At 37.4% G+C, this 72089-nt stretch overlaps 1 protein-coding gene across 1 annotated transcript; it reads right to left on the reverse strand.

Annotated features, from left to right (window-relative positions):
• Nucleotides 1-1504: 1504 nt before the first annotated feature.
• NOX3 (NADPH oxidase 3) lies at nt 1505-39726 on the reverse strand. Its single transcript, XM_008932327.2, has 13 exons — nt 39682-39726; nt 38918-39013; nt 38613-38723; nt 36764-36848; nt 28180-28325; nt 24943-25124; nt 23124-23253; nt 19891-19983; nt 18563-18816; nt 15069-15231; nt 7503-7649; nt 3793-3917; nt 1505-1631 (listed from the first exon to the last, which is right to left on the reverse strand). Exons 1-13 carry the CDS (start codon nt 39724-39726, stop codon nt 1505-1507), a joined length of 1704 nt encoding a protein of 567 aa, XP_008930575.2.
• Between the last annotated feature and the right edge of the window lie 32363 nt (nt 39727-72089).

Below are 72089 nucleotides of genomic sequence, written 5' to 3' on the forward strand. Positions count from 1 at the left end.
CCTGTACACTAATACACATAACATGGAGAGGACACTGGAGGAATTTGATGCTTAGAAGTATCCCATGCAGTATGGTCCTAAAGAGAAGAGAGATCCAGGAGAACTGGTGGATTTTCAAGAATCACCTTCTTCAAATTCAGAAACGATCCCTTTTGCTGTGGACTAAGTCAATCAAGTGTGGTAGGAGGCCTGTATGGTTGAACAAATCCCTCTTGATAGAACCAAAGCACAAAAGGAGGCATACAGGAGATGGAAGAAAGGGCATGCGAGGCAGGGAATGTAGAGACAATGAGTGTGCTGGGATGGGGTCAGGGAAGCCAAAGCCCATTGGGACTTGAATCTGGTGAGAGACATGAAGGGCAAGAAGAAGAGCTGTTATACATAAGTGAATAGCAAAAGGAAGATTAGGAAAATGTTGGTTTGCTTCTGAATGGAGTGCTGACTGGTGCTCAGGGCCATGGAGAAAGGTGGAGGTACTCAATGCCTTTTTCATCTCAGTCTTTACAGGTAAGGCTGACCTTCAGAGATCCCTGGCTTCTGAGGCAAGTGGGAAGATCTGAAGCAATTCATACTCACCCTTAGTGAAGGAAGATAAAGTTAGGGAGATTTTAAACAACTCCATGGAAACTGATAGGATGCATCCACAAGTGCTGAGGGAACTGGCCATTCTTTATTTTTAAATAGTCTTGCTGATGGGAGGAAGTTCCTGAGGACTGGAAGAATGCAAATGTCACTCCTCTCTTCACAAAATCAGCTCTGAGCAAGGAGCTTGGAGGAGATACTGGGGGTACATTCCCACCTCACTCACTCTGTCATGAAACTTTTTCCTGCAGCTTCAGTTGCATGTCTCAGGAGATCCATTTGCTGAATGCAAAAATTCCTGGAGTGTCCTTAGCATATTAAACCTAAGTACATATTAGCCTATGGCATGCACAGCCACCATTGCTGTAGAAATGACAGGTTTAAATGGTGCTTAATTTGGTAGGGCAGAAGGAATTCATTGGACAGCGTGTATATAAATAGTATTGCTATGGCACAAAAGGTGATGTAGATATGGATGTATGTGCAGTGAGAGACTATAGGAGTGTAAAATCAGAACACCAGGAAGGAAAATGCTTTCAATGGGCATGATTTAAATAGTAGGAATGTATCACCTGCAATTATACACAACAGTGGAGTACAGTTCTAAATGTCCATTTTACTCATGCCTTTTTCTTCAAAGTTAAGTGATTCGGGCTTGTTTTCACACAGGTGTAGAGAGATTCACAGCATCATTAAGTAAGCAATGGAGAATTGGCCTTTCAGTTCTGTGAAGGAAAGGATAAGGAAGGGGTCCAAATCTTTAGTTGGCATAGATAGCATTTTTCTACTGAAGTCAATACACCTGTTTCAGTTTACAACTCTCAATATCTGGCGTAAATGCTGCCGAATGAGTAGAGGAGGAGAAAGTGAAGGGAAAAAATACAAAATTTGGTAATACTATTACATAGTTTAGAAGTGCAGCCTAGAAACTTTCTTTGTTATAGTGAAACTGAACTCCTCTTGGATCAACTGACGAATATGAGTGGCATGTCTTTTGCAGGATCTTAGAGAGAGTCTTGGGTCCACAGAAGAATACGCCAATACTGTTGCTGTAATTGCAATAACAACAAAAACATGAGAATAGCAGTGTAAATGAATAAACTGTACCTTTGGGCTGCCTCCAGCTTTGCATCTTTTGAAATGGCTTTTTGAGAAATACATTTGAAAAATTTTGTGTTAGTGTATACTTTGTGTTATGTACTGTATAATCTGTGTTACTGTATTGCAGTATAATTATTTTAATACTTTAGTGTTTATTATATCTTACTACATTATTTATTAGGATTGCTATATTAGAGGTCACAAACTATTTTAAGTGGTAGCTTTTTGGTTTTGATCTTCATAGCTTTTTTTTAATCAGAGAAGCAAACATACTGTTTGTGCTGAAAATTTTAAATGCTTTTTCTCCAGATAAATTAATTTTTTTTCCTAAATGCTCAGTTGGTTCTGAGTTTTCTTCGCCCCCTCCCTAACACTTTTCTGCCTACAGACAATTTTAAATGGTTGATTTAATAACAAAATTTGTAAATATGTACTTCTTATAAAATAAGAACAAGACAAATGTAAAAAACAATTGTGTTCATATGCACGAGTGTTATAGGGGAGCTGGTAACCTGGTTACCTGCTACAAACTGTCTAAAGGTTCTGCTACTAAGTACATTAAATGTATTGTTTTAAAACATATATGCAGACAGGTTAACACACGTGCTGTGCTACTGGGGCAAACGAAATCTACATAAGCACAGTGCAAGTGACAAGTGAAGCATGAGTTTCAAAAAATTTCCTGCTATAAAGAAAGGGCTGTAGGTAAGATTTTTGTGCCCAAGCCATAGCCCCCAGAAGTAGTAAGCATATTGCTCTGCTGCTGGATTGCACTAAATTTAACCTGGAGTGGTATATTCCTGCTAATCTGCTAAAAGACAGTATTGCAGTGAAGGGGAGCTCTATCAACCTAGATGCAGAGACCAAAAATTTAGTCGGTTTGTGAAGCTGATTGTTCCATCACACAGTAGAAACTCTTCAGTTCCTTTGCTTCTTGAATCCTCTATAACAGAGCAAGAGATAGGGTATTTTTTTTTCTCATAAGGAATCCCTATTTCATGCAAGGTTTTCATTAAAAGGTTCGACACTGATCATAAACATGGGCATATTCTGTCAGTTTAGCACTGTCTTTGTAAGGAACTACCTCAAGATCCAGTATAGAAAGTTAATGCCCATCTCCCCATCGAGCAACACAAAACCATTTTTTATGTCATCTGTACTTAAAAGTAACTAGCAAAAAGTAATGTTTCAACTATAACTTTAAAAGCTCTGTTTATGCAGTAGAATCCCTATGAAAGGTCTTTCAAAAGTCATACTTTCTATTCTTGGCCTTTTTATGGTTTTAATCTTTCATATTTCCTGATTGTATTTATTTTGACCTCCATCAAATGGTTTCTCTATTACTGTTATTTTTGCAATTTTATGGTATTCTTGTAGCTTACTGTATTCTCTTTGATCTCCTCCCTTTCAGCTTTTTCTTGGGTCTTTTTCATCTTTTAAAAAAAGTTTTCTCCTTTTTCTTTTTGTATCTCTGTCTCCCAAGTGCAAGCCTTTATTTTGCGTTAGCAGGTAAATGTTTGGAAATCATAAAGAGTCACAAAGATTCTGGAATTTTGTACTGCTGAACACAAAATATTTCAAATTCTTTCTTCAAAGGCTTTCAGGAACAAAGAAGCTTTTCTCAGACCACCAGCAAATGCACCAAGTTAAATGAACTCTCTTTGCCAGCAGAGATGAACTAATAACAGAATAGCAAAGTCTTGCAAGAGTAGCCAAATATGTTAGGGGAACAAACATCCCTGACATCATAAGAAAAAAAAAATCACAGTTTATCTCTTTAATAACCATCTTCAAGGGAAATTAATGCTACTTTGTCCTTTGTGCAGAACAGTAATTGGATTGTGTGTTTCAATTATATCTGGACAAAGGCCAGGATATTGAAATACTTCTAAATATTAGATTTTCTTGTCCAAAAATTAGATTTTATTGGCATTCTCTTTCCGAGATTTCTTCATTAAAAGCTTCATTAAGCATAAATCTTCTTTCCACACAGCAAAAAAGAAGAAATTATTTTAAAAGGGTCATTTAGAAAGGTTTGCTCTCCCCTCCTCCCACTGTTTATACTGAGAGAAGAGTTACCTAACAAGGTTAGAAGCCAGCCTGCCTTACCTAGGATGGTTTTCAGCTAGTTGCTTGAACTCATTGTCCCAGTTTGGCCTTCCATAACAGGTTTTCTGTCTCAAACCAGTAATTACATCCATCTTGTCATCACAATGTAGAGCTATGTGAGTAGCCTAAAGGCAAATTTGCAAGACAATAATTTTAGAGTCAACAACATATACTCCAAGTAAGAGAAGAAAGCAATAATGCTGCTTCGCTGTGAAAGATGGAATGAGGGAAGAGAAGCTGTGTAATTATCAAATGGTAGGAGAGGAGAGGCGAGGTGAGGTGAGGCGAAGAGAGGCAAGATGAGGAGAGGACAGAGAAGGGGAGGAGTATTCAAGAGTTTGCAATATGACTAGAACTGTAAAAAGCACTTCCAAAAGTACCCAAGACCTCGGGAGGAGCTCAGTTTCTTGATATGAAATATTTGAAATGAGTTGAGATTACATATCTGTCTTTACTGACCTGGGCCTAGTGACTCAATCACTTTTAGAGGCAGGGCTTAGATTTCCAAACCTCTTCTCAACCTTTGAATATCTCACCCTACACTTCCTTCATTGCAGTTCCTGAAGTGACACTCACCATTTTAAGGCCAAGTTGGAGTTTAGGAAAAAGAGCAAAGTTTACTGTAAGAGAGTTTGACAATAAAAATTAGCAAGTACATGCACCTTAAGTAAGTCCAGAGCATTCTGCTGATGAAAAAGACAGTGGATGTATCAGCTCAGAAAGGGTAAAAGCAGGGTCCAGTAGGGGGCTACAAAGATGATTAGGGGTCTGGAGCATCTGTTCTGAGGAGAGACTGCAGGAGCTGGGCCAGTTCAGTCTAGAGAAGAGGAGACTGCAAGGGGATCTCATCAATGCATATAAATATCTCAAATATGCTAAGAAGATGGTGCCAGACTCTTTTCAGTGATGTCCAGGGACAGGACAAGGAGCAGTGGCCGTAAACTAAAACACAGGAAGTTCCACCTCAACATGGGGAAGAAGCTTCTTTACACTGAGGGTGGCAGAGCACTGGAACAGGCTGCCCAGGGAGGTCGTGAATTCTCCCTCTCTGGAGACATTCAAAACACACCTGGACATGTTCCTGTGTCACCTGCTCTAGGGGACCCTGCCTTGGCAGGGGTTTGGGCTGGTTGATCTCGAGAGGTCTCTTCCAGTCCTAAGAATTCTGTTATTCTGTGTAAAACGCTCAGTGTTTTGACTCTTCTCCTGACGTGGAGGCAGGTGCAGAAAGCAGATCAGCTCAGGTGAAGCACTGAACTGAGCAAGCTGCACAGCTCCCAGTGCCAACAAAAATCCTGATTTCATGGGCATTTACTGTCCTCCATCTCCTGTACTACACCCATTACCATGCTATCTGAGTACTTCCCAGATGCATTTAAAAACAAAATCCACCATCGCTCCTAATTGTACTGCTATTCTGTAGGAGTAATATGCTTGTTTCCTCTACAGACTATCATCATTACCATCACTATCAAGAAATTACCAGAGGAAAGCTAAGTTTAAAAATGGGCTTTGCATTTAGTCCAGGCCTTAGCATCATCATCTTTTGCAGAAGTGCTTGCTGAAATTTAGATCCATTTCCTGACAGTACTGTATATTTCTTCTGCTAATGAGTCTTCCATGTTCCTTACCAACACAATTATTCTTGTCAAGTTGTCACAAGAGGTCATGTTTCTAAAAGGTTAGTTAGTTCTTGTTAGTTAGTTCTTGTTAGTCTTGGCCAATGCCTTGAAGGACTTGGAATAGTCCAAGAAGGAAAGTGTTTGGTGAGAGTGGGAGGTAGAAAACTGCAGGATTTGTTAATTGTTTACAGCAATTACACTGAACAGATGAGCTGTTTCTGTTCTCATTAAGTGGAACTTTCCCACATGAGGATTTTTGGTGTTAGCCTTTGCTATAGCTCACAGCATTAAAATTGCTTAGGAATCTCAGGGGCACTGCAAGGAGCAATAGGCTGAAACATGAGTGCTTGTCCAAGCAGAGGCAGACATGTGCCATATCTGCTTGACCATCTGTTGCCAACACGGAATCTGCAAAGAGCTCAAAGCATTGAACAAACATGTCTGAGGAGTAAACACCTGTCAGTAACGGAGGGTGTACTAGGAGGTGTAAATTGCCCATCCTTCTTGGGTTCAGCTTCACTTGACCACTGATAACCTATGGTGAGACAGGGAGAGAACGCACAGAACGTTGTTTCGTTTTTTGCTAAGGGAGAAGTAAAGCATCATCCAAATATTACTGGTGCTGAGGCTCAAATTTAAAGGAGTGATGAACAGGAATTTACTAAAAATAAGTAAGTCCTGTTAGATAAGGGAGCTTTGTGGATGTTTGAAGATGAGGCTTTTACTGAGCACAGTGCCCAGGACTTGGTCAGAATAGGGGAAACAGTCACTGAAGAGCATTCCTCTTCCCCTACAGCCCTGTAGAGGTGGGATGCTAAGGGGCTCTAGAAGCAAGAGCAGTACCAGTGTAAGCAAGGAGGCAGCACAAGACACCAAAGCAGTGCTGACAGGAGTCTGGATGATGGCGTTGAAGAGAAGAAGAAGGGACTTCAGAAAAGTGCAGACGCATGAGTGAAGAGAGACAGGTGCCCCAGCAAGAATAGTTGTTTACCTGACTTCTGGCCTGATGTTTGCCCAAGAGGGAAGTGAGATTATGATAGTTGAGAGATAAGGGCAACTTTGTGTTTTGTTAGGTTCCTCAATAGCTTCTTTCAAAAGAGGTTTTAGGTAATACCCTGTAATATTGCTAATGCAGAGTGGTGGTTTCTATAACTGCCATATACTTCACAATGGGAGTAGATTTTTCTGAATACAGCTTTATGCACATACCTCCTTACTTGACAGAAACTCTAAGGAAAGCAGAAAGAAACAATGGGGTTTTTTGTATCAGCAGAGGCAGAAAAGGAAAAGCTGTATGAAATTTGTATTTTTTTTCATCTCTACTAGACAGTCCTTCATTCAACAGAGACAGCAGGAAATAAAACAGTAGAGCAAAGACTTTCCTGTGAGAGTTTTCCTGGCAGGAGCCTAACTGATCACTGCATGGTCTGAGTGATCCATTAAAAAAAGGAAAAAAAAAAGAGAATGAGAAAATCAACACATTTGGGTTTAGGTAAAGACCAAAGAATTTCAATAATATTGACCCAGTCTAAGGATTACGTGCCTGAGGTGAGATGATCCAATGAAATTATGAGATGGCAAATTTAAAGTCAATCAGAGAAAATGTCTTTTCAAACAACATGAATTAGACCACAGAGCTGGTTGCCAAAGTGTTCTAAGCACAGCAGGTTTCAAAAGTGCACTGATCATATATGTGAACAACAGAAGTTACAGTAAATAATAAGAGTAAACAAAACTGACATTTTTTATACAGTCCTCCATATTTCTGTTCAAAAATGCCAGAATCTAATGAAAGACTGTTCCAAAGATGTGGACAAAACATCCCTTCACAAGCTCCTGAAAGGCTCTGTGCACTTTTCTGTGAGACACCTGGTAATCATCTTCATGCAAGACAAGAATCACTGGCTTGATTACTCCATTCCTGTTTTCCTAAATGTGAAGTGAAAACAGACGGCTTAGTGTCTTCATATTTACAGTTTTTTGTCTCTCTGCTTCATCCATCATTTATTCAGCTGTTCCTGTTCCGTATGTTACCATACTGAAAAAGCAAGGTACGTTAACTCAGACTTGTAACAGTTTCATTATTACCTGACTTTCATCCCAGCCAGTAAGAAATATATGATAACTTAGAAAATCATTTTTCCATTTTTCAGTCATTTCTGTTTCCAAATGGAACAGAAGATCAGCAAACCACTCAAATGCTGATGGGTCTCGACAAATCCAGTAAAAGTAAACCTGTAAGATAAAATTAAAGAGATTTAACAAAAAGCAAACTTTCAATAAAACTTCCTAATGACTGTCTCGACTCATTAACCATATAGAGTGTGACTCTTCTCCACTGTAAATTTAGACATAATTACACATCATTTTGATGATGTAGTTTCTGTCTTCTAAAAATTTAATTTTCCTCTTAAACCATAAATGAATATATTAATGTGTTAGTGAAGATGAACATCTATGTCATGTTTATGCATGTCATGTTTAAACTGGAGCATATAGTTCCTAGACAAATGTGACACTATAATTTTAAAGTTGCCAAATGTATAAAATGAACGAATATGCTATGATCATTTTTCTATTGGTTGAAAACCTCCTCTCTATGAAAAATTGACACTTTTTTTCATCTAGATTTCTCTAGTTTCACTTTTCATCTTGTTTTGTTGTCTATTTTATTGGAGAACCTGTTATTAAAGTTTTGTTCCCCATGTATACATTAGAGGCTGGGATTAAGTCATCCTATAATCCTCTCTATGGCAAACCAAACATTTCTGGGATCTGTCACGGAGAAGCATCCTTTAATCATTCCTATGGCTTATTTCTGTCTATTCCTACTCTACTGCAGTCAATCATAAATATAGCAATGAGTTTGATTTGGTTTGGTTGGTTGGTTGGTTTGGTTTGGTTTGGTTTTAAGAAGCTAATTTATTAATATCTTGGCATAAGGTAATGCTTGCATAGGGAATAAAATCTCTCAAAACAAGATGGTTAGTCACTGTCCATGTGGTTATGATAATTTCCATTTCAAGAGTCCTTCCTGTGGCATCTTCAGCTGGAAGCACAGAATATGCTGAGTTGGACCCACATTGATCATCAAGTTCAACTCTTAGCCCTGCACAGGACCATCCCCTAGAGTCACACCATGTGCCTGACAGTATCATTCAAATGCTTCTTGAACTCTGTCAGAATTGGTGCTGTGACCACTTCCCTAGGGAGCCTGTTCCAGTACCCAACCTTTGAAGAACCTTTTTTTGATATCCAACCTAAACCTCCCCCATGCAACTCCAAGCCATCCCTTTGGGTCTTGTCACTGGTCACCACAGAGAAGAGATCAGTGCCTGCACCTCCTCTTCCCCTCAAAAGGAAGCTGCAGACTGCAATGAGGTTTCCTCTCAGTCTCCTCTTCTCCAGGCTGAACAGACCAAATGACCTCAGCCACTCCTCATACGGCTTCCCCTCAAGGCCCTTCACCAGTGAGACTCCACTTTTTCTGCTCAGTTTTTATAGCTAGCTGACACAGGGACCACTCCAGCATGTACAAGATCTAATGTAATCTATTGTCTTAACTGCTTACAAAGCATCTTCTAACTAATTTACTATGTATAAAAGGCTGTCCTGTGTGACCACTTCTGCAGGAATGGTTTCTGATGACCATTTGCAAATGTCTTATCTGTGTGCAAGTTAATACATTTGCAACAGGAACTGTGGAGCATCAGGACTGGTGAGATTCCTCCCTCAGGATCTATCAATGCACTGAGTCTCAGGCCCTCCTATGCCCATCAGGAATTATTTTAGGGGGTCTTCAGCACAGTCATAATTTCCTACTTGGACATCTCCTCTAGCAGTGCTGTGCTGTGGAGAAGACTGGGACCAGTCCAATCCTCTGGTTTCAGCTCAGTCCCTTGTCTTAAGCCAGTCCAGCTGTGGAGATGACTCAACTGAGAGTTCCTGCACCGCCCAGAGGATGAATGTCTGAAGTTCTCAGGTTGTCTGCCCGGGCGCTACCCTGATGGCAGTATGAACCACAATTACAAGATAAATCTGATTGCAATTCTTATGGCTCGAATTCTGTAGCTCTTGCCACACATGCCACCGTTACTTTTGACCAGAGGATGCCAGACCTAGAATGGGCCTCTGCAGGCAATGTAATTTTGAGTGTAATTATTTTTATAGTGTGTCTAAAGAAATAATTCACAAACGTGGAAAAATTCTAAAATAAAACAATTTCAGATGAAAAAGGAAAAGCATGAAGGGCAATGTATAAGCTTATAAAAACCGGATGATTGGAACTTATTTTATTGTGACTGATTTTTATTTTGTTACAAAATCCCGTAGTTTCCTCCAGCCTATCTCTCTTTGTGCTCACCAGCCCCTCTGTCTTTTATTGTACCACAATATCAAAGGTGATTGGAAGGTATGTCCCCAAGGCAGTCATTGTGGTGGCTCTGATATTTTGGAAATTGTAGCCCTTTCCCACAGGATCAACGAGATAAAATGAATATTGGACACTTCTGAAGTGAAAAAAACAGAGAAAGAAACCAGAAAGCTGTAAAGAGATTTCCCGAAAAATAAATATACTAGGTTGTCAGACTTCTGGTAAGGTGGTGGGAGAAAAATGTGGTAATACCATGCTTTGGTGGAGATTTGGTGAAAAAGACTAACAGTAATTTGAGATGTTTCCTATATCTGAGTGCACTGTAAGGGACCATCTGTGGTTTCTGTAAGAAATATAAATGATGTATGATCACAGACACAGAGATAAAGCATTCAGGGTTAAGCAGGGTATTTTTACAGCCCAGGAATAGGACTGTCTGTAGAACTTTAGTACCAACCATCTTGGCCGTTTGATTTTTTCCCTTCTGTTTCAATATTTTGCCTTAAATATGACCTCATTGCTTTGCGTAGGGAGGTTGCTGCTGATTTACACTGGCATAGATTATGAGGAAAAAGCAAGCCTGCTGACTCTATTGCCTTTCTTTTTTTTTTGTGGCCAAAACTGGCATGATTTTAAATTACTGTAACTAGGTAAGATTTATTACCTTAACCTTTATGTAGTTTTTTGCATCTGAATTCTGAAGTCACCACTTGCTCTACATCCTCAGCACTTTGAAAATCAGCCCACTGAGTGCTGTCATTCTGTGTCCCACCACGGCTGTTGATTTGTAGAGAGAAATTTCTTCCCCCAGACTCTACTTGATCATCTTATTTCTCAAGTCTGTTTAGCAGTTCATTTTATGGAAATGTATACTTAGTACATGTGTGTGGAGAGAAGGCATGTATTTCTAAATAAATAAGGAATTTTGCATTGGGTAGCAACTGGGAGCATGTGGGCAGGACTGGGAGCCAAGAACATTCAGGGGAGGAGACAGAAAAGCCAGCCAGTGAATTGAGACAATATGGTTTTCAAATTGGGGAACTGGTTTCCAGACTATGGAGCTTGAAGGAGTGCTTTTAATTGGTTGCAGACCTAGCTGTCACAGTAACAGCCAGTCCAACTGGATTGGGTCAAGCTACTTCTGACACAGTCCTCTCGAGAAAGCATACAGCTTTCTGAAGCTACAGAAATTCTGTAAGCTCATCCCTGGTACAGTTTTGCTGAAGCAGGACCCATTGTATTGCCTCATTTTCACATGTTAGAGGTGGAGACCATTTGATAATGAAGAAAAAGTGTCATTATAAGGAGTATTTTTGGCCACGATTATAATCTTAGAAAGAAAAGAGGTAGTGAAGAAGGATGGCTTATGGGTAAAAGGAATTCGTTTCCCTTAGATTAAAGAGGACTTCTAGTACAATATGTTAAAAGAAATGGCGGTTACAAAAAAAGTCTTCCTCTCTTTACACTGACTCCCATAGCATAGCACAACATATTACATATATAATTAAAATACAATAAATGCACAATAAAATTAATCCTTATTAAAACAGTAGAATAAAGTCAGCACCAGTGCATTTCTATAATTAAACAATTATTCTGAATCCTGCTATTTTTCTTGTAAGCCTCATACTATTAACTGACTGCAATTATTTAGGACCCTTAAAACTCTGGTTTAGATTTATGTTTCATTAGTCTCCACCCACCCTACCCATATTGACTGCATTCATCAACTTGATGGCTTGCCCAAGTAAAGTGTCTTATATTTTGCAAGTGCCCTTTTTTTCAAATTGAGTTAGATGCAGTATTCCTATTAATCAGATCTGTAATGCAGGGGTTTGAGTAGTCACTTATTTCTGTAATGCTCTGCTCCCTTCCAACTCATGCATATTTATCTTTTGGTTTCCCACATCCTGAGTTTTGTACAACAGGCAAGAGCAAGAGCTCTGATACATCTTTCCTGTAAGGTGAAAGAACATACTTTGTAAATCAGCTACTCTCACGTGGAAAGTCATTAATAATTATCTGTTGATGACCATCCATCTATTTCTCCCTGCTCCCTGAAGGCAGAGTTGGAGCTGCAGCTGTGAGCAAAGCCAGCTTTTCACCAAAGGGGTGAGGGGTGTAAAAGGTGATGAAGCAGAGGATGCAGGGAGGTACCCTCACCCCTGACTCTTAGGCATGACTAGTCCTTGCAAAACCATCTTACACCTGCAGCTGGACATCTCTCAGCAAACATCCAGCCCTCCCTGCTTTTCAGTATACCACATTATCTTGGGCTGTAGCATACAAAAAAAAAAAATCCTAGATCTTCTTCAGTGTAATTAATTGCTCCAGCGGACCACTCCAGGTAAGGCACAGGAGTGCCTGCAGCCTGGAGCATGCGGGAGATGGGGGTTTGGCAGCCTGCATGAGGCATTGACTTAGAGCTAGGGTGGCAGCAAGCAGCCTTTCATATAAATACAGGGCAAGGTTCAAATTCATATCCCTGAATTTGAAGCAAGAAGCCTAAAATGTTCTCAAACACAGCTCAGAAAGATGGTTACATTTGACAGCAAAAAGAGGCCAGGTTTTTAGGTCTTCAAGACAGAATTTTTGTAGAGAAGGCTGTGAATTGGGGCAGAGCTTGAAGCAGAAGTTTGCCTCAGGCCCGGCAGTCGATCTCAAAGCAAATGGAAGAGGCTGATTTTGTTTTCTGCACAGTATGTAGCCGAACCTATTGTCTAATGTGCTGTGGTTTACTACGGTCTACACAGATTAAAAAAGCAATTAGACTAATTCATGGAAGAAAAATCTGTGAAGGGATATTAAACACAGAGGTACAGATCTTCTCTGAAAGCATTACTGAACTACAAGTCATTCAAAGGTGAGAAAGTGTCCCTAAAAACTAATCACCATATGATTTCTCTGGTCTGTATACTTTTCCCAAGGTGTTCATGAAGAGACACTGTTGGAGACAAGATACTGGGCTAGATGGATCTTTGGTGATACTCTGCAGGACCTTGGTTACATCTTTTGTAGGGAAAAGAAAGTGGATGTTTGCTAATATTAGCATCTGATGAATCAGTACAGTTTTATCAATTTCAGCAGCAATTGATCTGAAAAATGAGACCACTAATGTGAAAAAAAATCATAGTATGCATAACTAAAGCCAGTAGAAACTTTCCAGCCATGACTAGTAGTAGTGCTTTTCCTCATTGCAAAAAAATGATAGGGAAATGAGGGCTCTAAGGCTATTTAATTGTGAAGAATCAATTAGATAAATGTGTACTCCTTTTGATTTGCTGGGTTTTTTAAATTATACAGCTGCAGACATTATGGAAGCTGTGAGTATTTATATCTCCACTGTATGTGGGCAACACTAAGAAATATTAGTTCAATAAGCATAATGATAGCTGTACTCAAATCAAAACGAAGTTGTCAAAAAAAAAAGAAAAACCTCTTATTTATTTCCTTAATAGACATTTCTATGGTACTCATCATGGCAGAAAGAGAGTGCTGAATACTTTGAGGAAGATTAAATTATTTGTAATTATACCACAAGTGGAAGCTTTTAACCAATGGAAAAAAAAAATGTGGAGCTACCCTGAGATTAATCGCTCTCACTGAGATGACTACTAAATTTTTTTAGGTAATGGTGTGAACTTCCCCAGGACCTTTCATCCACACTTTCAAAATATTTTACAGGCACTGATGAAATTTAGCCTCATAACACCTGTGAAAAATAAGCATCATTATTCCAACTGCACCAATAAAGAAGCTGAGATATAAAGAAAACACATGTGGAAATCGCGATAATCTTGTATTTCAAGGAATTCAGAAAAACTGAACTCTACAGCAGAAAACCATGGAAGAATGCACCATGCATTTATCTTTGCAGGCACACTTACCCAAGATTCTGCCTAAGCTATGAATGAACACCCTCAGGTATACTATCAATGCATAGTTAAATTCTGTTCTTTTCCCCTTAAGAGATCAACAGCAATGAAAATAATAACACTTTCACTTGTATATATGTAGAATATATATAATGTTCATATGTAAAGTGTATATACACATACATAGCTCTGCTTCCAGTGGAAAAGATCATTCTGGTACAATTGTGGTGTTTGCAAATACACTTCTTTTCACATATAGCACATATTTCCATTTTTATTTCCCTCCATTCTCAGTGCTTTTTCTGCCTCAAAGATTCCCCCTGGCAATTTGAACCTGTCCTCAACTCCTCAGTTACTAAAATCCCAGATGCTTTTTCAGTGGCAGCTTGTCATTAAGATGCCAGTTTTAACACTCTTCCATTTAAAAAGATCAGCCCCTTGGTCCTGCAATCAGCTCCATATGTATTGACCCTCTCAGAGATCTGTCCACTCCAATGCAATTTCAACAATTGTCCTTAAATGTGAAATGTTGAACGGTTCCTGATTTAGCTTTTACATTGGAAAATGAGCTAAAAGAAGCTGCAAGGCCCACAAGCTACCATTTGCCATGATGGATATGGAAGAGAATGTTTAATGCTGAGTTTTTTCCTCTGTTACCTTGTTGTCCCTCACCTCACTTCACTCATTATCTCTTCTTCACCTATTTTCCCCCAGTGCTGCCTCACATACCATTAGCAGAAGATGTATAACAGGTTAGCAAATAAAGAGTATGTTAATTGGTGCCATCCATGTCTTATAAACCAAATTATATTTTTTCAACAAAATAATTAAAGTGGTTTGAGGTGGTAATGTGCATCTTGATATATGCATCTCCTCCAGACCTTACATGCCCTTTTTTATTCCTTCTGTACTGGCTAATATTCTGACTTTGCAATGTAAGAAAAGCAGCTAATGGTTGCTGAATGCAGCATTCTAGACCAGGACATTCAGCTGAAGGACCCTTGTGAAACTTGCAGCTGGACAAGGAGCAAGTGCTGCCCTTCACTTCTGACAGAGATCACCTTGCAAGGTTTATTTTTTGTAAGAAAGAGGGTAAATTTCTCTTCTAGCTCCTTATCTGTCTGCCTATGAAAGACATTCCACATTTACTTCCAATTTCTATTGAAAATCTGATTCTTCAGTTTTGCCGAAAACACTGCAGCTGGGACTACCCTCTTTCTCAGGGAATGACAGTGAATTCAGGAGACTCTACCCCAGAACAGTTTCTGAAGCAGCTGGAAAGTGAGTGACTGCTTCTGAGAGTGAGTTAAAGCACTCAGATGAGCTTCTAGCTCTGAATTGGCTCTCTGCCCTGACTAAATAGGTGCACTTGTGGAAATTTTAATGAAGAAAAAGTTTCCCACCTACCTTCTGCAGTGCCAGTACTGTGTTAGGGTTGCAGCATTTGTACCAAATGGATTTTAAAATAGAGGCAAATGGTGTGACTCCAATTCCTGCTGCAATACACACACTGACTTGGTAGTGGAAGATATCTGTGGTTGCAGATCCATATGGTCCGTCCACAGCCAGTCTACAGCAACAAGACATTTAGACAAGGGTCAACAACACATGAAATGGCAGAAAGGTTAACATTTGTTGGGCTACGTATTTTCAAAACTGAATTTCTGTTAAAATAAAAGAGAAAAGGCATGTTTAAGACGGCATAGAAATTGCTCTTACAAATACATTTAATTTTCATTGGGTGTCATTTAATAGCAAAGCAACTGTCTTTTCTGAAATGAGAGAACAAGAGCACCCATGTGGATTTGGGGCTTGGCCATCTATTTAAGCATGCAATTGCAATTTTCTGGCTTTCTGGAATGTGATTAGTCATATAATTGCATGTCCAAATTTAGCTGTGGAATTTGCATATTTAATTACGAATTACTGAAAAGCATCCTGGTTTAGAGCTTTATTTGCTATATTATATATATATCAAAGTAAAGAGGAACAGATTATATTAATAATTTTGAAAAGTTCTGTATTTGAGTTAAAGTAATAACAGAGAAGGCAAGAAAGAGGTCATTGTATGCAGGGAAACTATTATTTTCTCAGCTCTTATGTATTTCAGGAATACATTTTTGGCAATAATACTGTACTTAGTATTTGATGTAAAGGCAAAATGTGTAAGGGGAAATGCTTGTTTATGCTACTACCTCCTATAACCAATGTTGCTGATGCTAAGGAATTAATTTTGGTCAAAATTAGAGATGAAAAAGATTATCGAGTCATCAGATTCATTCCTTTAGCTACATGAAATGTAAATATGCACAGGACTTTGTAGTGCTCTTTCCAGACTGTTTTTATACAACATGTATGCTCTGGAACATGGTTTCACTAACACCAGTCCTTAGAAAAAAGAAGTTCTTTCTTTTTCTTTCTTTCTTTCTTTCTTTCTTTCTTTCTTTCTTTCTTTCTTTCTTTCTTTCTTTCTTTCTTTCTTTCTTTCTTTCTTTCTTTCTTCCTTTCTTCCTTTCTTTCTTTCTTCCTTTCTTCCTTTCTTCCTTTCTTCCTTTCTTCCTTTCTTTTCTTTTTCACTCTTTCTCATTTAATGTTGTTTTGTGCTCTTTATTGCAGGAATCATCCTTAAAATTCATCTTAAATACTAGAACCCTGAGCTTTTTGAACACTCAAAGCTTCCTGTAAAATATGGTTCATTTGTGGTATATATGTAAAATGCCTAAGAAACGCTTTTAGGTAAGTTTCTATGTAGTGAGCTTCAGAGCAATTCTCATTGTTGTCAGTAGATTGAGAAAAAAATTGATCTGGAAGGAATTTCAAGAGATTGTCTAGTTTGTCTCTGTGCTATAAGACAGGTTCAATTATTTCCAAATCATTCCTTAGAGAGATTTGTCTAGTAAGTCTGCTCCTAAATCCTCAGGTGACCAAGATCCCATCATTGGTTTGAATGCCTTGCTCAGCCATAGCTAGAGAGCTTAGCCAAATACAAAACCTTAGAGAAGTAAGGAGGAGAAAGAGAAGAAGGAGAAACTGAGCTTTGCAACTCATCCATTTGATCTAGAGGGAATGGAGTAAGGTAGGAAGATAGTAAACAAAGTGACAAAAAAAATATTACATTTTTCAAGGAGGAGTAGAATATAGGGCTATAGACTCTCTAGGTATGGTTTGGATTGTCCATATTCTCTTAGTCCATGTCTACAATTTCATTAGAAAAAAAATTATATTTTTTGGGAAGAGAGGAGAAATATTTAGTTTTGAAAAAATATCCTTAATGCATTCTATGATTATTTTTAGAATTTAAGCATTTGCTGATCAGCATGATTGTGTAGTACTCCTGACTGTAACAGAAATCAGATTTTGGGACAATGTACTAAATAAGCAATTAAGTGAACCAAAAGCCTGAAGAGGCATAATATGGAACTTGATTATTTTCATGGGAATAGCCAATTCTATGGTCTTATCTCCAAAATTAGTCAGAAATCACAACCAAATGTCTTTGCTACCTATATAAATGCATGTATTATATTTATTTTATATTTATTTTAATCTTTTTTATTAATTAAAAAATGCATATTTTAATTTTAGAACCTTACCTAATCATTGAGTTGCTAGTTCTTCTGTCCTCTGCTCAATTTCTGCTGTATGTTATTTTTTAGTATAGTCGCCAATTTGGTGTTTATCTTTAGATATTGAAACTTGTGAAAAAGACCTGTTTTTTGCTTTATTGCTAGCTTAACTATTGAATTATTTCTTTTAGTATATTGCAAGAAAGCAACTGAATGATGTCATTAGTCACCCTAACAAGAATAAAAAGAAGAGTCTTTGTATATGAGAGTGCTGTTAATTTCAACCCTGCATTGTGGCAAGCAACATTTGATAAGATTTTTCTCTTTTCTCATTTTTTACACTTGTTGTCAGTCACTTTGAACTATTTTTGCTCTAGTTCTGCTGAAATAGCATATTTCTCATTCCAGTTGCCTTTAACAAAGGCATGGCTTTCATTTCTAATTCTTATTAACAGATATGCAAGGACTGAAACAAACTTTCTTCTCTGTGCCCACTCTCTAGTATACCCCTGTAGCTCAGTTGTGCCTGTAAACTTTGCAGGGGGAAATAAGTCCCTCTGGTCTCAGGCCCTATACACTCCATCAGAATTTAAATGATCCTGTGCTAGTCTCTTCTTTGCTTAAAATCTCCCCTATTCCTGCAAGTAGTGCAGGAGTAGATCTACATGGTTTGAATCCATTACACACAGAGCCAGAGGCTTAGCTGGTTAAGTCAGGATGACTCCATTAACTTCAGAGGATCCCTACTAACTTGCAACAACAAAGCATGAACCTTTGCTTGTATTAAGATGACACAGATAACAGAATGTGAACACAAATAACCTTTATAAAGTAAAGTAGGGTTGAGGGAGGCTATTGAAAAGAAGTAAGGTTCAGGCAGAAGTGTCAGGGACTACCTAAGTAACTGAAAGGAAAAAAGGACTGGAATTTTGGATGGCAGGTGATGGGTCCCATCAGAGCATAAGCATACAGGCACAAAGCTAGCAGACAGCTTCCAGCATCATTTTAATTCACCTATTAAACACCTATTTGTCAAAATAGGTATCTTTAGGTGCAGATATAGATGTTAAAAGTCTAGATGATAGCAACAGAGATAGAGATATTAATATGGACTTTAAATCTTGGATTAGTCATCACACGTTGGTAGCTGCTGACCCCAATTCATAGCAGTTTATTTGTGGGTTTTTTTTGTCTTAATGTTGTATTTATGGACCCGAAGTACAATCTAATACTGTATCATAAAGAACATACACAAAATTAATTAAAGTTAAAATGTTAACATTTATTTTAAAATGTAGAGGTAACATTTTAAAATTTATTTTTTATTATTCAAACCTTGGTAACATCCACAGTTCCTTAAAAGCCTTTTCCTCTGCTCCGAAGGCCTTGAAAAGGGCTGCAGTCCAATCCCCGACAAGGCGTATGTGAACACTGAAGTAGTCCTCCTCAGGAGCTGAGGTGAGGGTGAAAGGGTGCCACTCCAGCAGTGAGACAGATGGGCACTGTAGAAAGATATATTGACCAGGTCCCATTTTAAAGCCATGTTTCTTCATGTGAAGCTCAAGGACTCCAGAGGAATGTGTCACCACCTAAACAATAATAAAAGGACCTGTTTTATTTTCTTTCAGAGTAATAAATGTTTGTTTTCCTTAGGTTACAGGTGACTTTGCAATCATGTTGATGCAAATTGGGATGCACAGTGATTTTTAACCTGCAAGTTGCTGCCCAATAGCTTGAGAGCATGTACAGTATATATCGTGGGGCAGCTTGCCTTCTGAGTGTAAGAGGGAGAGGAAAGGTTGTAGCAATTCAAAAATTTGTCAACTTTCTTAGTATAACCTGTGCAAAAGTATTTCTTAATTGATTAGAATAATCTCTCAGTTTTACTCTCATGTAACACCTCTAACATTATGGAATTATGAAGAAAAAGGCAAGGTGAGCTCAATTCTAATATACTTTTATAAAGTGGTAATCTCAGTTAAGCAGCAGTTTTATGTATCACACATAGTATATTGAGATTCTCAGATCACAGCCACTCTGTGAAATCAGCAGCAAAACTTATCCAACCTGCTGCTCCCCTCACACAAGATACGCCTGTTTCTGATCCCGAGCTTGATAGGTGTGGACTCAGCTGCTTCAATAGCATCATTCTACATCCATTCTGCTGTGACTTACATAGGCCCTTGGCACACAGAGATATTTACAGCTGGGAGAAATTGTTACAGTAGTATTAGTGAAGCTTCTACTATATATGTTAACTGATAATATAATCCTTCATCTCCTTGGGAGCCTCCATATTTTAAAGTAAAAACTGTGTACTACTGAAGTCGAGGTCGTCTCTGGCATTAACTGCACTGGAACATGGTTTTAGTTCATTGAAAAGAGAGGCCCTCTGCACAAATATTTGTGTTATGGTGGTGTAAAGTCTCGTACTTCATTAATCAAGTTTGGTTCCATATGGAATACTCTTATGGACTTGCTTTTGGAATAAATGCAAAGCCTAAAATCAATACTTGGCTGAAACCATGGTAATGATGGAAGAGTTGCTGAAGCTAGGAGTGAAAAATGATGTCCTAATATAGAAAAGTTACCTATAAATGATAAAGAAGTCATTGACATAATGTTTTTTTCCTTAATGCAGACATGCAAACTATGTTACATACCTTAGTAATGACCACCTCCTGCTGAAATCTCCAAAGCCTAACAGTTCTTTCACAGATATACAACACCATAGGGCTTAAAACCCACTTCCAAGCCTGTAGAAAATTGTGTATTAAAAAAAACAACATTTATTTGAATGTCAACAAAAATACTTTTCTGGTTTAAATCAGCAGGTAACCTAAAATGAAATTACTTGATTTTCTTCTGTGATTTTTTGGTTTGTCTTTCTCAGTAGAGTATTTTTGTTGCTGCTGTAGCAGTTCTGGCTTTCTTGTAGAACAGACATATGGGACTCCCTCACAAACACACCCCAAAAATGATGCTAACATCTATCTGTACTCTGGCCAAGAAGAGTCCTTTAAAATCTTTTCCAGCTAAAAGGAAAAATGATTAATCTATTTAGGTGTTACATATAGATCTCATTGGACTTGAAGCCGTATAGATGCATACATTTATACAATATTACCCATAGCCTTACTATTTTTCTTCTCTTCAAAGTCTAAAGTATTTTGGAGAGATCAGATAGAAATAACTCTTACTATCAACTGTGAGTTTTCTGATGGTGCATGAGAAAATATTAAGTCCCAAATATTCAGTTAGAGGCATGGGATACATTTCCATTTAATCCATTAGTCAACTCTGTATCAATAAGTGATTTGATTTTTTTTTTGATCTAGGATACTAAACTGGTCATACTTTAAGTATTGCAGATGATTGCTGTGCTTATACTTGCTAATCGTATGTACTGATCACTGTAACAATCAGAGATTCTTGGCTATTCAAGTATACTAGCTGATGATTTCACTGAGTTGCACTGATAGCTAAGATAATTAGATGTAATTGAATCTTCATGATTTAAAAATAATCTTTTTTTTTTTCTGAGAAGAGATACTGTTTTATATCCACTTTTGTTAGTTGCACAGCTCGTTCTAGCAAACCGAATACTCCACAATCACGTAGCTTTTAAAATCTCCAAAGAATAACTTTACTTGCTGAAACATTGACTTTGCTCCACAAGCTGGGTAACAGGGGTTATAAAGTATGTTTTATGAGAAGCAAGCCGTAAAATTATGTGGCTTCCTTAGAAAGTGCTAAGAGGATGGAGCAGCAATTTCCCAAGGTTAAGTCTTGAAAATTAAATTTAAAAGAAACCTGCATGATTTAATAATGGGAAGAAACCAGCATAAGCCAAAAGATTCTCAGTTAAAGCAGAAACTCAACATATCCGTTGTCCCTAAATACTACAGGTGTCTCTGCACAGTGGGTAATCTTATGTTTTGAATATATTTGCATATATCAAGCAACAATAATGATGAGATCTGTTTTTCCTCCCTTTCATTTGTGCTACCTGTAAATAAAAGCACGTGACAGGAATGATAAGGTTGCAGGCTACCCTGTGCGAGAGCTCAGCTGATATTTTAAATGTGCCATTATTCCAGTGCAATGGAGCATTCAATCCAAGATGTCTTTTGGCTGGGTTGGGACAACAGAGCATCCACCAGGAGCAATAGGCTCCTAAGAAACATGGCTCTGGCTGGCTAATCAGGTCATTAGTATTCTTGCCCAAGTAGTGTTTCCTTCTGTAATGAGAATGAACTGAGATGGGGCAGTGATGGCTCAGGAGAGGCTATGAGGGTAAAAGTTAGGTGCCCCAGGTGCAAGAGAAGTGCTTCATCGCCCTCAGCAGGAGCCAGATTGGGCTCCTTCCTACCTAGTGAAATATGAAGCAGGGGAGCAGATGTGGCATGAGAGACTCCAGCATGGTAGCCTCTCCCAGGAGCCATGGCCAGCGGGATGTGCACTCCTGTCACTTCACACAACCCCAATTGTGCACAAGGCAGTTCCCTCCCTGCTCAGTCCCACCTGCGCCTGCCCCTGCCAGTGCTGCAGAAGCCTTACCATGGCTTTTTAACCTCTGAATAGATTTCTGCTATTTATCTGTGGTGTCTAGCAGGTATCACACCACAGCACATTACCCATCCAGCAAGGCACTGTTCATATAGATGATCTATATGCCATATAGTATTATTACAATTCATTTAAAGTAATGTGACTTTTCAAGTATGGCCCTGGGTAGGCAAGAAAGTGTGACAAAATAGGTTTAACACAGAGAAGTGGAAGTTCTTTCCAGCTAGTTTTATGATAATGAATGTCAAGACATGCTATTGGAAGCAGGCTTGTGTCTGTATTCATGGTGTGCAGCCATGTATTGATTTTTATGGTGACATTGTAGCTGAAATTTTTAGAGAGGCATTCATTTTCTCATTAATATGCAGGTTGGATAGTGGCTAACAATAGTTTAGTTTAAGAAAAATCTATGTCAGCCGTTAAAAGAGCTACCAGACACTGAATGCTAATTTTCCTCCTTTAGGATTTCTTTTGGTATGTTTTCTCTTTTTGGAAGAAACAACAAAAACTTGCATATGAGCAAGCTAAATCTTGAGCTGAAAATGTTGAATGATTTTGTTTGTATGCAAGACATCTGACATACTGTACAAATCTGCTACTTAATTACCCCCTGTGGATTTGCAATCTTGTTCTAGCAAAACCACCCTTCCATGGGACATTTTTCCTGCCTTTTACCTTTCCCTTTCATAATTCATTGTTTCAAATTCTCTCCTTTTTACCTAACTTAAGACATCAAGGCTGGACAATATGAAGCATTTGCCCCAAAGCAAGGACATAATTTTCTCTCCAGCTTATTCTCCCTTGGTATTTAAACTGTCCATACTAAAGTACTATTAGTTAAAATAGTAATATTAATTTGCATCCCTAGCTTTACAGTCCCATTGTATTTCCATGTCTCTACCCTCATAAGGTTTTCTCTTGGAGGCTATCTTTTGTGCAATGAATACATCAAGGATATTGGTGATACTGAATACTTCAAAATAAATGTACACAACAGATTTAAATAGAGAACAATGCTGACATTCATACCCTTCAAAGAGAATGTTCACTAACTAAAGGGTCCTCCAAAAATAAAAATTAGTATTAATGACACCAAAATTGTATACAACACTCTTCATCTGTACCTGTCTATATTGATTATAAAGGAGGTTGGGATCACTATCTTAATGCATGGGGAGAAGTCATGGAACAGGAACGTGAAACTACTCTCTAAATATGACACTAAGTGCCAGTCACTGGCATACGCTCCAACCCCCTGCTTCATAAGACATTTAGCCTCCCAAGGAAGGACATAAAGTTAAAAACAGAAGACAAACATCACTCTTACCACAGGTTTATTGCCGGAAAACTGAGGCAAAGGGCACTGAGTGGCATTCTCCCATTCCCAGTAGTGATCTTTACAGTAAGTGACATTGTGAAGCAGCAGACTCTGAGGCGTCTGACCTCGGACAAGCTGACTTAAAACAAAAATGTTCATCAGTGATATGCTTCTTTCCAAGGTTTCTGTGCATCTCTAGGTTTTGCACTAGTAGTCAAATGCCAATTGTGAGATAAATGAGAGTTCAAGAACTGGCCATTTCAATCCTGTTCTCTCTCCTGTTCAAATTACCTTTCCTTTAGTTTTGCCATGACTTTTTGACCAAAGGCAAGAGCTGTATTATAGTATTAGTATACATCAATGCAGCTGAACTGCAGAGAGTCCTTGCATAGGAAATGTACATTTTGCAGTATGTGGCAAAATTTGATTTCCAAGTTCTCTGGAGCAGGCTCTTTGACCTCTGTATTTGAGCATCTGGTATTGTTTAGTAAAATGATAAAATTTAATAGTGACAAACCTCTCTTTCCTTTACTGCTTTCTAAATGCATTTTTAAAAGCTACAAATAAAGTTGGAGGAGTGTAATTAGATGTATACTCTCAAAACATATTAAATTCTAGCTTCTTTACTTCTGAGAACGTTAATGATGTGATTTTTTCCAAAGATATCAATCCTGAGTGTTCAGTTTAAATGGGTTTCAGCTGGTGTTGATTATGGTAGAGAAGGAAGATTTTTATGAGGAAACCCTGTTTTTTCATATAGTTTCTCTCAATTTTCCATTCCATACTTGGTTTGGCTCTGCCACCAGTTCAGACAGAAACACAGAAAAGTAGGTAGGCTTGAGTGAGTTTTGTTTCACCACCTGGGAAGGACACAGAAGTGGGAAATGGATGAAACCTTGGGGTTTGACTCCTTTTCATAAACAAGGTAGTGGTAGGTATGTGCTGGGACCAGAGGAAACTGCTCTGTTGCAGTGCACTCCCAGCCTGGAGCAAATAGCTCATTCATTGAATGGTATTGGTAGGGCTGTTAAATAAGTGTCCACTTTTCAGGGAAGTCTCTTGCTGAGGAATGTTGTTCAGCTAGCTAGCTAAAGGGAGCTTACAAAGCTGAAGGTTTTAAAGGGTTCATCATGGTTGTTTGAAGTTAGATTCTAAAAGTTCTGCCAGAGAGAGAGGACAGGGGATTATTTTAATCAGGCTGGGATACAGTTTACAGCATTTGTTTGCAGCTCTGCCTCACAGTGTTTGCTGGCAGCTCTGCCTCTGTAAATTGACTAATTAATTGGGCCAGTTTCAGGAACGCTGAGAGCCAAAGTGGATGTGGCAACTCCCAAACCACAAGGAAAGAGGTGAGAAAAGTAACACACCACAAAATATTGTGCTGGCCTGTTGCCTGCCTCATGGTGATGCCATCCATGTACCTCCAGAAAACAGAAACATGCACACAGTGCTGTGGGTTTGAAAGTTCCTCTGTGTCAAACAGTAACGGTCTGTATGTATTTTAGTGGTGGACAATATAATCTGAATGTGTGAAATAGATATAAAAAGTGTATTATGATAACAAGGACAGGCTGATGGGGTTTTTAGCAATCTGGTCTAGTGGGAGGTGTCCCTTCCCATGGCAGAGGACTTGGAGCTAGGTGATCATTAAGGTCCCTTCTAACACAAACCATTCTGTGCTTCTGTGAAAACCGAATGACTGCCCTCAGATCTGAAAAGCTTTACTACTGATTGCAGCCATGTGTACAGTAGCTAGTAAGCAGGAAAAGATCTGTGTTTCATCTCAAACTGTGTACATATACCCCATGTAGTTTATGCAGACACCTACCCCATACCATGGATTATTAAACCAGTGAAGAAAACCACAAAGAGGTGATGGGTATACCAGAACACCTCATAGCATGACCTTCTGATGAGCTCAGTGGATGAAGTCATTATTAGAATTAAAGCCACAGTTATCACAACTCCAGTTATTCCAGCTATGGTGGTTAGTACTTCTCCTGTTGTGTTCTAGAATAAGAATACATTATTAGTATTAGTAGTAGTAGTTATTGTTGTTATAATTGTTATTTTTATTACTATTTCTTTTACTGTTACTATGGTTACTGTTGCTGCTATTAGATGTGATGGCAAAAGCTAAGATATATTTTCAGCATAGAAACAAAACCAGAACAAGACATGGAGGCAAGACAAACCTTCATTTTATCACAGAACAGCACAGAAAACCATCCCTCTGCTCCATTTCCACTCAGGCTTATCCCAAACAGATATGCAAATGTTTGCTGACCCTTATTTTTTCAGGAATCGAAAGGAGGAAATTAGACAGTCTCATTAGGACTTTCATCAATTTTGTTTACATAAAAGGGCCTCAGAAAAAAAAAGAAAAATTATTAGAGAAATGAAGAGATTAGACCTAGAAATGTAGTAAGCAAAACAGCATTAGATACCAGCTTATTCATGTGAGGGTGTTAAAGTGAGGTGCTAAGACACCTGCAACCACAAAGGTGGGGAACTCTTTTGTGCTTACTTTACTTCAAAGTAAGGGTTGTAGGGTTGTAGCAGCCCTGAAATGGTGCACAAAAATGGCATACTCTCTTCTATTTAGACAACATATCTTGTTTACTTGTTCCTTTCATTTATCTGGAGATAGATTGCATAATACTTGGGTTTATTTTTTTAAAGACATATTTATTTTTATGCTTTTCAGTGATGAAATGTTCCTTCAGTGAACAAGTTCCTTCCTGTTCATGACTCACAGACATCAGCACAGGTCTGGTACATCTGTCTAAACCCACCAAAATAAACTAAAGTGAGAGTGAAGGGGTATTTTGAACACAACAGTCAGATGCTGATTCCAGTTATAAAGTGCACATTGTGAAGAACGATGATAAAAATCTCACATGCAAGATGAGAATCAAACTAAATGTGCCAGCAGAGTGTAACTGAAGTCCCCATTTGGCCTGCAAAGCATGTATATGTGTTTTCCTGGTGCTGATGCACAGGAATGCAGGAGCTCAGCATGTCTTCTGGGTCCTGAGTTGGTTCTACAGCTTAATACACTAGGAGAAAAAAAACACCCTATATTGTACTTGTAAAGTGCACTTATTTGATATGGAAATCCTAGAGGTGAGAAAATTCCACAATGCCATTTTTACAGTCACTTTTTACAGTAAAATCATTCTTTCAAATGTTCACGCTTGACAGCGCACAGTACAGTTTCAAATTGGTACCTGTGAAGAGTGTGTTCAGATCCTATTACATACTAACAGGATTGATCTAGGTGATATTTTGAACATTTCCACTACAGTGGCTAGTTTGAATGTTGAGATGAAACAAGGAAAAATGTCAGAGACACTTAGTACATTACTTCTACGGGAGTAGGATGAAACTGAAAAGAAAGCCTGAGTTGTTGATCTCAGAATTTATTCTCTGAAGTTAGAAGCAATCTTTGGTTTGCTTTCCTTCATAATTTATGAATTCTGAGTGTAGCTACTGAGACACAAGTGGGTGATAAAAGAAATATAAATATTAGAGGTTAGAGTAAAATCTAGGCTGTAAATTGAAAGGTAATTGTGGAGTATATTACTGGGAAAGGATCTCGAAAATTTCTAGCCTACCTCCTCAAGGGTATTTAGGATCTTAATGCTAATTAGAGGTCTACCTCACAATTATATTACCATGGGAATGCTCAGTGGAGAAAAAAATGCATACTGAAAGATGGTAAGTTCCTGTTCAGAGCCGTGAGCTTTGTTCTGCTCCTGAGGATCATGTCACGTGCATGCAGTAAAAGTGGTCACTGAAAGACTGTGCAGCTAAGCCCTTAGCTTGCTGTCCTCTTTTGATAAACCTGACTACTTTGTCTATACTAACATGGAGACTTTTCCATTCATACCATTGACTGCATTAATTTGCTTGATTTTCTTCAAATTTGAGAATTGTTTACTTGTTTGCTTTGAAAGATGAAAAAACCCACACTATCTAAACTGGAGAGGAACTAAGAAAAAGCAGAACAAGCCTTCCATCTGGAAAGTACTATTGAATCCTATCGAATGGCTGTACAGCCACTTTGTTTCTTGTTTCAGTGGAGAGCATCCCTGGTTGACAGAGCCCCCCTCTGTGGTGTTCAAGTAGTCCTTATTTCATGCTGACTATGTGGAAATTTTCTAAAGAGCAGAAACAATATTATGGGCATCTCACTAGGGCCATTTCAACCCTGGCATATGTAACATTATGCAACAGGATACACAAGGAAACATATAACATAAATGTGATGTGTACTATAATGGAATAAGGAAAAAAAGCTTATTAACTTTTGCATGGTTTGCATGCCTACCATGCAGAAAGGCTCTGCTTTTTGTTATATTATAAATATTATAAGGAAGAGCTTATAATGCTGTTGGGGTGTATCCAAGGAAGTGGACAGGAGGCACAATCACTTCTTTCCCCAAAGCAAGCAGAACCATTTATTCGCAGGGTTGAGAAGCCAGTAGTCCTGCTAGGCTCTGAAGAGCACACAGCAGCACCAGCTTCCCCCTACACTGCTTCCTATATGCAGCAAGCCTCTGCATGGTTTTGAATGTGCTCTTGCCTGGGCAGCCACACTCTACATGTAACAAGGCAGAATCAACCCCCAGATTGCAAAGATGCTGCACAACCATGGGGAGAGACAAACAGTAAATGTGAAAAAAAATACTGTGAAGTGCTATTGCTGCTTGTTTTTTTCTTTCTGAAAAAATGTTGTGTTTGTTCCATGTATTGATAATTAAGTTTTGAGGTTTTTTAAAATTCTTTGCAGGTTCATTTAATTGCCTACTATTCACAACACTCCTTATCCTCCCCCCACCAGCTGCCTCCTGACAAACTAATTAAAATACTGTAGACATTTCTTTGAGCTGAGTAACCTGAAAATTGCAGCTCTGAGTAAGTGTTTTCAGCTGAAATTGAGGTTAACCTTTGGCAGCACCTTCTCGCTCTGGTTAAAAGGCTTTGAAATACAGTTTTACTGACAATAGAATCCACAGAGGAAAACTTTGTAGATGAGAAAACCAAAAAAGTGACAGCTTACTGTTTCATAGGTCCTGATTGGGTTCAAGTAGCTTTCATTTGGGCTCTTGCCAAGACCAGAAAGTTTATTCCGTAACTCCCCAGCTTCTTTTGACTGGCTAGTATGATACCGCTCGATGTTGATCAAGTGGGCAACAATATGGATGGCTGCATGAGAGAAAGAGTAGTGTGAAATTACAGACACACTTGTATGTGTCCACAGCGCCAGAAGGAAGTTCACCATGCACACTGAAAAGCTTGGGCATAAGCTCTGAGTTTTGCTTGGGTTAAGCTGACAATAAAAAGAGAATTTTATCAAATTCATGTCTAATTTGGAGCAACTGCTTCCCATTGGAGAGGACCACCTCCAACGTCACCTCCCAGGTTTACAGTCAAGTGTCCTGCAGTCTTCAGTGTCATCACAAGGGGCCTCTTGTGAGTTGATGTAAAAGTGTGTGCCACTGATTTTGAATTGTTCAAAATTAGGTAAACTGATTAAAATTTGTATTTTTTTATTAATATACTGGAATGTGCAATGGTTTACCCTTGCTACATGGGACACTGAGTTGACTGTTTTAATCATGGACCTGTTTGCAACTTGCACTACTGATCTTTAAGAGCTGCACTTAAAATCCGTTCCTTATTAACAAGTAGCTGTAGCATTATTTTATGTAGATGGAGCCTGGGGAAGCCACAGGAACTATGATTTTAAGGGAGAATTGCGAATCCCAATGTTAGATCTGATTTTTCCTGAACACCATACATTGCCTCTGCTTCTTGCCTGCTCCCAAAAGGTATATGAAATGGTCAGTTTAGAAAAATGCCTCAAACTGAAGTAAGAACTCTCCCATAATTATTTTCCTGAGTGGAAACAGGATTATTTCAAGAGTGGAAAAGGAAGAAATTTGTTTTATTATTGGCTAACATAGATAAAATCACAAACAAGATAGGTACAGAATTTCATTTTTCAATATGAGAGATTCTCAAATCCATTACAGGAAAGCTGTAACTAATGCAAAATATTAAAAGCCAAAGGATGAAAAAATGACAATGAAAAATAATTATATGTTTACAGTAGAGCTATTAGGATATGCTATTTCTAGTTCTTATAATTAGCTTGCTGTTATCATCTCTCCTTCAGTGGTTATCTGTTTCTGTCCCTGACTATTTGAAAAAACCTTTCTAAAAGGCAGCATTTGTAGTAAACCAAATATGATCTGCTTCCCTGAACAATATTCTCTCAAAAAAGATTCTTTTTTTCTCTTTTCTCCTCTCTTTTCTCTCATCTCTCTTCTTTCTTCCCTTATTTTCTTCTTTTTCCTTTTTCTTTCTGCTTTCTTTCTTCTTCTTCTTTCTTCCTTTTTCCTTCTTTCCTCTTCCTCTTGTTTTTTTCTCCCTTTTTAATTGTAACTACATGCATGAAAGTAATGTCTTACTGTGCTAGTCACTGTATAATCATGGATGAAAACAGGATTAAATGCATAAGGACTTTGGTATTGCTAAGTCTTTTATGTGCCTACCCACTTATTGAGCTCCCTCATTCTACATGCTGGAGTCCAGCTCCTCTGCAGCGCCTGGGGAGAGCTGTGTGCATGGGAATATGTGTTAAGGTAGGATGCTGTCCATGGAAGTGTTTAAAGCAGCCAGTGCAAAAAGGTAGAACGTTGCACTCTTCCCCCCACCAGTAGGTTATCCCAAATGTCCAGGCTGGAAAGAGACTATTTGCACTCTGTACTTATGTGGTGATCCTTCTAGAGCAGTAGATGTGCTGTCGCTGGTTGATTGTCAAGGTTGCGCTTCATCCAAAATGTCATATTAGCTTTGGGACTCCGCATTGCCACTCATTGACACCTGCTTCACCTCATTGCCTCATGCTTAGACATTTACTGGGAGATGAAAGACCTACTTTAAAATCCTAGTTACATTAAATTTAAAGTAAGGCTTTAAACCAAATCACATGTCCTAGTCACTGGGCTGACTGATTATTCTCTTTTGAGCTGTATCCTGATGAAACCCATAATAAAAATAATCAAATATTTATTGACACAGTCATCCCAAGAGAATATTCTGAGCACCCAAACTGCAAAATCAAGCTCCTATTTTTTCTGAATCTTTGGCCCAATAAATAATAAGTTATTTATACAGGCTGCAATAGCTTCAGTAGAATAGAGACTGAATCCAAATGGGTATGAACTGCACAGAGATAAAATGAGCTTGGAAATTAGAAGACAGATTCAAGCCATCAAAGGAATGAGACTCTAAAATAACCTTTCAATAAAGGGGATAATGGGATCAAGCAATCTAAGCAGCTTTCAGCTGAAGGTTGGTCATTTTATGAAAGAGTGTCTATGATGTGACTGTGAGCATCAGAGGGTATTGGATTCAGTGGTCGGGCATGTCCTGCACACGCTGTTACGGATAAGGTGCTGCATGTGAAACAATCTGGCTAGCATTCAGTGGAAGATGCTTCCCAGAGTCTGCACATGAGGGTGCTCCCAGCACCTCAGCAGCTCTGAAGAAAGGTTACACCAGACCACAAGCAGTGAGTGAGATGTGTGAGTTCTGACTGCCAAAACCCAAAAGCTCAAGAAGCTCTGAGCTGCACGGTTTAGGTGGCAGCTGTGTGGGGGCTGTGGCAATCTGTTCCCCAGTGTACAACTGATGTATAAGCAGTATATAAACACTGTTGATGTATTTAAGTGTAGCAGCACTTTCAAGTGCTGAGTGGGAAGGGAGGAACTGCTGCTACAAGGGTCTTCTTTCAGAACAGATGTGTTGGCCTGGTAAGGATGTTATCAGGTCCCGCTGGAAGGGAACCAAGTCATTGCTTTATGAGATCCTGATTTCTTTGACATGTAAAAGAGCTCACTTGCAGGACAGGAGTTTGGAGTAACAGACTGCTGTCTTTGGTAAGTTGTGGCGTTACATGCTGAACATAGTCTGGTACTGGACTAAGAGAAAGAGGAGAGAAAACTTTCAAAGGATGGAAAGTTCTGACAACAAATCTCTGAGTGGACTTCTACTAAGCAGTTTTATTTTGGCATCCACTTATGATTAATGTAACTTGGGCCTCTTGCCCTCTATACCTGCAGGATGCTCTTTATAACTCTGATGTAATAGTCACCATAGCCTTGGGACCATGTGAGTTTCACACAGTTATGATCCATAGCGATGGTTTACCAAGGGTTCCCTGCAGACTCTCAGCTGGAGGTTTTGGACTATCCTTGCTAATTTAAAATAGCTACATTGACTAGATGTGGAGCTTTGAATCTGTGTTCCTAGTAAAACACTCTCTCTTCCACCTCCCGAACAATAGATTTTTTTTTTAAGTGATAGTACAAACTGTGAGGCACTCACATGAAATGATGGCATTTCTGTTATTTAAAAGGCTATAAAACATTGCACTTTCCTCAAAGTGCAGGGTTGTACATGATTTGTACAAATTCTAGTCATGTCAGCAGTGACAGGAAATCTAGTGCTATTTAGTATATGCTGAGTGTTGAGAGTAAAATGAGGTGGTAGTTTCCTCCAGACAGACAGAGGTTCACATTTCCTAACAGAGTATTTCTCGTCTTGGACAGAAAAATAATGGGTTAAATGGATATAGTTTCTCAAGAAAGTCTCAAGCCTAAGGTTTAATGAAGAGTAGTCACATTGCAACTTTTCCCTGGAGGAAGAAATCCACTTTCTGCAACCTAACCTAGTAAGATTTTTCTGCAATCCATTAAAGGACACTGTTTTTTCCATCTGTATATTGTTCTGTTTCACTATAAGTGTTTCTGTCAATGGAAACATCATCTTCTTTGGGATTTACTCCAACGTGCCTTCTGGGTGGCTTCTCTCCAGCTTTCATCTGACAGGTAGAGGATATTACAAGTGTAGAAGACTTCCGGAATGAACAGGAGAGTTGTTTTTTTGTTTTTTTTCTGCAAGTTTTCTGTAGTAGATTTTAATGTATAGCACATAATGATACATTGAAAAATATTAACATTCAAACTAATGATGTACTGAATATGTTAGTTTACCTGAGTCTTCCATGATCGTACGTATTGCCTGACGTGTTATTAGATTAATACTTCTGATGGTTTTTCATGTGCTGCCAGCAAAAAGGATGCACTCTAAAAATTAATTATAGCTGGATGGTAAGAGTAATGCAAAGATTTAATTCCATTTTCAGTGCGGTTCATTTAATGTACAATGGTTGTAGCAGACTAAAAAGTCTGGCACTGAACACATTGCCATTAACTAAAATATTTTACATCCCTAAAGTGCATTTTCTGAAGGTTTACAGTGTATAGAATTTACTAAGCAATTCCAAAATTAATATGCAGATTTCTGAAATCTGAGCTTACAACCGTTGGGGTTTTTTTTCCCTGCACCACTTAGATAAGTTAACCATGAGGGCAAAGTTTAAGGTACCACATCTCAGGATTTTCAGTTCAATTTTTCCCTCATTCTGCATGACCAAATATAACATATGAAATAAATCATCCAACCTTTCAAACAAAATCCTTTTTTATAGTGTTCATGAAGACTGAAGGATTTTGACTGTTGTTTATAACAACATCTGGAACCTCTGAAGCACTTAACATACATTAATTTGTATTTGACCCTGAGATGTTCTATCTAGTCCATCTCTGAGATCAAATAAAAGATTTTATTGGAAGGAGAGGGAGGAATAGGATTGCTATTACAGCATGGTGTTTACTGTAGATATTCTTAAATACAAAGAGATGTAATTAAATTATCTTGAAAGTCTGGTCAATTTAGCTACTCTTATTCAGCCAATTGTGCCTTCAGTGAAGCATGCATGACTCTCATTGAACTAAACAGAAATTGCATGTGTTTATCTGAGGAAAGATTTCACTCTTTCTTTTTCTGCATGCCTGTACAGGATAATAATCAAATTGAAGCTTGCTGCTAGAAGTTAAATGTTTTGGTTAACCAGCCTATCATGATAAAGTAAAAGGGTCAAATCTCAGCCTTTCTGCCCACACTGAAGAGAACAGCTTTGCAAGCAGATAACCCAGACACGGGGAATTCTGCCCCCGATCAAGCTTGAGTTCTTTCTGCCACCCACTGCCTCGTGCCATTTCTGGTTACACAAATCCCTTAATTCAACTACATGTTGTCTTTGTGGACTAAAAAAAGCACACGCTGTGTAAAAATTACAGTAGTGACCACACACATACTTGCATTGGATTTTTTTTTTTTTTTAAGAATGGTTATAAACATCAAAGAAGAACATGACTTGGATCATTTTTTTATCTTAGCTGGAAGCTTATAATCTTTAATTTAATATAGTTTCCTTCCTAGTGCTTGCATTAAGTCTAGATGTAAACAATCTGACTGGAAAAAAAAGGAAGTTTAATGCAAGTTTGATTTTCTGTAATTTCTGGAAGTACAACACTGAGATATCAGCTAAACCTCTTTGGAAGATAAGCATCTAGTTCCCTGAAAACTTAGTTGCTTACACAAAAATGTGACTCAGATCACCAAAGCTCTTCTCATAGTCTACCAAAAAGTGGTTGAAAATTGAAAGGTTTTCTAGTATTTTTAGCTATAGATTTTTCAGTGCTTGTCAGAAGTCAAACACACCTGGCATCACCGCACTTCTATCTGCATTTTGCACGTTTTTAAAGAAAATCACACTGCCGGAATTGCTGTTCTTCCCCTATTTTTCCTTAATTGCTTAAACTTTATTAACATCATAATTCAAAGATTGTTGGAGCAAAATATCTATATAACCTTTCTGCAAACATCAATACAATGCAAGAATCAGTTTATTCTTCAAGATGTGCACAACATGTCAAAGCAAAAAAAAAATATCCCCCATAACTCTGCCCACTTCAGAAAATGTATGAATGTACTTTCTTATGAGGGTAAAAACAGTAAGAGGGAGGAGTTGTACAAAACTTTATTTGCTATCCTTTGTAGGTATCTTTAAGTTTCAGACCACTGCTTCTCAACTGTAAAGTTGCTTTTGCATTAGAAAGCAGAGAATTATTTGCACTGATCAAACTGAGAGTGCATGAAAGTCTGATTTTATTCTAGTAAGGTTACGACTCTATAAGGAAGATTTATTAGTGTCTGAATAACTCCCAGACAGCTCTTATCACAGACAGGCATGCAGAACGCAGAAAGCCAAAGTAAGCAGAATTCCCTTTACTGAATTTTCAATGATGCCCTTGATTATAGATAGCATTGTTTACTCTCTCTCTTTCCTCCAGCTTCCCTGTTCCACTGTTCTCTAATTATATCCCTTTATGACCTGACCAATTAAAGCCTGCTCTTGAATTTGTATTGGACGTGATGAAAAATTAAAGGTGCAGATGTACTTTTTCCAGGGCCACGCACACCTCAGCTGGGCTGGCTGCCTGTTAGAAACCAGACAATACTAATGTTGCACTGACTATTTTTAGCACACCATTAAATAAATATGCTGGAATAACACCACCTGGCAAGCCGAGATGAATACATGTTACTTAAATAATAAAGGAGTCTACGATTTTATATTGGGAGGCTAAACTTACTGATCTGATCTTCAAATTGGTTTAACTTCTTGCTGCCACATTTAGGCTATTGATCATAGAGGGGAGACCATTCATTTAACTAGGAATTACTAAATTGCAATAGACTAATAGGAGTTGACTATGTTTTTGTGTAATAAAAGGCAGTATAGATAGAACTTGGATAAATAATGTGTCAGTTGAGAGGAAAATGGCATCTATTTACACATCATTTTAACAGTGTTAGATTTTATTAAAAGGGATTCAGTTTACTTGTGGGTACCTCTTTACTCTGAAACATTGCTTTTCTGTCACAATATGTGCTGTAGACTTTTTTTTAAAGGAATTTTAAATTTAATTTCAGGCAATTGAGTTTCTGGCTGTTCTTTACCCAAGTCTGGCTATACAGCGATGTAATGTTTTCCTAAATATGATAGTTTTTTCTCACTTGACTGTTAGGGAAGCACGAATTCATAAGTTGTCATGCTTTGTTCATTAGACCTCCCCGTACTGTGTTTTCTTCCTGAAATATCTTATCAACTATTTGTCCATTTTATATTTTAGAAAAAAAAACAACAAAACCAACCCAAATAACAACCCAACAATGAACACTCATTTTCTCCCTAGAGAGTGATAGAATAAAATGATAATGCTTTCTGTCATTTCACATCAGCTCCTGTGTAATCACTTTTCTGATAGACTTGCACTTCCCAAACTGTCCACCCTTAATGCACTAGGAGACATTTTAATATGAATGTAAAAGCCAAAAACATGAAAGGTTTGACTGCAATTTTGCTTTCTTTTTGGAGTCTGACCTATTATACACCAAGTAGAAGTTGGTTAATTTACATTTCAGGGTTGGTTTATTAATTAAAGAAGCAATGTTGCATTCTGTAGGAATCTGTTTTATGCTGAAACTGAGTTCTAATAAATGAATGGACATGACAGATAAGTAAATCATCATAGTACACGACAAGATGAATGTTTGCATCCCCTAGCCTTCTCCTCTGAATTCTTTACCATGACATGCAAAAGACAAACTTTAGCTATTGATTCCTATTGGCAATCCTGACTTCATATTCTTGTCTCACTGCATGAGGACATTAACAGCCTATACATGCAAAAGCAGCTCCCTCATGCAAGCTGAAAAAAATATTGAGACCAAGATCCACCCTGACAGCCTGGGGGTAGAACTGTTACCCTGCAATGTCTTATGCTTGCAAATAGCCCTGATTAATTCCTCTGTCTCCTTCACATTTTCTAAGAGAACCATCTGCCTCAAATACCTCTCCATCTCTAATGCGCTCATGTCCTTCTTCATATTTGCTTTTGTACATTCTTCTCTGCACATCCCTCTTCCTCATACTGTCTCCTGTTCCCCTCGTCTTCTAAACTCCTACAAGCTTCAATCTTCTCCAGGTGCTTTAACTACTTGGAGAGCAGGAAGGTGCTATTCTTCTTCCCAGTCAGGTAAACAAACATCTATAGCTCTGTTAGTCACTAGGATCAGGAGAAGAGATACATTTTGATCTTAAGATCCTGTTTTTACCTCAAGGGGGCTATTAGTTCCCTGTGCCCATCACCTACTTAAAATAAATATGTAGGAATTCATTGCTTTTTCGAGACAGATATCTCTCTCAAATTCGGATTAAATTTATTATCTAGTTGAAAAATTATTGAAGAGGTATTGATGGAAAGATGTGTGGTGTGACTCGTAAGCATCACTTCCTCAGGAAATCAGACAGTAATGCTGTGTTATCTCCCCAAACATCTACACTCAGGGATTTAATGAGAGTTATTTACACTAAATGTTAAGAGCACATAAATTGGTCAGATTAATTACGTGGCAACTGATAGTTACTATCCAGGTTGAAAGTTTACTGCCTTAATAGTCAAACTTTTTTCAAGCACAAAAGGTTGCAAATGGTTAATCAGATGGGACTCCTACACATATTTAAAACTGCAGTCAACAAATGATTGCACTAAAATAGCATGTCTCAGAGCTGATGGGGATTACAGCATTAGGCAGAATCACTGTGAAACTCAGAACAGTTTGAAGGCAAATAAGAAAAAAAAATAAAACCAAAAAAAGCTTACTTGTATTTACAGCTATTCCATAGGCAACCATCTTGTGAAATGTGATGTTTTTGTCAAGCTGTCTCCTCAGTGCTCCTCCACAGCACTTGGTGAAAAAGCAGAACTTGTTTTATATCATTCTTTTAGTGTTTAGAACTCACAGTTTGGAGAGGGGAACAGAAGAGTTCAGTACATTTAAGAATGGAATGTTGAAGGGATTCAGCGAAAGTTTTGGGCTAGTTTTGGGTCTCAGGTAACTGTTTCCAGCATAGTGACACTCCTGGATTTCTGAAGCTATTCGCCCTATGTTGGTGACTCAAAAAAGGGTTTGACAAAGCTCTGCTTCATTTAGCCGTGATTTGTGAGTGGTTTATCTGGGCTGGCGATTAACTGATTTGCTGTAAAAAACACCAGGCTTGCTTTGCAAGCTCAGGTTTAGCTGCACGAGCACAGCTGAGCTGCTGGCAAAGAGCTTCCAATGAAAACATTTTCTCTGCTGGGGGGTGAGGCTGTCTAGACCTCAGGTGGCTGCATGCTGATCCACTATTGGAAGTGCTCAGCAGTGGTGTGCTCGCGACCAGCTGGGTGCTTCTGCAGAGTCAGCCCGGGGCCGGGTGCTGGCTTCAGGAGCCAAAACTAACATGCTCTGCTGGAACCAAGACAGCCTGGACAGAATTCAGTTTCTGAATGGTGGTGTGGGTGTCTGGATTGCTGATATGACCTGGCATGGTGCCATGCTAAAGATCCTGGCATTTATCCACATTGCTTCCCAGCTAATACAACTTCCAAAAATCTGGAGCACCGTGGGGTGCAATACACAGCACCTCCTTGGAGAGTCACTGGATCTAGCACACTGCTGACCATACTAGAGCCAGTCAAGTTGCTCTGTACCATGCTCCACAAGAACAGAATATTGTCCAGAAGAGCAAAATACTATCTGTGAGAAGAGTTCCAGTTCTCTGAGTTCTTATTCAGCATCTAAGTGGGCATGTATATATTTTGTGTTAATTCACAAACTGATGCAAAAGGCCAAGACAACTGTTTTTTTGCTAAATGCTGAGCTCCTGGACTCGATTATATAACAGTGTTGATTCCCAGCCTAAAGACTGCTTGACAGCTAAGTCAAACAATCAAGGAAAAAAAAAAGGCAGAACTGAAATAAGAACTAGCTTACAATAAAATCACTGAATGCTACCATTGCTAAATTCTTGTTGTTCTTGGAGTCATGAAGTGATCAGTGATTTTTTTACCCAAACATGTGGCATTGGAATTGCTCTGACTATAATAATTCAATGCAAGTTGAAGCTATAGTTAGTAGAACTAAAGCCTCAAGTACTTCCTATGTGTGATTCCAAGGTTAATGTAAATGCCTCTGAGCATTTACATTAACGGAGATGACCACTCTGTTACAAAAACATGTTTACCACAAATGAAGACCTGACTGGTGGTTACTCAGACAGAAGGGTTTAAACATATGCCTTAAAGCACTTTTATCTATCTGTACATTTTCTTTCTCCAGTTTTTACTTTGCAGCTACACAGAATACACATGATGGATATGTATTTTCTCTATTTGGCCAAGTTGCATTATTATGTCCCTTTTTTGTAGCTTCTCACTTTTCTCTTCATGACACCATGCTATGCAGCAGCTGCCAAAATCAGTGTAGCATTTAGAGTACTGTGTTAAACAAGCCATTTGTTTCTCTTCAGTCATGAATACTGACAATTTAAATGGTAATAACTAGGCAATAGTGTACAGACTTCTCTATAAAAAATTAAAATTCCTTGGAAAATGTTTGATATGGATAATTCTGCTGAACTACAGAAATAAAAAGAAAGGATAATATGGCTATTTGAGAAATGGTACTTACAATGCTTGCTCCTCTTAAGAATGAAATAAGGTTTCTACAGACTGGTAACAGGATTAGCATGCTGTTAAAATTAAGGCACGTTGCAGAAGCTCTTGCCCAAGCCAGGGTTGACTGTACATATAACAGTGTAAAGAAATTAAATTACAAGCTTGATATAGGAAGTGAAAAAGAAAAATATTAATATAATACTCTTATGTGGGAAAATTACTGTTGAAGCATCAAAAGTTTTATGAAGGATGTATGTAAAATCAGACTATGAATACAGTCTTCCTGTGGAGCCCTTTAACAATCAAACTCAAACTTACTCCCAGCATAATCCGTGTATAAATGTAAGCATTGTCATCTTCATACCAGTGGAAGGTATCAATAAACAAATAGAAATTCAGTGCCAGCCACACCAACTACAAAGCAGAAAGACTACAGGTTAGTGACACTTACAGTATTTTTTAATGCATTTAAAACTGATTATGGTTATAGTTTTAAGAGTATCTGAGAGATGTTTCAAAATCAGTGTGCAGTACAGTTCTTGATCACAGATGACAGAAATCAAAAATGCCTACTCAAATGAGACTGTCTTTTAGCAAATGCAGGATTACAGTCGTATCCTCATCCCTAGTAGAGGATATAAATGACATTTCCTGTGTCGTGGTAAACTTGCTCTTAAACACAGGGCTTAACCTCGTCTCTAAAAAGGCAATAAAACCTAAAATTAAAGAATCACAAACACAGAGGGAGTTAGGAGCTGAGGAAATTCCTTTCTCTGCTACCCATGCTCAATTCATCAAAGCCTCTGAAAAATAATTCATAATATAATTTCAATTAGAATTGCAACCCCCTCCTCCCTTTATCTGAGGACTAAAGTAAATGGACTTAAAAATAATTAAAAATAAAAGAGCAAGCCTTTAAATTGTTTTTTAAGACTAGTTATAAAAGACTGCTGAATATTTTATAGCAAGTTTTACATTAAACTTGGGAACATTACTGTAAGCAAACCATAAAATGTCTTTTAAACAAGCTTAAAATATTTATATATATCCAATTAGATTTTTTTAATGCTAAAAATACTCACTAATAACAGCACTGAAAGTTTTTCATTCAAGATCCAGCATCCCATTCTGAGCGCCTCTCCCTGTGCTAGCAGCAGCTGACTCTTGCCTTCCAGCGTCCTGAGTTCTCTGTCACTTCCTTAGGCTTTGCTACTAACTCCTTTTGTCTTTAGTTTTTAATAAGCACCTAGTGGGAGCAGGAGCTCTCTCTAGGAATTTTCTAATTAAAGACTGCCTGAGAAGAACAGATCACCCAAATGTCTCATGACCTCTGTAAAAAAAATGCTGGTCATTGTCCAGTCCTTTCTCTCTGCAGAGTTATTTCTCAGTAAATGAGAGATGCTGTCATTAAATTGTCCTCTTGTACTAATATGTATTTGGTTGGGGTTTTTTTTACTTTATTTTTGTTGTTTAAAGAGAGTGCAGCATTTCTTCATGATTTGTTTTTTTTATTCAGCAGCAAATGGCAGCATCCCTATGTGTGTATAAGATGGGAGCATGTCCTGGTGAGGGCACTGCATTTACCCTTGGCTCCTCTTGCCAGAAGCTCTGCATATTCTGCCTGTGGTAATCTCATTCTTTCTCTAGTAAAACCTCTTCCTTAAGGCTTTCCTGACTTGCCTGTGAAGGAGACCTTTCTGTGACAAAATAACTTAAAATTTCTTAAGGTTGAAATGCTGTCAAGCTCAGCTACTTTTTAACCAGTGCTAATGGCTGTTCATATAAGTTAGCAGAACCATGAGAATGTGGTTATGAATACTCTAAATACAAGTGTTTACAAAGGATTTACTTTGAGCTTTATTTTTTCTGGATGGTAAAGTTAAGTATTATTTATTAACAAACTTTATGACAAGCCATGTGCAGTAATTGGCCATTTTGTAACTTGATATAGGCACTCACATAACCACTCTCTTTATAGTAGCTTTGGTAATGTAGGAGCTAACAAGACAGTGAACCTTGCTGTATTTTTCAGAGGTCAAAAGATAAGGAAATAAGGGAGAAGGGAGGAAGAATGTGCAGATGGTGAAGAGAAATACTAGTAAGGTCAGATGCCAATTTTAACTACTTAGAAAAAAGGAGGGAGAGAAAGCCCACTATCTGGATTAGCTGCACTTCAAAGGGAAATGCAGCACCGCGATGTTCTGCTTTGAAGTTCAGCCGATCCAGACAGCAATTTTCTAAACTGAGTTAAAACTGGCATCTGAAATAGATTTTTTTTTTCAGAGTACAGCAGATTCACATGCTAGTTTAGGCTCCAAAATTTGTCTGGATCAGCAGCTGTACTTCAAAGCAGCACATCTCAGTACAGCATTTGACTTTGAAGTGCATGTGGTCCAGATGCCAGTCCTCTTAAAGGAGCCAATGAATCAACTACACTTTAATTTTTGTCTGTTGAAACAGCTATGTTGTTTCTCATATATAACAGTAATGTGTGTGGTCTCCAGTATGGTATCTATCAATAAAAACATAAAGCTAACCGAAAAGCTCTTTATTGCTTCATTTTGTACAAAGGAACTGGTCATCATAGTTTCATTATACTGATTTGCAGTGATCTCAGCCAATTTCTAGCACAAACTATTCAGAAAAGACTCAGGAAAGGACATTTTATTGATTTAAGTTATAATGGTATTCCATTTTGCTGTTGTGTTATCATGAGCTGCAACTGTCCTAAAAAGGATATAGAATAAGGACAAAAAGGGATTCACTCTGGCGACTGGGGAACAAGCAGTGCTGGGCATGCTGAGTTCCCATGCAAGAAACAGGCAACTGTCATTAGCTTAAAAGGTCAGTTTTTGCATGGAAAGAGGTTTATGAGGTGCTGAATTCTTCCATGTAAGTATCTCAGCATTAATGTCAATGTTTGTATCAATTACTGCTACAGACCTCAATCACAGTTAGTTCTATTCTATTTGACAGCAACCTCTATCTGACGTTGTAAGTAATTGTTTCAAAGTACTTTCAACAGTGCTTACCCTTTGCAAGACAAATTAATTATTAGCCTGAGACTGCATACATATACCTATATATATTTCATTTTGCTAGGATATCTTAATTTTACTATTAGATATGCATGCCTTGTTTCTCAAAGGCCAGATCATTTTGGTTGACTCTGAACACTGCCCTACCCCTTTCATAGTTTTCCTGTGTGCTTGACTTTATGTCTGTTAGTAACCTGAATTAACTTAATAAGCTTCACTATGATATTTACAGAGGTGGATATAGCTAAAAAAGTGATCCAGAGGATCAGACTGCTTTAGTTTTGCAGACCAACTAAATCCATTTAATTGCTGACTGTATCAGAGGGTATGCTTTGTGTTAGACTGTACAAAATGGTGATGCTGCTGTGTTATCTAATTTTAATATTATTTGCACATAAAGTTTTAGCATTATTTGCACAAAAATGCTTAAGAAGTGGGAGTCAGATTTGTCTCTGTTGTATGAAGAAGCCATGCAATATACTGGATAAACCATTCAACTTCTGTGGAGAGAGAAACTGCTGAAGCTGATTTGTTGTTGTTTTGGGGTTTTTTGACTGTTTTTGTTTTGTTTATGGGGTTTTTTGTGTATATGTGTGGGGGGTTGGTTTTTTTCTGTGGTAATTTTTTGTTTGGTTGGTTTTGTTTTGTTTGTTTTCCTCGAAAGACACCGTAAAGGAACAGAGGTCAAGGTTCAGCTTTCATTGTTCTTCAGTGCTCTGATTGTAGCTTTGCAAAAGAACACTGAATTTCTGTAAATAGTGGCTGAGTGACTAGTAGAAAAAAGCAGCTATAGAATTTTTAGAGATTTTCTTATAGTGGGATTTTATTTTTTTAAATTTAACTACCTCATTAATGTTAATGGATTTTTTTTCTTTTATGAACTGTACTCACATTATGGATGGGGGAACTGTTTTGCGGTTTGAGAACATTCATAAAATCCCTAAAGCTCTGAAAAACTAATGTAATATGAGTCTTGTCAGTGCCAAAGATTCAAAAATAATCAGATTATTCTAAAATTTATGAATGTAAAAAATAGAGAGTGTGCAGTTTGAGGCAGAGTACTGAGTGTTGAGACTACAGGGGCATCTGGCTTCCTATTTAAAGCTTTTTTCAGTAACAATGTGTTTATTTTTTAATAAAATATTAAAATTTTTTTCCCTGGAAGTGGGCTTGAAAAACAACAAAAAATGCAGTTATCAAAACACTTGCGATGCAGCTGGCAGAACTAGCAAGGGTATAGCAAGTATTGACTACATCTACAAACCCAATCACTGGTTACAAGGCACAAAATTGAGAGAAAAACTTCTGCCTCTATCCAGAAGAGCAAAATAAAATTTCAGAACCCCTTTAAAAAGAAGAAAAGACTTTTGGTTGTAGATCTAGCTCCTCTTGAACTCCATAAGCCAGTGTAATAAAAAGACAGTGCAATAAAAGAGTTTCTTCCCCTCTCTTAGCAGACCTGATACTGGTATTAAGGGTACCTCAACTGGTGGGCAGTACCAGGACCTGGGATTGCAGCGCACACCAGTGATGGCTGCAGGAATTAAGAGCAGGAGTCAATAGAATGGCAAAATGCAAAGGGTCTGGGATTAAAATAAAAAATCATGTTGGAGGCTAAAAGGGAATTTTCCACTGACCAGTGTGGGAACAACTGTTGTTTCTGCCTGAAACAGGGCTCAGCACCCCGTTTGCAGAGGGCAACCCCAGCTCTGACTCTTTCCTGAAGCCAGCAGAAAGGTTTATCAATGAGAAACCTAAGAGCTCTGGCTTGGGAAATAATCAGTTCCCAGCCAAACAATATAAATATCTGAATCCAAATCTTTTCTCTCTCAAGGAACTCTTTTATTGCCATGCTCACACTATAATCAAAATATATTCAGGAGCAATTTCAGATGTTCAAAAGATATTTGTTTCAGTGAGTGCAAAAATCTCCCAGCTTTTGACTGTGCATCTCCAGAAATAGAGTATCATACCTTCCTAATTATATGTGCAAAATGCTGCTTTTCTCATAAAAGCTGTTTTCCAGATTAATAAAATGGAACAACCTTTCAAAGCAGCTGAAATCTTGTACTAATAGATGTGTCCACAGGTTACCCAGAAGAATCATCCTTTCAGCTATTTTGTGGGTAGCAAGCTGTGGAAAACATCTAGTTTAAAGATGAGTGGAGAAAAGGGAAGAACAAGGAGCAGAAAGAAAAGGGGATGACAGCATCCATGATTCACCTTCCCAGAGCCAGGATATCACCAACACAATGAGAAAGCATTGAGAGAGACACCATATGGGTATAAAAGGGTTGTTCCATATCAGCACACAACCAATTCCTCTATACTACCGCACATAATCCTCTCCATGCTCTCCAGGGCTGGCCAGATCGGGGATGAGACCTGGTGACAAGGGACAGGGTGAAGCTGAGGTACTCAATCCCTTTTTCACCTCAGTTTTTAGTGGTGAGACTGAGATTCAGTTATTCCGGGACCCTGGGGCAAGCAGGAAAGTCTGGAGCATGGAAAATGTACTTTTGATGGAGTAGGATCAGGTTAGGGAACATTTAAACCGATGAGCATACAAAAGTCAGTGGAACCTGATGGGACACACTCCAGAGTGCTGACCTGGCTGGTGTCACTGTGTGAACACTTAATCCTCTTTGAAAGGTCATGGTCACTGGGGGAGCCTCCCGAGGGCTGGAAGAGAGCAAGTGTCACTCCTGTCTTCAAGAAGTGCAGGAAGGAGGATCTGGGGAACCTGAAGTGGTCAGTCTCAGCTCAATCCCTAGGAAAGTGAAGGACCAAATCTACCTGGAAACCCTTTCCAGACACCTGAAGGACAAGGTGGCTGGGAGCAGTCTTTACAGTGAGCTGGGCTACCCCATACATGAAAGAGGTACTTGCTGGAATGAGTCTAGTCAGGGCCACTTTAGGGGACTGGAGCATCTTTCATGAGGGGACAAGCTGATGGACTGTTCAGCCTGGAGAAGAGCAGACTCAGGGGGATCATGTTAATATGTATAAATACCTGATGGGAGGGTCCAAAGAAGATGGAGACAGATTTTCTCAGTAGTGCCCAGTGACAGGATCAGAGGCAATGGGCACAAACTAAAACACAGGTGGTTCTGTCTGAACATCAGGAAATTCTTACTATGATAGTAACAGGCACAGGTTGCCCAAAGAGGGTATGGAGTATTACTCTTGGAGATATTCAAAAGCCATCTGGAAATAGCCCCAAACAGCCTGGTTTAGGGGACCCCACTCTGAGCTCTGAGAAGGGAGGTTAGACAGGTAGATTTCCAGTGGTCCTTTCCAATGTCAGACATTTTGGATGTCTGCAATTTCCCTTTAGTTTACCAGAACAAAGTGAATGGAGCATTCTGAAGGTTTTTTTACCCAAGACTATGAGCATACTTAATTTAACTAAATTAATTTGTCTTTTGTTAAAATTTTCATGAAGAAGTTATTAGATTAGATTTTATTTCTGTTCTAATTCAGAACATTGTGATCCCATTAGCAGTCCATTTTTATGAGGTTGATATGTTTTGGAGTGCTAGATTGAATATTTCCAGTGGAATATTTTGTAGAAATTTTGGTTGATGCAGTCTGAAATTCTTTCTCTGCATACACTGAAAACAGTAAGGACTCATAGGTATTTGGGAGACTTCATATATCCTTAAAATGAGTAGCAATGGCACTAATAAAGACTTCAATTTAATTAATACAAGGATTTGTATATAGGTATGTTTTTATGACTGTGTGCCACAAATAATTTTTCCAAAAAACACATCACCATGCAAATTCCTTATTTGCATAGTAGTAAAATCACCAGAGTTGATAAAACTGTATGTTATCTGAACAGTTTTCAGTGAATGATTTCTCCTCATTTAGACTTTATATTCCTTCCCAAATTCATTCTGAGATTATTATTAAACCCCATTTCATATTAAATTAAAAATGAAATACAGTTTGCCCAGCGTAGGAGCATTAAAAGGTCACTCCTATGGTACTCCTTGGTGTCAGTAATCACATGCACATGTAGGAGAGTAGCAATACGTACAGCCTTTCCAGATGGCTATTCACAACTGCACACAAGAACAGAGGTCAAGAGCTAAGAGTTCACTTACTTGAAAGCATTTTTCTAGGATGTTCGAATTGGAAATTGTACTTTAAAGTAATTACAGGCCATCATTTTTAACACTGCAGTATAGCAATATATAAAAGCATAAGCTGTAAGTGTCCTGGATTCATTTCTCTGCCACTAAAATGTTATTTGCTTCTACCTGAAATTCAAATAAGCCAGTGGCACTGTCTATGAAGTATCTCTCTGTTGTGAGAAGAAGCCATGAAGAGGTATAGGCAGGAGTGGAGAATAAAGATCGAATACACCAAGAAAGAACTGGAGAAGCAGTGAATAAAGACAAAATGGGAGGATGACAGATATTTAAAAAGTATTTCCATAGTCTAAGCAAGAGTACTCTTGTGAGCAAAGGTTTCCAATTGATGCGTGATTCTATCTATTTCTCCTTTCAACATTTTCTCCCCATTTCTTTCTCCCCTCTCCTAAATGTATTCAAAAAGCACTGTAAGTTTTGGCAATTAAAAATAATTAGTCCTATGCCAGACTTCTCCAGTGTCTCATGGCAATAGTACACATAGGTAAGAAGTCTTTTTCTTACAATTTGTGACACATTTGATTTAACTCTCTATGGACAAAGCAATGAAGTTCTAGGACATAAAGCCCATCACAAAATACCAAGTGGTTGTACATGTTTAACGCATCTCATGATTTGGTCCTCACAGTTAAATTTTGAGTGATTGCTTCTAATAAGACCCTGATTTCATTCATTTTCACCTGTAGTGAAGTAATTCCCTTGAACTGAGCCTAAGTATGGAGAAGAAAGCAACAGACCAGCTCATGCTCTTCTTTCACCTCTCCTCCCCTTTGGGCACGGTGTGGGGGCTTCCTCCTTCCATTTACAACATATGCAGGTTGGTCTCCTGCCATGCTTTATTAAGAAGGCAACACAAGCAGCAAAATAAGCTCCCATTTCCTCCAGCCAGGCAGTGACAAACAGTGCATCTGCTGACGCAGCACCACCCACAAGCACCAGCCCATTGCCCAGGCCTTACCCCAGCCATACCTGCTCTCCACAGACATTACCCCTCACCGGGGCTCCAGGAAGTCAGCTCTTACATCATTTTCCTCCAAATTTAGATTACCACTGCAAGTGCTTCAAGGCTTTGAGATGCATGCAATTTCTGTGGAGCTGTAAATTTGCCTTATTGTAAGTCTGAACATACAGGTAATGGCAAAGATGTGGTGATTATAGCATTTAATGTATGCCTGTTTATATTGTAGTTACAACTTAGGCTAATGAATTCGATTTTGTTAAAGGTTTCCCCAATATAATGCTTTAAAACAGAAGATATTAAAGTTGGTTTATATTCAGATATTGCTCATTTCAGATCTCATAAAAGTTCTAACAACTGCCTATGGTTTGAGAATAAAGAAATTAAAAGGCACTTAAAGGACTGTCCATAAACTGCTATTACTTTAAAAGTTGAGCAAAATTTTTAAAATTTATTCTATAGAAGTATAACCCCGAGGGAAGCTGATTTACAAATAATGCTAATTTTTAAATAGTTTTAACAAAAATTCTGTTCAAATGTTCTATTTCATTTACTTCAATATTCACTTGATAGTGTTTGAATTATCTCTAATTTACTGTATAATTATATAATCTTTTATTCATATAACTTTATTATATAATAATGTATTTTTCATTCAAAACATACACCCATTTTTTGGTAACTCTTGCTGTACTGAAAGTGCTGTTCCAACATTTCTATTTAGTCTTTACATCAAACTCTGTAAGGCAAAGATAAGTTATTACTAAAAGGAAAATCAGAGGGGAAGAATAAGTAACTTGCCAAAGAGTCACAGCAACTGTTAACATGTCACGTCTCATAAGCAGTTCATAAGACTTTTGCTGGTTTTTATGTTGCTTTGAAAAAAGCAGAAATATTCTTCATATATGAGAGAATTAAAACTGCACTGTTAGTTGTTATTATAGTAGAGAAAATTATAATGGATGATCACTAGACCCAAATATTTTTAATGTGATTTGACAGATTATGTGAAAGAGTGGCAGCGAGAAACAAAAAGGAAGATGACAAGAGATTTATTGCTTAATTCATTATTTGCCTTCTAAAGTCTTTTCACCCCACATATTACTAATCCTTGCTAAATGGGAAACTGCTACCATAGCTTGTGAGACCTGCTCCAGCATCCCTGTCCTGACATTATGGCTGATGTTGGCTTTGGAGACCTGCCCTGGGGCAGGATCTGCTGTGTAGAGAGCATGTCCGTCCCCAGCCCAGCCTGGTAAGGATATGCCAGCCACACTCACAGGCTGGTTCATCCTGCAGTCTTGGCCATCTCAAACAAAATGGACTCTGAATGTTGATCTATACATATAACAATGAAATTGTATGAACAGGATGAAGCTTTGTTTCCTGGCATACAGTGATTTCAGAAAGGTTCATGGTCTAGAGTAGAAAACTGACTCATTCTGAATTCCTATTACAGTGAGTTGGCTGAGCGAAACAATGGTTGTGGGAGTCCTGAGTAGGAGAAGGAATATGACATGCTTTATAGCATTGGTAAAATCAATAGAGGAAAATGGACCCAGAACCAGTAGTCAAAAATTATGTAGAAAAATTGGTAACAATAGAGAAGATGGCCACAAAGATCGAGGCCGAAGATAATGCCATCCTTTGAAAACCTTTTGCACAAACTCAGTTCCAAATATTTTTCACCCCTTCCCCAGGAACAGTGGTGAAGAATCTCAACTTTCAGTTGACAAATAAATAAACCACATCCTAGACCTTGTTATGGTGACAGCCTTGAAAATATAAATCAAGGATAAACTGATCTAGTGATGTTTCCAGACCTTAAAGACATCACAGGATGATTGCTGAGGAACATGAACTGTCCTACACATACAGATGAACTATTAACTCAAACCTACAAATGGTACATTGAAAGCTGAAGCTGCATGGACAGTATACAATAAATGTAATATCAGACACATCATATAAATCATGCTGTGCGCAACGGTATGCACTGCTATATTTAATCAAACAAAATAATCCTTAAAAATAAAAATTTGCCATAAAATTCTTACTGTATTTATAAAATAGTACGAAGCTTTTCTCTGATTGTCCTTCCAAGACAGATAACCCCCCTGGTTTCTCTGTGGTAAAGAGAGTGAATCTTCCATGAAAGCTGGCCCCAGTCTAGTGACATCATCAAGAGTGACAAGTTACCGACTGAGCCTGTCAGAGAATGGGTGTATTTATTAAAATGGTGTATTTATCTATCTCTGAATTTAGGTGCTGCATTAGACTTGTGTAGATTGAATGAGATAGGGCAGAAGTGCATATAATAGAAAAGCAATAATGAAGGTAGCTAATTAAAGTTCTAAAGGAGCAGATTTTGACTTACACCATCCCATAATTTGCTTTTCCTTTAATGACTTTTCTCTGTCTCCTATACATGTAAATTACACTGTCTGAATGTCCACTGAATGCTAAATTGTACATTTTTTTCTACTCTCATTCTCTTTCATCCAAACTCTAGTTCTCAAAGCAATTAGAAAATTTGATATTCCATTTTCCATCACAAAATACTCTTTGGTCCAGTATGTGTTGATCAAAATTATGATATTACATTTGGTAATGTTTGTTTACACTGATATTTTATACTCAAAACATGTTATATTTTTGTAATTTTGAATTTTTATTTTTCTCTTTGAAAAGAAAAATTATCAGGAATTACATTAAAATAGTCAAACCCAAATGCTTATATTTTATATAATTAAAGTAGTTTAACTGTCTTAGGAAAATTTGGAGTTGAGTTTCATTAAAATTGTTTCCTAACCCTGTTTTGAATATAAAACATTCCACAATCTGGTGCTCCACTAAGCCTTAGAGGAAACTGGGCAAATCTCATTGACTCCTTGCAATGGAAGGAGGTCTGTTTGCATCTAGTCTAAAGAATGTACCTCAAAGAGACTGAGTTGAACTAAATACAATAATTTTAAAAAATAGCCTCAAGGTGACAAAGGAATAAGGTGGAGGCCGTGCAGGAAGAGTTTGACCTTTCTTTTATGTGTATTAAGCTGCAGGTCTCTTCAACAACAGGGCAGAAAAGCTGTGAATTCCTTGCATGTATTCTTAAACATGAATGGATAAATTGAGGAGGCTAAAAGGGCCCAAGTTGCACTGTTTTCTGGAGGTTTGTCTTTGAATGATTTGGCAGCTTTATCTTTCTGAGCAAGAAGTAATGATGCAAGCAAATATAATCTATTATGGCAATCTGTGGTGCATTTGTATCTACCTGTAGATTTGTTTCCCTATTTGCAGTATGTTTTTGGTGTGCCTTCTAGAGATCTGACGTGGAAACCAGTCATCTCGCAGGTTTGGCAGGAATAATGGGAAAGGACAAATTTGTAATATGGTGGAAGAGTGTTAAAAACAACTCGGTAACAGGAACAAGACAAGAAGACAAAGTGTCTCTTGAGGGGAAAATTGAGGGAGGGTCCTAACCAGCACAGCAACATCCCCTGAATGAGCAGGGGCAGTAAAACACAGACAGCATTTGGCCCCTGTTGAAGTTCTTGGGGCTTAAAATATTTGGCTGATGGAGTAGCTGTTCTCCCTGATGGCAACCTGGTGATGAGAAGGCAGGGAGCGCTAAGCCAGATGCTCTTACAAAGGTATGGTTTCAATGTAAAAGCTAGAATTGTGCATATATTTAATTAATGGGTAGTGTTTCCAAGGTTGACAGTGCGTGCACCCTTTAATCTTTTCTTCCATGCCTTTCATAAATATATTGTGAAAAACTTGCCATAGATTTATTTTTCTCAGATTAAAAATGGCATTTGCAACTTACTTTTTAAAACTACTGTCTTCTCATGGGAAATTCTGAAAACATTTTCTATAGAAATAATTCTATTTCTAGAGCATATATTTTTTTTATCACTTTTCCCTATTGATTACCAGAGTTATTTGCATAAAAATACGCACATAGGAATTTATCATGTGCTGCTGCTTTTTTCTGACTTGAAATAAAAATCCCTGTGGAAAAAATGTACTCCTAAGCAACAGAGATTTTCATAGGAGTATTTCATTTTAAATAAAAACAATCAGAGAAAAAAATACCCTGAAAATATTACTTGCTACTTTTGGAAAATAGTTTTTAGTAATGGTTTCCACAAAGCTTTTAATACAATAATCATGCTTTTAAAGCTCTCTCCTAATTTACTTGCAACCAGCATAGTTTAATACAGAAAAAATAATGGCATGTCCCATATTAGTATTGTTGTGTTCAGAAATTCTTGCTCTACTTTCGAAGATGGTCTTGCAATGAAATTTTTGTCCTACATCTAATGCTGGTGAAAAGAGTAATTTTGCAAAACTGCCCATGCTGGGTAGAAAAATAGAGCTATGTTTTATGAATATTTTCCCATTATATATTTTTAGTATTCTCATGTCATCTGTAAAGGCAATTCATTAAGTCCGTGTACAATCATTTTCTTGTCTGAGTGTCTTTCTAGGTATTTCACCTTTGTTTCTTTAATAATGACTGAGCACAATAGGAGACTCCTAACTAGTCAAGTTATTTTCAAATCCTTTTTCCTTTTCCCCTGTTACAAGTGTTGGTATTTTTTTTATTCTTATCCTAAACAGCAAGATCCTTATTCATAGTCCTAGACACATAAGGAAAAAACAAATCTAGAAAACATTCCATCTTGAAGATTTCTAAGACTTTAAAAGGAGGGCTAGACCATATAGGACTTCTAGCTTCATGTAACCTGGCTGACTTTGGATTGGCAAGGATTCTGCTTGCTGACACGTTCTGCAATGACAGTTTAAGGAACTGTTTCTTCTCCTCTCCACCCATGCTCCTGTGTGATTTCTCTGCCAGCCCACCCTCAGGGCTGCTTCAGGGGCAGCCTGCAGGCACAATTAGAGGACAAAGTGTAAACGTCGCCTTCTGACAGTGTGCATGATGGGGGAATTAACACTGGTTTGGCACAACTTCTCCAGTGAACTTCCATTGATTAGAAATGAAAGCTGAATCAATATGACACTCCCTAACTATCACAGATGTGGTGAAGTTTTGATCTTTGTAGAAACTTCATGTGTCTTTGGGAAAGTCTAAAGACTAGAGCACACCATAAAATAAATAACATATCCTAAGAAAGGTACTTCTAAAAAAACAAAAACCAAACCAAACTTATAATTACAAGCAAACCCTCTTCAAGTTTACTTCTAGGCTCCAGAAATCTGAAGAGCAATTGGAAATCGTTTCACTGTGTAATGTCAGGTGGCACCTTTAAAGGTTACCAGAATTATACAGATAGTGAACATCTGTGTTTTCCTTGGTATAAAATTTTTACTTAAAAAAACCCTTTTTAAGTTATTTAATGGTTTATGGTCTATTATGGTAAGTTCAAAAAGTAAGTTTTTCTTTATTTCTTTTATGGTATGAAATTAATGTATTAGATTTGGATAATAACAGACTAATCAAGACGTTTCATGTAAAGATTAGAGATATATGACAACATAAATTCAATAAGCTCAAGGCAGAGGTACATAGCAGGGGGCTTATCCTCTGACTGTGTTTGAAAGTAGTCTCCAACAAAGAGGGGAAACCAGTCATGTTGACCTACTAAGGGACAGTCACTCTGGAATGCATCGCTGCCAACGGAACCTGTACCAGAACTATTTCTTGTGTTTCCTCTGTAATGGTGGCACTCATATTCAGCTCATCCCTGCTTTGAAACAACTGATTACAACATTACCCTACTCCCAACTGTTTGATGTGCAGGCGAAAAAAGTATAGAAAGCGAGGAGAAAGGAAAATCCATCTGAGCTTCATCCAAAAGCACAGACAAAGAGGGGTGATGGTTCATGCTCCCCAGCTGTATTGTAGCTGATGAAACTGAACTACATCTGCTCCTTGAACTAATAAAAATGTCTGCTGTTCCTCTCATTTCACTCCCTAATGGCTCTGAGGGAGATGATAGCCCATGGATACTTTTTGGTGTGCACCCCAGCTGCAAACAGCAACTGGGATTTCCTTACTTCCTTCCGAGGAATCACTTGTATACCAGAAGAAATTACTCCCTAGTACGCTGATGTAACTTTAAAAAAGATGATTGAGATTATTAAATGAACTTTTCTATATTGTAGAAAAATATTTTAAACCTCTCAACACTGGAGAACAGTACAGGAACTCTTATTTTTAAAGAATTCTAAAAAGAACATTGATTCTCTTAGTTCCACTCACTATCAAATTAAGCAGAAGGTTTTTATATGATTATTAGTTACACTTAAAAAAAGTGTAATTACATTTTGCAATTAGATTAGTGATACAAAAACCTTAATTTGGTAGTTTTTTTCTAAAAGGACAATATGTAATCTTTTTCAATTCAAGTGAGTGATAGTGGGCATCTTTGTGTCTTTTTCTTCAGTTTAAGACCAGTGTAAAGTATGTATAGGTAATATATGACCTCATATACTGTTTTTAATCAGAACATAACCTCAACAGGGTATGTTTGGTGAATTAGTAAATTAAATGATTTCATCCAATTTTTTAAGATTCTGGAAAATGAAAGTAGTATATTTAGTCCTACATATGATACAAATATCTGATACTACTGAGGCAGTTTTTGTACTCTATGGCAGCTAAAAACAAATAAAACCTGGAGTATTGAAATTCTGCAAGACGTCTTATGGAATTTCTTGGTACTCCACACAACAGTCCACCACATCTCTGAAAGTAAGATGTCCACAAGAGGTTTCTCCTCAGATTTTTTTTTTTTTTCACAGCCCTGAAGTCAGTCATACACTGGGCACAGGACTAACTTTGCCTGAGTTCAATCATATAGAGTGATCTTTAATCTCTGTAAGTGCTTAATATACATTCAAAAGTTTAGAAATACAAAGATGTTTGTATTTTTGTGAAACTATTACATAATTCTCTAATGGCTAAAGTCAAATGGGAAAGAACACACCTGTGGGTTTTGCTGCTCTACATGTATATTAGAAGGTTTTGTCCAGTGATATCAACAGATTTTGTAATCATTGAATGATCTCTGTCATCATACATTGTGATAAAAACCACATAGTAATTTTCCTAATGAATTAGCAGTATACAAGGTGCAGAGTCAAATTACAAAGATGCATTACTGGCTTTGCTGATTTCTGGTGCCATTTGCACAGTTTAGCACCCTACTTTCCAGCCACAGTACTTTATCTGGTTTGGGTACTGAATTACTCAAAACCCACTTTACTATGATAGCTTCAAACTTGGTGACTTTTGAAATAAAAAACGGAAGGAAACCTTTTATTTCACAATTTAGCTTCATTATGAAGTGGTTAGAGAAAATTTGTAGTTAATGATGGTCCAAATACATGATTTAAATTCTTAACGTAAAAGAACAAGTCTAGTTAATGAGTTTTCACCTAGAAAAAAAGAAAAGTATTTACTCGAAGCTGAAGTTAGAAAGTTATTTCTATCAGTATAAAAGATCATAAATCTGTCTCACAACCTTTCAGCAATTTAGATGTGTAATTGGGCCTTCAAGACACACTTTGCGTTGACATGTGTAATATTAAATTACTATCATCGTGATTTATATACCTAGCTAGTAGTTCTGCAAGCTACTAAGTATAAACATTGAATTTAAAAGCATGCCCCTGCACATACTGATTGAAATTCTGTTAACTTTATCATTGACTCAAGCAGAGCAAAGTTATCACCCAGTGATTTTCAACTTACCATGAAGGTATCAGGGCTTTAAGAGAAAATCAAATTACTTAAAACTAGTGAAGAAATTGCAGACAAAACAGCAACTATTTCACTATCCATTATAAAAAAATGGCAATAAAGAAAAGGAAAAATGTAAGAAGCAACATTTTTAAGCCTCTTAATTTCTGAATTGTAAATTCTTTAAAGAAAATAGGCAACCTTAGTAAGATTAAAAGGTACTTGAGAGCATCTCCTGAAATCTAATAGTTAAGTTATTCAATTGCATTCTGTTTCACAGAGTAAATCTGGTAGATAAGGCTATGCCTGTGTTCTTTCTGCTTCATACTCTGTGTCACAAGTTATGCTTTGTCTCTGGCATTTCTGGATTCCAAAGGGTAATGTATCATTAGATTAAATTATGTCCTCCTGAGATAAATAGAAAAAATATCAGTTAAGAAACACAAAACAATAAAAGATACACATCTAACTATAATACTGCCTTTAATGCAGTATGGAAACATTGATTGTAACACTACAATCAAGAGCTTATTCCTGAGCACTTTTGTAATTTGTATGCTTTTTTTGTTTAATATTATGGTGATATTAATCTTTATAAACATCTAACTGAATCTGAATTGGTTTGGATTACATTCAAATACTTAATTTTAAATTACTTCTATTAGTGCTATTTGGCTGAATGGACATAATAGTTGTTCTGATGTCAACTTACCTGAAATGAGAGGTGGGAACTTGATAGAATTTGTCCAGGCAGCCATTTCCCCCCCCTCCCTCAGTATGTTGAAATGTGATAGTTGGAAATCCTTCCTAGTAGCAGAAGTACTTTGGGAATTTCCACGGGGACACTGCTCTGTCTGAGAAATATCTAGGATGTGTGGTTCTCGAGAAATGCTCCAGGAGCTGATTGTATTGTCTGGAAAGGTTTGGGAATGCTAAAATGAGGTTCAGATGTGCTTCCCATCTGGAGGGAGAAGAGGAGGAAGGAGAGGAAGTTAGGACTGTTGTTAGCAGAACTGTTCACCAGTTTGAGAAGGAAATATTTTCAAACTGGGGCTGCAGTGTAAAGTGGCAGATTGGACTAGATAACCTTCAAACTTCCCTTCCAACCTAAACTATTCCACGATTCTCTGAAAATGAGCTCCTCAGCCTTAGTCTGCAAGTCAGATGCCATGATTTGTTTGAGAACTAGAAATAAATTTTTTTTGTAGGAGCCTCCAAGACCTTTTCTGTCATGCAAGTGAAGCCATTATAAAGGAAAACTACATACTGAGGGAGGAAAGGTACAAAACACCAAGAGGTATCTGCTTTGCTTTTCATCAGCCTCACTGCCTTTAGCTGTTCACTCTAAGTGAAATCAGTTCTTTTGGGAAATTATTAACAATGTCAGACTTTGTTGTCCTCAGAATGATGTAAGAAAAGGAGCACAAACATACAGCACTGCAGACAATTGCACTGACAGGTAGAATTGCTTAGAGTTTCTCAGAAATTACTAAGAACCATTACAGGTTTCTTGAAAGGTGCAGATCAGGAGAATAAAGATCTATCTAGCACCACTTTGCCGGACTTGTGCTTCCTCTGAGCTGTAATGTACAGCCTGTAATGGAGGCAGCAGCCTGTGTTACATCATGCCCAAAGGAGAAGGAATCCAGAGGGTGTATCACTGTTGTTGGAAGATGCACATTCTACAAACTGGAAAAGTTAATATTTGCTATGATAAGCTTCCCCTACAAATAAGTCTATGTGAACTGGAATTAAATGGTTAATTTTGCTGATAATGTGTCTGCTATAAACTTTAAGTCTATTTGTTTAAAGGGCAACTGATTACAGAATCACGTCTGGCTTGTACCACATGCTTCAAATTAAGAGTAAGATCAGTGCCAAATATTGTTTGGAAGTGATTTTCAATTTCTGTATCATTGATCCCTAGGAAAAAAAAAAAAAAGACTCTGGTACATGCAGTTTAACTTCTGTGGCAAGGAGCACTTTTGTGAATAAGCTTGAGACTCCTTGCTGCCTGAAAAAAAAATATCTGTCTTTAGGGCTCTGTCTTTATACATGCAGTCATTTAGAAATAAATATTTTACCTCTCAAGTGTCTTGAGAACAAAAGATCAAGAACCAAAGCTCTACACAGGAGGTTTCAGAAGAGAGAAATTATTTCATCTGCTTATCCCACCTCAAAATACATCCCCTCAGACACCAGGTTATGACTGAGAATCTTGCAGAGGTTTATGGAGAGCTTTATTCTGGCTTCTTGCTTACTTTTTTAAAGCATTTCTGGACAGGAATTACAATAGATGAGGCATTAAAAATAACCCGTAATACTTGTAAATTGAGTCACAGCCTCTATTTTCTCCCCCTCTATCTTCATCCCTGTAACAGACACGTATATGAACCTCCCCCATGTAGGAATAGATCTCTTATTTCTACTGGCAATGCAGAAAGAGTTGACACTGCTTCCTCTTGCTCAGCCATTCTCCTATCTACTTTAAAAAAAAGGAGAAGAACTGAATACATATATTTCTCACTGGTGACCTATATATATTTCACTACTTATATATCATCTTATCTTCCACGTGGTGACTTCTGCTTCAGTAATGACCATTCTATAAACTTTAGATTCATTGATACCAACTGCATTCCCAGCCTCTTATTAATAAAAAACCATTTGCTTAAACTGAGGCTGCAGTGTACCTCTAACACATACTTTGGCTGATTTGTGAAAATGTCATCATTTCTTTATAGTATAAATGGTGTTGTTTTCTTTGCTAGGATTTAAAATCAATATGAACAATTCAAATCTAATACCTTATCAACTAGTCCAATCTGTAAAATAATTATAAATGCATTGGCAAAATTTTCGCATTCACAGAACAGATTTCAGACCATATGTCTGTTGTGATGCAACTGAGAATTCATCCTTAGTTCTCAGACAAGGTATGTTTAAAATTACTGTCATATGGCTTTGTGTGTTAGGCATTTCCATAACAACATTATCACACCATCATTTCAGATGCTTTCAGTCATAGGTCAAATTTATCTACTGACCATACATTCACAGCAAGATATTTAGGTGTAAGAATTGCAAGCTGGAAGCCTACATTTCTGTAAATATTCTGTGTGGAAAAATGTGCAAAAAACCACCCAAAAAACACCAAACCAAAAAAACCCAACCAAACAATTTCTGTCAAAAATCTTGGTGCTTCTAAATTAGGACCATGCAGAGAAGAGGGATGTTGGGATTGACCCCAGAAAATGGACCACTGAAGTAGCTGAGCGATAGTAATTTAACTCAATTTTGTTGCTCCACCTGGGAAAGTAATTCCTGTACTTAAACAATGTAGTAATGAACTATATAAGCATACAAAGAAGGGTGAAATATTTTGGTTTACTAAACCAATCTACTGCAGGATTAGTAAAGATAGGACAGACTTTCCCTTGGCAGAAAAGCTACTAGGGTCTCTACTAGAGTCTTTAAGGAGAGCAGCATTTTTGAGAAATCTTTGAAATAATAAAAATAATTTCTTACTGTGGAGAGTGTTCAGATTTCACTGAAACCTGTGGGTAAATGCCTTGCAGGTCACTTTTGCTGGGGAAGAGGAAATGCATCTTTCCCATTGTTTTCACTTCCTTTGTGTTTTGTGGGATATGGTAGTAAACTCTTCTGCTCCAAAATAGCCTAATTGGTTTAGATTTTCAGAGCTCCTGCATTTTTCCAGTCCTAATTCTACTGCAAGAAAAAGAAATCATCTTTGAGACCTGTGAGATAATTCCATGGTGTTGCAACCAAGCTTTGTGCAACTGTTTGTAGAGGCACTACATGGTCAGGTGTTGTGCTATGCAAATTTCAGCCGACTTGGATGTGGATTTCTGTGACCTTAATTTTCCTGGCAGCTGGAAGAAATCTGATTCTGATAGCTAGCAGTCTGATCTTTCTTCTTCTGAAGCTCCTAGTGACACTGTCAATTTTATCAAATGCAGATCACATCCTAGAACTTAAATCATTAACCATAATTTTTTGGCATTTAATTTTATATATTCTTGTGTGCAGTACACTGTAAAATGTTTAATGTTAAAACGTATTTCTGTGTTCATCCAATGAAAAAGGAAAGGATTTTACTGCTGCCTATTGCTGATTTTTGACATTTTTCTACAATCCTATTTATCTAAGATTTACTTTATAATTGTTTCTAAATACATGTATTTGGAATGCCATAAAAACTAGTTATCATCAGCTCACTAACAAAGGTAAAAGAATACTTTTATATTTTTCCTGTTAATTATTAGCAATTCATAGTCATTTTACTAGCATACATTTTACTTAAACAGTACAGCTATTACTGGGTAAATGTACTCAAAATAACCACATTTGAAAACTGGTAATTTCTTAGCACTTAATAACTGCTTTGCTTGATCGCTGAAAAGGAGCTAAAAGTAAGATGTTCTAAACTCTATTTATAGTTGCAGCTTCGTAGCTTTTTTATTTATTCACTAAGTATTTTTTCCAGTAGTTTCTGAAGTATGGCATTTTGTCTGAGTGTTCAGTTAGAGATGCTCCATGTGCTCACAATCCCAAGAAGTCCCTAGTACCTCAGTGAGGTAGACTCATGCATGTAACTGGAAAAACTATAGAAGTAAAATTCACTTTTGCAGTGAGCTGATGGAAAACAGGGGGTTTTCAGTCCATCTGTTTAAATTGTATGTGTAAGTCTATTGGTTACTTTTGCTATTTGTTTTACTTTAAAGATTTATTCTGACATCTCTCCACAGTGCTTTCTAGATATGTCTGAAAATTATTTCTACCCTTTTTTTAGAAATAGATTGATTACCCAAATTTTCTCTGTAGCACAGAGAATTTCTGTTAGAACAGAACATGTTAAAAGTAGTCTTATTTGGTTACATATGGCTGTCTGTCAAGGAACTGTAGCCTTTTTTTATTCTGGAAATTTTTACTTTAATAAGATAACACTTCAAATAACATCAATAACTTCAATAACTTCGAATCTGCATACACTGCAGGCCTCCTTGTGTCACTTGCACAGTGGTACAAAAGAGAGGCAAAATGTCACTAGAACCACTTGTGCAGAAAAAAATCTAACATTGGCTTCCCTGCAGCCACTCTCCCTTGCTGACTGTGAGACAGCAACAAATTTGGGCTTGGGATACCTATTCTGCAGGGTTCCTTTTCAGTTCTCCCCTAAGAGAGGAAATTTTACACTCAAGAGTCTTTTTTTTCATTGAGCAGTAACACCTGATGGTGTCAAGTACATTAGAACAGTAATTTTCTTGTGAGGACTGGTGTGAAGGAAAAAAAAAAGAAGTGTCTTCAAAGCACTTTAGGTCACTAAAGCCTTTGGGAGTTGATGGAAGTTCGGGAGCTTGATATCTGAAGATATTTGAAGATCTAGGGATTAGTTTATAAGTGAATGGCCTGTGACTGCAAATTGCCGTATGCATTCCAGCATTTACAGAGACTGTGGATACAAGCAAAAAGTTTTGTAACTTTAAAGGAAAAGTTTCCTAACTCCACCTTATTTAGTGAAGGGTATTGCTATGTGGTTCAACATATCTCCAGGAAATATGATGACATAACTTCTACTGATATGGACTACAGGACTCTTGTAGCTCTTCATTTTAAGTTGAACAGATGCATGAACTTAGAACCAACCTTTCAAGATTTTTGATTTTTTTCCTGGAATTTAAATTAAACAAGTTTAGTAAACAAATCGTGCTCCCCAAACTCGGGCCAAATGTTAAGAGTTTTGGACATCAGCTGGGTGGTGATTCAATGTATAGACATATTTAGCAATCTAGAGCCACAAGGAATTCTACTAAAAAGGGAATATTTAAAGAAACATCTAAGAATAGTTTCAACACTCATATAGAAACATTCTGTCATGCAGGTACTCATCCAAAGGTTGGCAGGCATTCAATTCAGTACCAGAGGAATCCTGAGGAGGAAAAAATACCGTGATGCCACCCACCCACTTAATAATGTGTAGTTTTTGCTGTATAATTTGCTATAAGCACTTTGAGGCTGAGAATGTTCCCACAGAAGTTAGGACAGGAATGATGGCCCCCTCCCCCCATTGTTTAAGAACTGATTAGGGTTGTCTAAGCAAAAAGTATGTGCTGCTAACAACTGTTACTGAAAGGGTTTTGGATGTTAACAGAGTTCCCAAAGTCTCATTTTTTTACATTTAATTCCGAAATATTTATCCTTGTTAGTTTTGCACCTCATGTTACTACATTGCTGACGTGCAGGATGTATGCAGGCACAGCGTAGATTTATATTCTCTGACTTGGTTCAGCTGCATTCAGTGTACAGTGAAGGGTGGAGGATGCAAATCGCCCTTTCCTGCTGTGACCACAACCCCGAAACAAGCCATCACTGCATTGCTTCACCCAGCTGCGGAGCTTTCTTCTGGAAACATGCACCTCAGGGGGCTGTGGAAGGAGCCCTCACAGTCACCAGCTACAGCTGGCTGCTTGCTGCTCTCTGCACGAGCAGGGCAGGCAGCTAGAACAAGTGCCAGAAATGGTTCCGTGGAGCCCAATTTTGGATCCATAAATTAAAAGCCCTTAATGTGAACTGGTCCCCTCAGACATAAACCACAAATTGTTAGCAGAGCCTCATCCATTTTCAGCCATCCTCAGAAATCAAAAGCTTTTGTCTTCTGGTAGGCAACCTTTAACTCTGAAAGTGTCCTGAATACTGATTTCATGGGAAATATGAGATCAAGGAGCTTGATTCATATTAAGATGAAATCTAATGTGAACTTGGTATAAATCAGGAAAAAGAAGGGTTAAATCAGTGTACTGTTAGTACAGCAACAGAGAAACTGGGATGTTCTACCCAGCATTTTATAGCAGGGAAACAATTTTTCTGTGGAAATAGCTTAATTAACCCCTTTTTTTTACCTTAGAATCTTTCGTAAATGATTGCACTTCTTGTACTACAGTTCATATTCCAAGATGTACTAAATCTTTTTTGTATTTTACAGCAATACCAAAAACTCAACATTCAAGTTACAATACCTAACCCTGTTAAGTCCCCATTAACTAAGATGAAAGATTGACAGTGTATAGCTAATGTATTTGTTGAGTACTGCCTTTATATTGTTTTTCACATTTCAAAGCACAGTCGGTCAGTCCTTTGTATTGACTGAAATTATTAATAGAATTGCAATCATAAGAAAATCAGAGGTAATTGGGGATATAAGGCTGAAATAAATTAAATATACAGCAGTGCCCTAAAATGAGTTTCAAATGCTGGTATTGAACTCAATAAAAGGCAGGATATTTTGAGTGGAGCAAAAATCAATTTATTTGGGTATTAATAATTGCAGATCACAGGTTGAATATCATATTGCTCCAAAATTGTTGACAAGTCAGAAATGAGTCCATATGAGTGTTTTTCTTGTTTTCTCATTTTCTGCGATGAATTTTTTCCTCTTGCAGTATTGCTAAAAAGATTTTTTTAACGTTCAAAAGCCTTAACATTAGAGGTTTGAAAACATTTATTTTGAAAACATTTTATTTTTCAAATTTATAATTAGTGTTTGCGTGTACTTATGTACATTTTGTCTTACAGAAAAAGTAGCAGTGACTTCAAAACCTAATGTTAAGTTTCAGGATGCAACAACTGGAGAAACTTAATTCCAGTCCAAACAGATTTTTCCAGTTTAATATGTCTCAATTTGTAGCCTTGTATTGTTTTAAAATATTTATTGTATTAGCTCTTATGTAAGCTGCACTAGCAGCTGATGAAAGCTTTTACTCTCACTACTTTTTTGTTACAAGTGCCAGTTGCAATTCAGCTAACATTTTGAAAAATGAATAACATGGTCCTGTATAAGATGAGATAGTAGTGAATCAGATAGTATAAATCTGTGAGTTTCTATACATTTAAACATATTGTCGTGAATTATTCAGTATAATAATTAATCTTTTAGCATATTCTTTATCTTGCTTTTTACGTATAAGAAGTATCTTCTACAATTGCAACAGTGCCTTCTCCAACTTGGCTTTCAGAAAGAGGTTCTGCAATACTTTGAAAACAAATATGAAAGCAAACGTTTTAGTGAAAAAACGGTTGGAGAATATCTACAATGAGTTAGCTATGGAAGGCACCATTTACTTTGTTCCATGATATTTTTAGGTCTAGAATTAGAATTTGTTTGTGTAGAGTGGAACTGTCTGCCAACAAAATGCTTTGTACAGAAAAGCATTAATGGGACACATCAAATGTTTAAGTGAATTTGTATTTTGAATAGTTAAAACTTCCATTAATTCATGACTCAATGTGTAAATGTGTATCAGATGAGCTAAAAGGGCAAGAATGTTTTAATTTTCTCACAGGTTTGCATTCCTTTAATAGAATTTAATTTGCATTGTAGTGAAAATTACTTATCCTAACTCACTGTTCCTAAGAACTGTTATGTATTTTAATGCCATTGAAATAAAAAAGCATTTATTGCCAGCAGAAGACTACTTGAAAATCTCATAACTTTGTGGTAGTTTGCTCACATGTAAGTCATATTTCATACAGAGAATGATGCTAAGGGAAAGATACCTCTGAAAATATAAAGTATTCAGAAATTAGCAAGTACAAGTTTTGCCATGCAGTCAAAATCCTTTTTTATCTACCTTCTGATAGCCATCACATATGCACTCTGTTATAGAACCACAATTACATCTAGCTTTTCTGGGCTTTTATCCTGTGCTGTAACAGAAGGTGCTTTTTTTCCTACTGTAAAACATTCTTCCTTTAATCACAGTACATTCTGCACACTTAATGAGGTAGGGGTATGTTATCATGTCATTAAAGACTATATGATAATATATAATAAATGGGAGCTGATTCAAGACTGCATCACCTTTGATGTGCTCAGATTTGCAACTGTAATTTTCTTCTTTTTGTATGTTATGTAAATATAGAACCAAGTTCTGTTATATGCAACTATATTGAAATCATGTAGATCACTACCTGATTTACTCAGGCTGTCTACTTCCATGGTTCTTCATAGACTTCGGAATTTCATAGGTTTGTAAATTGATTAACTGTATGTAGTTACTTACCCCAAAATTTTTTGACCGTCTGCCTATATTTACCTGTAGTGCATTTTTTTTATAGCTTTGTGTCAGCCTTTAGAAAATATAATTATTTCAAGATAAACAATGGTACTAATATTATACTGAATTGTCCATAATGTTTGATCAATTGTCCATAATGTAAGATCAATTCCTCTGTGGCCCTAAGGGAAAAAGAAGCTTAATTAGAATGATAGATAGATTTTGGCACTGGTAGAAGCATAATTTACTATAGTGAGTCTTGAAGATTGCCTTGAAGATAGTGTGTAGGCAGTCAGGGAACTAGTTTGATGCAGAAAGGGTACACCCACAGGCACGTGGGGCAACTACATCTTACTCTAACCTTCAGGGAAAACCAGCTCAAATTTAGGTTACTAATCTTGTGTTGAACCTTGACCATCATGCGTAAGGATTGCTTTTCAAACGTATTTACGTTATAGCTGCTACCTTATAAAAATTGAACTCACAGGCACACAAAAAAAAATGGAGAGGAATGAAAGGAGACAAGGAGAATTTGTTTAATAAGAAGAAGTGATCCTTTGTTGTTCTCATATAAACCATTATTTCTCTCCTTGCCAAAATGCCAAAATGTGCAGAACAAGAAAATGCATGCATATGGGGTCTCTTCTTCACTCCAGTCATAAGCACACGGGGTCTCTTCTTCACTCCAGTCATAAGTCTCCAAGAATCAGCTTTCCCAGCCAACTGAAAAACAGTTACAGCATTAAGAGTGGAGAAAATCCTGAGTTCAGGGGTCAAAAGACTTCTAGCAACATGTTAGAATCTAGAATAGTGAATTATTCAGACCCCAAAAAGTTGAGGTACTGGACGTAGAGGTACTGAGAACAGTGTTAGTAAAACAACAATGCTACAAAAGAACCTCTCAAACCCTTGCATTCCTTATATCTAATCAGTATTTTTACTATAGATAAAAAGTTATATATCAGTTATTAAATATACCAGTTATGAAAAGAAGTTGTCATACTTTCACTATCTCCATTTAGCTATTTTCTTTTGAAATTTTTAAACCACTGTTTAGCTCCATATTGTTTTCAACTCTAAAATTACATCAATAAACAATATACCAAAATACCTCAATAACTCTCATTTTATTTCATCCCATCTTCCATTTCCAGACTTTTCACTTGCGTTATTTCCAGTCCTCCAGTTTGTCCACAGTATAGCTTTGATGCTGTAATTACAGTAATAGTTTTATTTCTAAATCTGTGTTGTCAAAAGTGAGCACCTGTGCATACTTGTGTTCGTTTGACGTGTTGATCTGAATATAGGAGGTACAGTGACAATTTGATTGCTTATTTGGCATCAAGTTCTGATTAAAAATGGACAGTGGACTCCTGTCATTTTGGGCAGGAGATTAATACAAATTCTCCAGTCAAAGAACTTCATTCCCATATTAGTGGAAAACAGCTATGTCACGCAAACCTGTCTAATGATGCATGATCCTCAGAAGGTAGATTCATAGTATTTCCCTCTCCTGCTTTGACAGGCACAGCTGTAGTCTGTTCATCTCCAGAAATAGCTCTGCCAGTGCATGCATCACTTTCCTGATGCTTGACATACCAACCTGTACGTTTATCTGTTGCCTGATGCACATGAGTGCCCACAGACACCTTTCCTTCTCCTCCCTCCAGGAGGAGGGTGTCCTGGGGGAGCCACCTACCTTCTCTCTCTCTCCCATAGGAAAAGTTGCCTAAGTTCTCCAGGCTGAATTGTCTGGTGAAGTTTAGGACACAATAAACTGAGCTGGATGTCATTTCAGTACTGTAGTGGAAGCAATCTCTCCAATGGACTGAAACAGTTCGGGAAAAATATTTTTAAAAAGTGGAAGCATTATTCCCAAATTGAATTTATCATTGAGAATGTTGGCAGCACTTCTATGTGTGGTGTAGATATAATACTTGAATGACTTTAAAGTAGCTCCATGGCATTTCAGGAAACAGTTTTAAGTAATACTAATTAACTTCAAAAAAAGAAGGAGTAAAAAGTGTTTTCTTTTTTATTTAGTTTTTAGATAAGTGCTGTCTCAAATTAAATGAATCATGAAAAATTTAAATTGTTAGAGTGCCACTCCTCTAATTTGATCACTGTTTAATTTAATTTTTTGTTTTATTTAATCAGAGCCACAGGAACCAGCTCATTTGTACTGTAAATTACACAACTTCTGCCCTTTATTTCATATATGGTTGTTCACTTCTGGCAGATAAGATTGGATTATCTAATCATTGGCTATATGAAATTGCCATTTAATCAATAGGGAAGGTCAAACAAAATTTCTCAATGTGATCCTGAAGCACAGTATCTTAGGATATTGGAAGCTGCTGAAATGCAACTAAACCTTTATAAGTTTGCGACATTATTATTTACTGTGGGATCATTATTACTGTAACAAATGTCTATCTTTATCTTCTCTTACCACTTACAGTTTGATGATCAAAGTTACGGCTTTGGTTACTGATTATAGGTACTGATGATTTGATGGAGTTAGCTCTTTTGCTCATCAGTGTCTTTGGTTGTTGTTTGAGACAAGAGATGAGTCTTATTCTGCCTGTTCCGCAAATATGTAGTTAAGGGATAGACATCTTCAGTCACTGAAATATGTCACTGTGAATATAAAGCTAATTTTTTACTGTTTAAAAAACCTATCCACACTTTTTGTTTTTCAGTCTGCAGTTAGTGTCAGACTGGTGGAATATGCTTCATCCTAATTGCTCTATCAGTGTCATGTAAGCCAAGCAACAACAGTGTCCTGCACTCTGCCTTTTGAGTTGTGTTTGTCCTAGGATTAAGCTTTTACTCCTCTGTTACTCAGCAGATATGTTTGACTTTTTTCAGGATGGCTGTTATTGTTCTCAGGTTATGCTCTGGTTAATGATCAGACTAATGATGTCCTCTATCTTCTATCACACACCCATTGCTTTGCCAAATGTTTGAAATGCATGTTGTGATGTTTAGTTTGAATGGGTTCTGCTGTGTGCACCGCCCACTCTGATGGCATTTATTTCATACCCTTTTCATCAACACAAATCCAAATATACTCCCAGATAAGTGACTGTTGGTAGTCCTTTTTATTTCAGCTCTTCTTCTCAGCTGTTTTTTTTTTAATAACTAACATTTTGTACAGTATATTTGTTTGTAAGTAGATCCACTGAACACAACATTGGCACAGACAGGTGAATAGATGTCTGAAAGCTTAATTATTACAACAAACACATCTGGCTACCCATGCAGAGGATTTTACTGGCCTGTACTGACAGAGGAGAAGCTTTAGTGATTACTGGTAGGGAAATATATTGTTTGGAGAAGAGTCTGTTTCTGGCACATATATTGTTCAGTAGAGTGAAGGATTAGGAATAAAGACTGCTGGTTGTTTTTTGACAGTAAATGTAAGAGGCACAAGTTTAACAGCTGGGCTGAGCAGAAAATATCTGTATCTGCTCTTGTTTGAAATTTTCTGGAGAAGGGTTTGCTGTTCCTTGACAACCCAAGATCCTTATGCATCCTACAACTTTTTGCGGAGGTATGTGAAGAAGGAACTGAAATGGATCATAATGACAATGCTGAGAAAGTTTTACACAAGCAGTTCTTGCTGAGGCTTTATGTGCCTCATTCGGAATTTTCTGTGTAAACCAATGCTCCGAGGGCAGCAGATTATATGAGTCAGAGGAGCAGGACCATCCTGCAGAAGAGAAAGCTGATGACAACAGACCAACGATGATAATGATAGGCAATGACAGCTGGATCATAGCAAGTATGTGTTCTGCTCCATGGCTATCCTTGGGAGACCTCCGTATCAGAAACTCTCTCCAAATTCATGGTTAAAATGGCAGTTAACAGCAATAGCAGAAGGATTATGATTTGCCTTCAGACAAAAACTGAGGCCTCTCCTGGCACAGGAATTGCTACTCCCACCTCTACGGCCCTCACAAAGTGATCAAGGTCTGTAGGAGTGTGTGGAGTTAAGCCAATTGGCAATGGAATATGATTACAGGAAGACAAGTCATGGGAGGCAGAGATGCATGTTTCTTGTTTCAACTCTCATAACATCCTGCCTTAGCTCCCCATTCACAAAAGCAGATCTTTTTCTAACTCCCTATGTTCCTCTTGCTCCAGGAAGTTGTTTTCTTGTTTGTATGTTTTAACTGGTAGGAACTATGTTAGTAACTAAATGTGTCCATTCTTAAATCATGGGCAAATACAGGAAAATATTCCAGTTTTGCTTTCCAAATTAACTATACTCCAAAGTGGTTAAATATAAATAATTATCTGCTGACATCACGTGCAATCAGAAACCTGCTGTGCTCATTCTGGACCAAGTTCAACCACAGCACAATCTTTGACCTGAAGGAATTAAACATTTATTGCTTTTGGAGCAATTTTTTCTTCAGCTGCTTTTCCTAATGTGAATTTTGTTCATTTGTTTGTTTCTGGAGCACTGTCTTCAGAGTACATGACAAGACAAAGAAAGAACAAAACATTTATTTATTTTTAAATATTGTGACATATATCACATTACTAAAGTCACTTTGCTAAAATTTGTGTGTCTCATTTATTTTAGGGGTAATTTTACTGGGTTCTAGTCAATAGAACTGTAAAACTACCACACCAAAAAAATCCAATGAACTCCATACAGTCTTCAAGTGAAAAAAAAAAGAGACTGAAAAAACACAAGTGTGTATTTTCTACAAAAGTTTAAAAGATGAACCAACAGGTCAAAATCAAGTTGCAAACCTCTCAAGAATAATAAGACAGTAAACTTGATGTTGCATGATATTTGACATACAGCAAATGACTATTTACATTTTATCCCAAAACATTTACCTGAGAAAAGGTCATGGTGTTAAATTTGGAGACATTTACAGCAATTGCCAAATGTTTACTATCTACATGAATGTCATGCTTCTTAGTCAAAAGAAGGTTGATGTGCTAAATGTCAATTATTTCAAGTTGTTTGATGGCAGCACAGATTGCCAAGCAATATAAAAAGAGGTTTAATAAATACTATATACACTGTTAACCATTAATCTTGCCTAACTCTAGAGGTTAGAGTTTCACATAGAGAGGATTTATGACAAGCAACTGTGCAGGACATTAAAACACAATTATTGCTGCCTTGGATGAAGGCATTATCATTAAGTTGTGGAAGCAGTGCCTTGTTTTCTTCTGATATTGCTGTCAAAACTTGGGAAAGCATCAGGGACAATTAAATTACTTTGGGAAATCATGCCATTAGCTTCTTTTTGCAATATTTTGTCCTTTTTAGGGTAAGCAATGAAAGGACTAGTCAGTACCCTTTGCAAGAAATCTAGAAATTCAAACAATATCTCCTATTGAACTGTGAGCAAATTTTTTGCTAGGACCTCGTGTTCTTGGAGCTAACCCAGAAGTTAGACCTATAGGAATAGAGATTAAGGACATCAAAATTTTATGTCTATTAAGGAAATGTAAGCTATGCATGTCTAATAACTTACTCATCCACCTATTCCAGAGCAAATATTACTATAAAATATTGCCCAGAGGGGAGTACTTGGTCAACTCAGAACTGGAAACTTCTTGAAAAGATCTGTGAAACAAAGCAATTGTGATTTCAGCATTAGAGTCTTATGCCTATATATGGAGTAAACTTCAGAATATTTAATTGACCTGCTACACAAGTCTGAAGTCCCGGATGAATGATGAAAGCATCATTTCAGGAAGGCTGGACAGAGTATTTAAAATATATTTCTTTGGAAAAATTTGGTTCTTTTATTAAAAAAGTCACATGGTAGTTGTAACATTCTCTGTGGTAGCATAACTGTTGCAGTGGTAACTTTGTTTTCCATCTTTCTTTGAGTCATGGTTTTTCACATTTTGGTCTGACAGTTTCTGTGGAAATCATCTTGTTGCAGGTGATAACTACAACCACTCCAAAGCTCTTTCAGACACCTGTTTCCAAGATAAGCTTTCAAACATTCTTACAGGCCTCCTATACAAGTAATATGATGTCTCTTTGGGTATATCTGAACTTTTGACTGATGAAATCTAGATTTCTTAGGTAGATAGATCTTCCTAGTCTGATTTGAAAAAAATCTGATCTAAAATATTGGTTGTTCAATTTTATCTGGAAAGTCTTTGTCTCTTTATCTAAATGTATGTTCTGTATGTACTCATATACACTACATCTCTACATAATAATTGTAGATCATCAGTTCACTTGTGTAACCTTGAGACTGCAGCCTTTTTTTTTTCAAAGCTGTAAATTGTTTATTGCTTCAAATGCTTAATCTAAATGTTGTATCTTACCTTTCTTACGTTTTCTTTTTCCTGGAAATGTAATCTAGTTGTCAATAACTGAGCAGAATAGTAGTGCTCTGTGATGAATTAGGAATATTCTGTAAGATACAATTGGCAAAGCCAAAAGGAAAATAAACATCTGACCTCCTTTCTGAGTTCTTGAATATGCCTCAAATTCACAAACCTTGTGAGAGACCCCACTATTTATGCCTCTGGAGAGAATGTTTTTAGTCTGTTAGAAGATAGAATAACCAATAGCCACTGTGATTGTAGCACCACGGCTAAACAAATTCGGAGAAGCAATGTTTACCTAAAAATTTATATTCTCTCTTTTACCTTTAAATTATTGAGCAGGTATCAAATAGCAATATTTCAATTATTCATTAAGTTATTTCACTTACTAGAAAGATGGCTGTAGGCAAATAAGTGTCATTTGTATTAAACTGTGAATGTCTTTATGAGGCTTGCTAATCAGATCTTCACTGCTTAGACCACAGAGAATATTTATTCATATAGGAAACACAGTAAAATTACTCAGTATTGACCACAGAACAATTCTGACAACAAGGGGGATGGTTTCCTCTTTCTTACCTCCCTGTCTTCTGGTAGATGAACTTAAAAGTCTTGTTTACTTGTTGATATTATAATGAGTATGAACCTTTCCATAAAAGTTGAAAAAATTTCCATCCTCCCCACCCTCAACAGCCAAGCCCTTTAGCACAGGGAACCTACTACTAGGAGGGTAAAAACATATTTTTCTACAGGCCTGAAAAAAGACTATTTCACTGTGTACACTGGTGGCCATAACTATACTAACTAATAATCAACAGGAATCAGAGTCTCTTCCTTGGCCCTTGGGGCAAGTGCATTTCCTGGATTACATCTGTCCAGATAAACTCCTTCCTCCCTGCTCCAAATCAGATGCTTTCTTCCATACTGCTTACTGGATCATTTCCTAGCCTGAGCTATCCAGCAGTTCAGGGCAGACCTGGGAATATGGTATCTGGCTCAGCCACAATCATGATACAGTCTGCTTAAAATTAAACTAAGAACATTGACATGGCAGTACACAAGCTTTAGCCCTATACTTCAACTTACTGTAATACATGAAGTCTGTATGTTCTCTTTTCTCGTCTACTGAATGCCTTCTCTACTCCATTTCTAAACAGTATAAGCCCACTTCTGTGGTATGTCTTCTGTTACATATTTTACAGCATTGTTTGCAGATTGAGTTCAGAATTGATTTACTCATTCGTTGCCACACATTTTGATAGTCTGTAGATAACCAGGCTCCTTTTCCAAGGAGTTCCTTTCTTTTCCTAAAAATGCTTTTTTTCATAGCTCAAGTCAGGACAGTATTGGAAAAGTCAATCTACAATTGGTGTAGTTGAAACTGAACAGCTTTACCTATTTTAATTTATTCAGAGGACCTTTCTTAAATTTCCACTACAGTATTTGCGGTGGGAGGACTGGCAGAAGGTTAAATAAGACTAATCTAGGACAACAAAGATAAATCAGATGCAGGCAAGCAAATAATTTCCATGTCTGAGTTAAATCTCTGTTGCACATTTCATTGCATAAGCTATCACAGTGATAAGCTCACTGTAGGATGCTGAAAAGAAATCTTTGAGCTTCTGTGTTTGGTGAAATTGTTTATGGTTTTTCCCTAATTATATTAGCAAACACCTACATTAAAAGGTAGTAGATCAAAGCATTCAAGAGTGTGAAAATACAAGTCAGAATGCTCCACAGTGTCTTAACTCTACTGTCTTATTTATATGCATGAACACATGCTATTGTTTCTGAAGGATGCCTTTCTTCTTGAGTGGGATTCATTTCTGTGTAAAGGTTTTAGGTTGAATATGTTTTATGAAAGTTATTAAGAGAAGACTGGACTTTAGGGAGACAAAAAACTAACTGTTTTTTACCAAACTTAAACCTTTAAGAACTGTGGGGTAAATAGAATACAGATTACTGACCCTTGACCTTAAAACCACTTTCTCTTGTTAATTGGAGTAGTAGACCTCATGATATGTTGACTTGTTAGAACTGGAATGTGTTTGGACTAAGTCAAGAGAAACAAGATGCAGGTCATCTATCAATAATCACAAAAAAATTTAAAAACTGTGAATTCTAACGCAGGTAACAACATAGGTCTGCTTTTAAACAGATCATCTATATAATTCTATAGTCAATAGGTAAAAAGACACCCCTAAAATATGATCCTTCAAAAACAGAGC

This window comes from Manacus vitellinus, unplaced genomic scaffold (assembly GCF_001715985.3).
Source record: "Manacus vitellinus isolate BGI_N305 unplaced genomic scaffold, ASM171598v3 scaffold_4_pilon, whole genome shotgun sequence".
Taxonomy (NCBI): Eukaryota; Metazoa; Chordata; class Aves; order Passeriformes; family Pipridae; genus Manacus; species Manacus vitellinus.

What these genes read in the sequence shown, in the direction of transcription:
- NOX3 (XM_008932327.2), bottom strand. Translation starts at nt 39,726, where the DNA reads ATGGGATGCTGGATCTTGAATGAAAAACTTTCAGTGCTGTTATTA. An exon ending in CAATCAGGACCTATGAAACA is followed by an intron (nt 25,125 to 28,179) that starts GTAAGCTGTCAC and finishes TTCTTATTCTAG; the next exon opens with AACACAACAGGAGAAGTACT. An exon ending in GAACTGTGGATGTTACCAAG is followed by an intron (nt 15,232 to 18,562) that starts GTTTGAATAATA and finishes TTGTTGCTGTAG; the next exon opens with ACTGGCTGTGGACGGACCAT.